General features: G+C 25.1%; 8 protein-coding genes and 1 long non-coding RNA gene across 10 annotated transcripts; 4 read left to right on the top strand and 5 right to left on the bottom strand.

Annotated features, from left to right (window-relative positions):
• Positions 1–12,752: 12,752 nt before the first annotated feature.
• LOC128961261 (DENN domain-containing protein 10-like) lies at positions 12,753–14,052 on the top strand. The gene is made up of 2 exons (XM_054307478.1): positions 12,753–13,020; positions 13,094–14,052. Exons 1-2 carry the CDS (start codon positions 12,855–12,857, stop codon positions 14,050–14,052), a joined length of 1,125 nt encoding a protein of 374 aa, XP_054163453.1. The 5' UTR covers positions 12,753–12,854.
• A 172-nt stretch (positions 14,053–14,224) lies between these two features.
• On the top strand, positions 14,225–14,976 carry LOC128961273 (dCTP pyrophosphatase 1-like). The gene has a single exon (XM_054307490.1). It carries the CDS (start codon positions 14,365–14,367, stop codon positions 14,860–14,862), a length of 498 nt encoding a protein of 165 aa, XP_054163465.1. The 5' UTR covers positions 14,225–14,364; the 3' UTR covers positions 14,863–14,976.
• Positions 14,977–16,119: 1,143 nt separating this feature from the next.
• Positions 16,120–44,890, bottom strand: LOC128961260 (trichohyalin-like). Its single transcript, XM_054307477.1, has 13 exons — positions 43,740–44,890; positions 31,545–31,697; positions 31,149–31,370; positions 28,813–28,980; positions 27,131–27,298; positions 25,678–25,956; positions 21,861–25,145; positions 20,865–21,298; positions 20,625–20,802; positions 16,751–16,900; positions 16,531–16,691; positions 16,298–16,445; positions 16,120–16,233 (listed from the first exon to the last, which is right to left on the bottom strand). Exons 1-13 carry the CDS (start codon positions 44,676–44,678, stop codon positions 16,120–16,122), a joined length of 6,399 nt encoding a protein of 2,132 aa, XP_054163452.1. The 5' UTR covers positions 44,679–44,890.
• A 1,775-nt stretch (positions 44,891–46,665) lies between these two features.
• LOC128961463 (uncharacterized) lies at positions 46,666–47,352 on the top strand. Its single transcript, XR_008484612.1, has 3 exons — positions 46,666–46,773; positions 46,864–46,983; positions 47,296–47,352. It is a non-coding gene; the product is annotated as an uncharacterized LOC128961463 (long non-coding RNA).
• Positions 47,353–47,596: 244 nt separating this feature from the next.
• On the bottom strand, positions 47,597–48,307 carry LOC128961259 (uncharacterized). Its single transcript, XM_054307476.1, has 4 exons — positions 48,204–48,307; positions 48,024–48,131; positions 47,833–47,951; positions 47,597–47,771 (listed from the first exon to the last, which is right to left on the bottom strand). The coding sequence occupies exons 1-4, from the start codon at positions 48,305–48,307 to the stop codon at positions 47,659–47,661; spliced, it is 444 nt and encodes a 147-aa protein (XP_054163451.1). The 3' UTR covers positions 47,597–47,658.
• A 1,383-nt stretch (positions 48,308–49,690) lies between these two features.
• LOC128961013 (synaptophysin-like) lies at positions 49,691–52,115 on the bottom strand. Of its 2 annotated transcripts, none has more exons than XM_054307211.1 (4): positions 51,881–52,115; positions 50,804–50,913; positions 50,148–50,720; positions 49,691–50,083 (listed from the first exon to the last, which is right to left on the bottom strand). In XM_054307211.1, exons 2-4 carry the CDS (start codon positions 50,870–50,872, stop codon positions 49,871–49,873), a joined length of 855 nt encoding a protein of 284 aa, XP_054163186.1. In that variant the 5' UTR covers positions 50,873–50,913; positions 51,881–52,115; the 3' UTR covers positions 49,691–49,870. The 2 variants fall into 2 exon arrangements, with proteins under 2 accessions (XP_054163186.1, XP_054163187.1); XM_054307212.1 differs by having other exon boundaries at positions 50,804–50,898.
• Positions 52,116–52,977: 862 nt separating this feature from the next.
• LOC128961928 (proteasome subunit alpha type-5-like) lies at positions 52,978–54,156 on the top strand. The gene is made up of 4 exons (XM_054308254.1): positions 52,978–53,244; positions 53,328–53,522; positions 53,578–53,847; positions 53,908–54,156. Exons 1-4 carry the CDS (start codon positions 53,149–53,151, stop codon positions 54,082–54,084), a joined length of 738 nt encoding a protein of 245 aa, XP_054164229.1. The 5' UTR covers positions 52,978–53,148; the 3' UTR covers positions 54,085–54,156.
• Positions 54,157–54,367: 211 nt separating this feature from the next.
• Positions 54,368–56,284, bottom strand: LOC128961042 (nicotinamide phosphoribosyltransferase-like). Its single transcript, XM_054307246.1, has 5 exons — positions 56,108–56,284; positions 55,695–56,050; positions 55,471–55,636; positions 55,286–55,397; positions 54,368–55,192 (listed from the first exon to the last, which is right to left on the bottom strand). Exons 1-5 carry the CDS (start codon positions 56,156–56,158, stop codon positions 54,405–54,407), a joined length of 1,473 nt encoding a protein of 490 aa, XP_054163221.1. The 5' UTR covers positions 56,159–56,284; the 3' UTR covers positions 54,368–54,404.
• Positions 56,285–58,305: 2,021 nt separating this feature from the next.
• On the bottom strand, positions 58,306–60,899 carry LOC128961258 (peptidyl-prolyl cis-trans isomerase FKBP8-like). Its single transcript, XM_054307475.1, has 4 exons — positions 60,056–60,899; positions 59,401–59,952; positions 58,599–58,953; positions 58,306–58,504 (listed from the first exon to the last, which is right to left on the bottom strand). The coding sequence occupies exons 1-4, from the start codon at positions 60,642–60,644 to the stop codon at positions 58,306–58,308; spliced, it is 1,695 nt and encodes a 564-aa protein (XP_054163450.1). The 5' UTR covers positions 60,645–60,899.
• Between the last annotated feature and the right edge of the window lie 49 nt (positions 60,900–60,948).

The raw sequence follows: 60,948 nt of genomic DNA, 5'->3' as shown, positions 1-60,948 counted from the left end.
ACTCATACAGTAATATATACTATACTATATAATATAAAAATTGAGAGTCCAATGGCTACACATATCAATATCATGTGCAATATATTGGTAGTGGAGGACAGTCTATATTAAAGAATATGAGAGTACCACTCCCTAAGCTTTGAGTTTTGAAAAGTGTTCAAATGTAGTAAATGTGCTAGGGGCAAAATGCAAATATAATACAAAACTAGTACCGACACTATGCATGAGCACTGGCAGAGTGAACGGCTCAACCATTATTACTTTGCCAATGCCTATGACGACAGTGACGGCATTAGGCTCTCAAAGCTGATGGCAAACCATACCAACCATTTCTCTAATAAGTAATGCTTTTTACAGATTATTTCAGAGACCAGTAAATATATATAACTTATATATATATAGCTATATTTTATAATAGTTTAGGATTTACTTATAAACAGAGTATAGCGTTATAACTCATAAGAGTATGGTTTATATGTGAGCTAAGAGAGAAATTTTAGACTCAAATTTTTGAATCACTGTTAGCTAACAATATATATATATATATATATAACTCTTCTATACTATTATTGCTAATAGTTTTTTACTGAAATACAATCTTTTCATTAAAAATAAAGTCAAATTTTTCATTTAGTTTAGAGTAGAAAAATAAAAAAGATTTTCTTTTATAATGAAAAAGTACTGAAATTAATAAGAGTGAGTGAGTGAGTGTGTGTGTGAGAGAGAGAGAGAGAGAGAGAGAGAGAGAGAGAGAGAGAGAGAGAGAGAGAGAGAGAGAGAGAGAGAGAGAGAGAGAGAGAGAGAGAGACGTGAATTGTATGAACAGGGAATCGTGAAATGAAATACTCTTTTCATTGGTTTTAAAATTATTGAAACTTTAATAATACACAGAATATAATATCAAATAAAACAAACGAAAATATATAAATAGAGAAAATAATTCACAATTTTTATTGATTTTTGGATTTGTTTTTGACTTAGACTTTGATAATGAAGCTCTCTTTTTKCTCTCTCTCTAAACATATAGTTATTGCAAGAAAGAGTATTAGAATGTAAAGGCATTTATAATATGATGTGATGTTTGGTCAGATGTGGAACCGTTGAATGTCTGAACATTATATTTCTCATTCAGTGTAAACTCAATGGCATTTTGGGTCCCTTTTGATAGCGAAATCAGCTTTTGTTTTGCCTTCAGTTGGTTCTGTGATTCACTCAATCACTGACTGGTCTCTCTCTCTCTCTCTCTCTCTCTCTCTCTCTCTCTCTCCAAGAGTGGCTCAACCATTGGGGGCTTACGAAGCAATGGTTTAACATTCCGTCTTAAAAGTGCAGTCAAGCAAACAACAAATGCACAAAACTCTCCTTACAATAGACTGCTCTACACTACTKTACACATCATAGTTATGCACTGTTGTGTGCCATACACTGCACAACAGGCAGTGTTGACTACATACTAGCGCTATGTTAGAGTTAGTGCAAAACTTTAAACATTTTGATCTCAAAACAGCTCCACTATGTGTACAATATTCACTTGACTATCGTGTCTATAGCTTAGAGAACCATTGGATGCCATAGACAGGCACCGGGAGTCAAACATATACTGTTTAAACATTATAAGACACTACAGTCAAACTCTAGTTGAAAACAATGACTGTAGAAAACAGTTTATATGTTTTTCATTTAATTTATATATACATCTAAACTATTATAGACCCCCATATAAGTTGACTTAAGTCCATAAAAATACAATTTTTAATGCGACAAAACCCAACCCGATTGCCCAACCCGTCCGTCTGTTTACTTGTTATTTACACCATATATATACATATACTATATATAATGTATATATAAATTTATATACGGGTCAAATCTAATTACTTTTATAATATTTGTGCGTATATTTTATGTGCTATGAATATAAAACTAATAAAAAACTGATAACTGATATTCAATTTAAATAATTACATTTTTTCGTTTATGAAATAAATTTTGTAAAATATTTTTTATTCAATTTTTTTTTAATTTATCGTAATAGCCGTATAAAATAGACAAGGTCAATTTGATATATTTAAGTGCATTGAGTTTATATTGTTTAAGTAAAAACTTAATATCATCTTTAAAACAATAAAACGATAGAAAAAAATCAATAATATGATAAAAATTGTCATGATCAAATATCCAATATCCAAGTGTCACACTATTATTATTTGCCATTACTTTGAAACATCATAAACAGTATAATCAATATCTTAATGAATTTTAGCTAAAAAATAACTAAACTCTCAAATTGTTTTAATAGTTAAAACAAAAATAATTTAAAATATTTAATTATGTTAATTATATCAATTTTCATTATTCAATATTAGTAATAATAATTTATTATATTTCAACTAATACAGTATGAACTCAGTAAATATATTGATAAAATTAAATTAAATAAACAAAAAGTTGAGATAAACTAACAACTAAGCTATAGATCAATAGACATATAAGTTATATATTTTATTTTCAAAATAGACAATCAATGTCTATCTCACTGGCAATAAGTGAAATTATATTACAAACAATACTACTAGTAATGTACAGTCAAAAGCAAAGTACTTAATAATAGTTTAGTTCTTAAATATGGGTTTTAGTAGTGAAATGATGGCATAAATAACTGAGTGAAGTAAGAAAAATGGTTTTTATTTTGTTGATTATATATATTTTAAAACATTTTTTGGCACTATTTTTATTTACAAGAAATATATAGCATTTAAAAATAAGATCCACTTATTTGTGTGCTTTTCTCTGTTGCTCTTCCAATGACTTATAGATTTTGGTGCAGAAAAATGACTCGCAGTGGTCATCATCAGTGAAGACCAATGAATCAAACGACTGTTCAATAGATTTATAGCATTGAGAACTAAAAAAAGGAAAGTTTAAAATTGTGATAACTTTACGATAACTTATACAGTAATTGGGTTTTTTTGCTCATCTCATAATATCCAATACAGGCTTTCCTTAACAAAAATGTTATTCACTTTCCTATAAAACTAAGACAGAGAAATCACTGGCACTGAATAATGACCCGTTCCCTGACTACAGTTTTATCTCATTATAGTTTCAAAAATAATAATTGCTTCAAAAAATGTTTTGTCGACTGTTTTTAAGTTTTATCCTCTTTATAATGGCTATCACTGGTAAACTGGGAAAGAGTCTCTCTCTCTCTCTCTCTCTCTCTCTCTCTCTCTCTCACACACACACACACACACACACACTCACAGACTCAGGTAAAAATATATGCTGTCACATATTATTATAATAGCCATATGAAAAACCTGGTGGACCTGCAGGTGCTTTTGGAGTGTCTACTCTTAGGACAGGCACTGATGCAACTAACTATGCAAAACACACCGGTGCTGTTTTAATGGATATATCTAAATATAAATTTTTATTTTATTTTTATGTTTTATAGTTTAAATATATAAACTAAAAAACTACATAGTATATATATATATATATATGTGTGTGTGTGTGTGTGTGTGTGTGTGTGTGTGTGTGTGTGTGTGTGTGTGTGTGTGTGTGTGAGATTTATATAAAAATAATAAATTAAAAACATATAATATTATATAAACTAAAACCAGTTGACTCATTGCCCGTTATTACAGTTGTCACTCGATATAATGGACAGGATTGTATAATATATACTCAATTATTAACTGTAATATAATATATACATCTATGGACATACAATTTCAATAATGATAAAACAACTATCAATGTTGAATGATGTCGACAACATTTACCATACATAGTCTACTGTATTGCCATTACAGAACAAAATTTAATTATTAATATTTTTGGTGACTTAATAACTGGAATATCATTGTAAATATACGAGTATTGATAATTAAATATCCATTTGGAGTAATACGGAAAACTATATAACTTTTTCAATAAAACTATAAATACACACAAAACTAAAGCAACTGTTATATACAGTATTGTATTTTCTATTCATTGAAAGCCTTCTTATATGAGTYTAAATACTGTAAATATAACGGCGCTCTACAGTACAGTACTATATATTTATTAAATAAAAACATTAAATAATAATTTAAAACAATTAGATCAAAATCATATATGTATTTTTTATACATGATATACAATAAACTAATGTTAAATACATATCATATAAGCAAGATATTTACTATAATTTGTTACTATAATTATAGTAAATACAATACATTCTTTAAAATTTAATAATTATATACTAATGCAAATACAGTATATTTACTCTAAAGCTTATATTTGTATATATATATACTGTAGAAATACAATATATGAATTTATTGGAAATGATTAATAAAATAATATATATTAAAAATGAATGATTTGATAGATGAATAAAATAATCAAAAGAGTGGATGAAAATGAAAAAAATAAATAAAATAGAAAACAAAGTAATTGTCATTAAATGATGTGATATATTGTCAATAGATTATATTATTAAAAATATTTTTAAGCATCTTTTTGTGTTATTAAAGAGTGATTTAATTAATATCAAGGATATAGTTAGTTAAATAATATTCTTTAAAAAAATTAGTTAACTTCAGTTATCAGTTGGCAATATTATAAAATTAGAAATTTATTTTTTTTGCAAATTATAATATGAATTTTGAAGACTAATTAATTTATATGATAATATTAAAAATTTAAGTGACAAATTTAATTTTCTGATATTTTAGAAATTAGCAAATTTAATATATTATAAATAGTAATACAAATTTTGAAGAAAAAATAACAATATWAATGTTTGTATCAATTACTAATTGATTTAAATATTTATTGTGTTATAGTAATTAATAATATWGCAAAATTATATCATAGTTTTATTTTTTTTTATAATACTTGATTCAATAACATACTAATGAAGTCTAAGAGTCAATACAGAAAAATTRTAAATCTTATTCATTCATCTGACTCTCTCTCTCTCTCTCTCTCTCTCTCTCTCTCTCTCTCTCTCTCTCTCAGTGTATAGTTGAGTGATTCATAGCACAGTTAGTCGGTTTGAGTATATATCATATATTTGGATGCATTGAGTTTGAGGTGAATTTCTTGCATCAAAGAAATGGTTGTGACAATAGGGAAGGGAAGGCAATGGCGCCTCTCCTTCTTGTGTCCCAATAATATAAAAGAAGAGCGACAGTGGGGACAGTGGGGTCGCACTCGGCGTACAATTGTTGTGTCGATCCGCTGAAACACTAAAGGATAGGCTCTGAGAGACTGAGAGAATAAAAATCCATTTCCTAGAAGTTTGGCATAAATCTTAAGAAAGATATAACTTATTTAATGCATTTCAATGTACTCTACAAACAAACAAATGCTAAACCATTGAGAGAAATGTCATAAAAATTGTGAACCAAAAAGACATTAAAGAATAAAAATATAAAAAGTTAAAGAATTTTCACTCAATTCATAGATTTAATAATAGTTGTATTGAAAAATTCATTATATTTTATACAATTTATATGTCATATGAATGGCATTTAACTAACAATGTTTGTCAACTTTTACTATTGACCATTGGTTATAATTTTTTGCAAATTAATTCTATAAACTATATTACTTTTAAATATATATATATAACTTTAAATAAGTTATTTAATTCATACTGTAATAATATATTTTTAAAAATAGTAAAGTATAAATGTTTGTCATAAAAATATATTTTGGAAAACATTTGCATTTGATTTAATTAAAAATTAACATAATTTTGGTGGGAATGTAAGCAAAATTAAAGATAATCTGAATAAGCATTTAATATAACTTCACTGTAAGCTATATCTATGTTTGGCAGTCATATCATATCTGTGTAGAGATTATGGAATAAATAGACACAAAGTCGGAGCTATTCTTTGTTTTGAGCGCTGTATGAGTTATACGTGTGTGTGTGTGTGTGTGTGTGTGTGTGTGTGTGTGTGTGTGTGTGTGTGTGTGTGTATTGTGTTAGTGAGTGAGTGTGTGTGTGTGTGTGTATTTGAGTTAGTGAGTGAGTGAGTGTGTGTGTGTGTGTGTGTGTGTGTGTGTGTGTGAGAGAGAGAGAGAGAGAGAGAGAGAGAGAGAGAGAGAGAGAGAGAGAGAGAGGAATTTGAACCTCTAATGCAAAGGCATATCTTGGTTTCAATGGTGAGTCTGTAATACATGTCGACTGGATATGAATTTGATCCCTTCTCTAGTATTGAGAGAATATATACCGGATCTTAGCTTAAAGCTGAAGAAGCAGCTCATGAGGAGAGAGAAAGCTAAGAGAGGTAGAGGTCAGGAGTCAATAGCAAACGCTGGGCTAACACTGCGGGCACTTTACCCCTGGGGTCTCCAAATCGGAAGTTCAAAGGAGAACCAAAATTCTCTAACTTTAAAATGAATTAAAATATAGTCTATTTATTGAATATATAAAAATACACTCTTCTTTAATAATAATCCCTTACTTAAGGGTTACCAATAATCTCTCTCTCTTCTCTCTCTCTCTYTTTCTCTCTCTCTCTCTCTCTCTCATTCATTCATTCATTCATTCACTCAAAATCAATAGCAGTGTTTTTGAACAAATTTTTAAAAAACGTCAAAATATTAAAAATTGAATCAATTTAGTTGTGATTCGTGAGAAAATTTACTTAATTTCTTTACTAATGACTAGAGACTGATAAAAATTAATGACTCTTTGAAAAAAGCAAAATAAAAATCCTATATAATTTTATGCATATAATTAATTCACATTTTTACAGAACATATACTGTATTCATATATCAACTACAGGTTTAAATCCTAAATATTGGATAAAAAGAGAGAAAGAGAGACACATTTGTCTCAAACCGATAAATATTATGCTTATACACGATATCTATTAAACAGTACATACATTACAGTAGATTGTATTTCCTGTGTTTCCTGTTTGTCATATTATTAAATATTATATTGTTTTACTCACTAAACCAAAATTATAACTATAATATAACATTGCATTTTGAATTTGAGACATTAAAAATAATATAATATGACTGTCATAAAACCACTATATATATTCTCAACGGGCTATCTCTATGTTTTTATATATGATATGCTTTTTGACTTTGACTTTTAATTTTGCTGTACTATTATATGTCTCATATGAATAGTTGATTGCAATAAATGGTATTATATTAATATAGAAAATGCATTTAAGTTATAGAATATTTAACTATTATGTATGAAATTTTTCTCATCGAAATTTATATATTGCAGACATTTTAGGTAATTTTTCTAACAATTTCTATACGAGACATGTTTTGTCCAAATTTATTGTTTATAATAGTCACACACTTTATAATAAGTTTCAAACAAAAATTTACAAAAAATTCTTAACTCATATTTAATATAATTATTATTTTAGAGGTAACCCATTGCTAGCATAATATACWTGAAATGTTAATATTTGTTATTATTGTCATATAGCCCGTCATAACAATAGTTAAAGTTTTATTTATAAATTATATAAATTCTAGTCTTTATATAAATAAATAATTAATTAATTATATAAATATAAAAGTTTATTATTTTCAATATTAAATATTGAATATATTTGATTTAATAACTTCAAATTTAAATTATATATTTAAGAAATATTTCATGTAAACCCTGATATATTAAATTTTATAAATCAATTGGACAATAAAAACAAACAATAATCGCTAAAAATAATCAAATATTTTTATGCAATAAACGTCTCATAACCAGAGTTTTAAAAATTACAGACAAACAATATATGCCAAACTTAGTAAATGCCTGCTCTGCCTCTGCCATGCTCTGGACATCTATTTTCAGGTGATGACACCTATTATTTTAATTTTATATTATTATATTAAAAACACTGTTTTATCATTATATTTGTTTGTTTGGTATCCATTTAATTATACGGTAATCTAATTGGAAATGTCTATTAATTATATATTTAATTAACACGGTAAAAACACTAAATTGCGTTATTTATATAAATACAGTTACTTTTTAACAATTAAAAATAGCAGGCAAATAAAATAGATGCCCAAAATGCCAGGCGTTTATGGCATCTATTTGGGCATTGCCAGGGCAGACATTTATTATTTTAATACCCTGCTCATAACTAATATCTTATAGTATATTATAGTATATATAATAGTCATACAGTGCACTGTAATATACCTCCCGTGATATATATATCGTAATATTCAATGACATTTGAAGCACAAGAAAAGTAGTGCCAAAAATGCAATATATATTTATTGTTTACTACAGTAGTGCCAAATAATGTATAACTTTATATTATTTTTTATTATTATTAGTATTAGTATATGCTGTATATACTGGACGTGGATACACATAATAATAGTTAAATATTATTATGATGTTTATACTGAGTTTATATTAATAATATATTACAGTTAGCTTTAAAATGGACTTATATATTARATTCMTATACATTTATGCTATATTAATAACGTTAATAATGCAAAATTTAATTGTTAATTTATAATTATTATAAAATTTATCGGTATATGATATGTCTAAAATCGTACCGCAAATATCTTTTGATATAAAAATAAATGAATTAAATATTTGATAAAACTGTAGTATAATAAATATAATTTATATATTTTAGCCATTTATCGTCAAAATGTTGCTCACAAACTAATCTAACATATCTATAGATTTTAATTATTTAGTATATTTTGATAAAAAGCTTTGTGTTTTTTTTGTTTCAAACATAACGCACAATATATATGTGAAGTTTTGTGAAAATTAATGGACAGTCAGTGCAAAGTCGAGCACTGAATTTAATTGCAAAACTTATGGTATATTCTGTAAGCATACAAATGATCATAATTTATGAGAAGGCATAACATAGGAATTGCTAATATAATGGCCAGTAATCCAGTCAACCCTTACAATACAYTTTACATGAGTCGGCAAATATTATAATAATGGCTAAACTTAAACAAATTCAGTTTATTTCTAACTAAAAAAGTGGACAATTACTTAATAATCAAAACAAATATTTAAATAAAATACAAAAAATTTATGACATATTGACAAATTTTAAAACAATAAATCACTTTAACCAMATCTAAATTAACAATTTTTGTATAAAGCAAATAATTTTTTACTATTAGTTTCATTGAACAAAATTTATAAATCATAGTTTACATAAATATTATATATATATATATATATATATATATATACCATGAAATGTAAAACAAGGGATATACTTAAGAAATTTATATTTAGCTCATAAATAATTATTTACTTTTCTTTTTAATTAATATTATTTTGCAAAATAGTGAAAAAATGAATTATTATTTTTTTAAGTAGTAAATTAATTATCAAAATAGTAAATTATTCATATAAATCATGCTTTAAATCATGTTATTTTGTTAATTAAATTTTTTTAATAAGACCTAACTATTTATGATTAAATTTTTCAATATTCCAGAAGTCATTTTACGTTTAAACAAAATATGTTTTACTAAAAAATTGAAAAAATAAACAATAAGTATATTGTATTAAATTTCATATATACTATGAATAATCTTAAATATAATATAATCAATGTGTTTGAGTATATGAGTTAAATTAGTTTTTAAAATTTATATAACGAAAGAAAGCAATAGATGATAATCGAGATAAGATACCAAAAGTTGAGACCAAAAGATATATAATTAAAATAAAATTTAAAATTCATAAAGTATTACAAAAAATACAGACTTATGTTTTTGAGGACACACTATATATATAGTATATATTATTTATACTGAYGTTTGGCTCACAAATAATGAAACGGTAGAAATATAACGACTGTATTGAGACATTTTCAACATATGCTGTATATATTCAGATAAAAAACTTGAATTCAATTCATTTTAATGGATACTAACAAAAAATTTTATAAATATTTTTGTCTGTAGTTTGAAATTATTTTTGACTATATCTTTAAATCATCAATTTTTGAAATAGAAAAAACATGAGAGAGAGAGAGAGAGAGAGAGAGAGAGAGAGAGAGAGAGAGAGAAAGAAAGAGAGAGATTTTCAGTAAAAATAGGAAGAATTTTTTGAGAACTTATTTATTAGTAAATATTTTGCGATCTCTAAACAATCTTTTGTAGAGTAAGTCTGAAATTCACATAAATATATATATATTTAAAAATTYCAAATATTTATTAACACAATATTGTTGACAAAAAAACTAAAAACAGAAAATAATCTTTTATTTTTTTGAAATAAAATATTATAATTAAAAGATATTAAATAAAAAATATTAGTTTTAAATTTTTATAACAAATATGATTTATACAGAAAATATCATAAAAATAAATTTTATTACTTGTATTATCAACTATTGAATATATTTAATTAAAAATAATTTTTAAAAATATATATTTCTTTATTATTTTTAATTAATTTTGTACATAAATTATAATATATTCAAAGTTGTATTTCATTTTATTAATATTCTATACCAATTTTACTGATGATTTCAATAATATTATTATAACATTTAAAATCATTTAAACAAATTTAAAACAGATTTTACAATTTTTTTTAAATTATTGTATTGTCTTTTAAATATATTATTAGTTTATAAATTGATGATTTAAAAATAATTTTTTAAATTGATAATAGCATTATCTATACGTGTGTTCCCATTAACGATCTCCTTTTGTATCAAACATGTGAATCTTTATATAATAAGTGTAAAAATGATATATATTTATAATATTCAAATTTTTTATAATTATTTATTAGCTATTGTCACAGATAACCTTATCTGTAATAATAAAATATAATGTATTATTTGTATAGGTTTTAGTATTATCTATTAATCTGAATTTATTTAAATAATAATAAATTGAAARAAATTTTATAGTTATATTAATTATTAATAAAAATACAGATAATCTGTTCCCTCTCTCTCTCTCTCTCTTTCTCTCTCCTGTCAATCGGATAATTATTAATGTTTTAAGTTTAATAATAAGTAAAAAAATTACTAAAATAAATAACTATTTAGATACATTTATTATTACAATAAATATTATTTAATTTACATTTTTAAAATTTAAATAATTATAAATTATTTATAGTAAAAATGACATTTGGTTTTTAAAAATTAATATCGTTTGAATAATTATTGAACTGAAAAATTGTATATAATGTAATATACAATATTATACGGTATACATTATTTTTAAAAGTAACTTATTATATAACAATAATTACTAAAAAATATTTTTAAATATATGCACTCAAAAATTCAATTAATAAATTGCGCTAAATATGTAAATTAAATAGATTTTTATATAAAACTTTAGATAAATTAAATTTAAAATTATATTATATAATTAATAAATAATAATTTTCAATCTATTTTTTTGCTACAATTATTTTTATGTTATAAAAGTAATAGATATTAATATCATAAGTACTGTATATTGGTATCAGGAAGTAATTCTCACATTTAGCAAAAATTTTTATTTTACAATTATCATTTTCTCAGTGCAATTAAAACTAAATAATAACAACAATAACAACAGTAAAACAAAATTGTAGACTCAAGTGAAACCTCATCTCYCTCTCTCTCTCTCTCTCTCTCTCTCTCTCTCTCTCTCTCTCTCTCTCTCTTTAAGTTAAAAATTACCTAAAATTAAAGGTTAGGACCAAAATTACTGTTTTAATAGTAAGAGAAACAGAAATTTTACTCATTTGAATAAAGTTTTTCTCTATTGAAATAATATAATATAATACGTGTTCAATGAGTTACTACAGGCTATGACATTATTATTGTTATTATATCAATATTTAAAATATACATTGCTTTTTAATGAGTAGTTAAAATATGTTTTATTTATAATATCTTTGAAAATGAAAATAATTTTATGCTATTCGTTAATATAATAACTAAACTTTTATATTAGTTTGCTTATATATTATATAAAATACTAGTAAAWTGTTGTCAATTTAGATKATAAATATTAATTTGTAGTTTTAATATTTATCTGAGATAATGGTATATATAGTTATAGAAAATCATTATTTACAATATATAAATATATATATTAGGTTTACTTTTATTACAAGTTTTTATAAGACATTTTATATCATTATTTAATAAATCTTTAATATATATATAAATTAATTAAATATTTGTAATTTTGATTATATTACAAATCATTTAAACAATATTGTTTTTATATCAATGGTATATAACTTACAATAATAAACATCAATAACTAAATTATTATACATAACAAATATTWAATAATAATTTAAAATTATTAATGAATTATCTTTAATAAATATAAAAATACTATATATTAATAAATATTAATAAAATTTATGAGCTTTCAAAAAAATATAAAAATTATAAAATGAAATGTAAACATAAAACAAGTTTTTATGTTTATTTTTATAACATTTAATACAAGAATACATAGTTATGTACCGGTAGTACTGTAATACAGTATACGGTATAATACCTGTAGTATAGAAGGTATAGAAGCGCTACCACTTTCCTCTGGTGGTCTCAACGTATATCATCAACCATTATATAGTCACTGATGTATTGCAAACAACAATAGGAATTATATTCATATTTTTATTATTCAATTCAATGCCAGAATAAACAGCAAACAAGGCATACAATTACTATAAAAAATATTAATATTATAAAAGCAATGAATGACTTATGAATTACCGGTTGACGCACTCATAGATTCATTTTATTTGACCACAAGAACCGTCATCACCGGTGTGTTTCTCCACTTCCGTGTGTATTATCAGTACAACTGATGAATCCATAAGGCATGACAACCCAAATGCAGGCAATAAAACAATTGTCATCTATTCATGTGTTTGTTAGTCAACTTAATAACATACTGTCCATGAAGTGGACGTATCCTTCATTGGGTCACACATTGCGTGCATATATTGAGAAGCGATTAAATGATCAATACTTTGACACAAATTTACGTAAATATTAATTACAATAATTGATTGATTGASTATTTTAATTAATTTCTATAATTTTTAAAATTATCAAAAGTTGTGACCAACCGATACTATTATCATCACTATAATAATCTATGGATTTATAGTCAAACCAGTGAATTATTACCATTGTCTTCAAAKGTATTACCAGATGTCAAACAGTTTTCAATTGTAATTATTGCAAAAGATTTTAATCCCGAGAAATATGAAGTATTGACCAAAATATTTATGAAAATCTATGAGAAAACGGGAGACATTCAGAAACTATTGTCCTATTATTTAACACTTTTGATAAACGACTCGTTTAGCATCAATGAAGAACATCTGAATMACTGTCAAAAATTCAATGTCCAAGACTATGATTGTCCGCAAGTGATCCACTCTAAGTCACCAATTAAGTCAATAATCAAAATGTTTGGTTTGGATGTCATACTCATCTATACGGCTTTAATACTCAAGCGTCGGGTAGCTGTATATCACCATAAATTGGATACATTATTACAATTTATTCGGGCGTTACCAGCGTTTATTTGGCACCGACCGGACATCTATCAGATATTGTATCCGTTTGTCGAACTGAGCTCTACGGATGAGATACAAGACCTACAATTRCATAATCACTATATCGCAGGTTTTATCGAGTCTGAGGCCCAGAACCGCATCGATTTGTACGATCTGTACGTCAAYTTAGCGGCCGTTGAGATCACTGTCAACCACTCGTGCAAAGAAGTGTTTGCAATGACAAAGTCACACAAAGAAATCGCCGTATTCTTGACCAGACAGGCGGACATCAATAATAATAATGATTTTCATGTCATCAAAGATATCTGTGATAAGAATCTGGAAATCATTAATAACTTGAAAATTATGGGCACTATTGACGAGACGTGTAACCAACACAATGGATCCAATAGTAGTTCTGTGGTTACATTGGAAGCGCTTCGTCAACGGAATCTCAATCCAAATCTGGAAAACTTTTTATGGAATTTAGCCGTCGCTGAGGATCTCAATTAAAAATTATTTATTAACACATTTTAGTTGTTATATTCATATTTGATAACCAAATGATTACTTAATTTATAATACTTTATAATATATTAGTAAATCTATTGTATATATCAATAGATATTAATATTAATAATAATTTTAATTAAATTGTTTGAATTGATTGTTGATTTGTGTCGTCATTGATGTTCGGCCCACAAGAGTGCACACACTTTACGCGCAAAACAATTGATTTCTTCATTTGATTKMTTCATTTGATTGATTCATATATTTAATTAAAAGACGACTTGAATTAAGTTAATCCAAGACATCACACACACAATGGACAAGACGTTGATTACTGCAATCGATGACAATACTATACGTGTAAATGGACAACACGTGGTGGTTGTGTCGGACGAYAAACATTCAGATGCAGTCAAAGACCGATCACCTGTTGAAGACTCGTTTACTTTCAGCAATAGTCCGACTCTTGAAGATGTCCGCCAATCACACGCCTCATTCATTGCTGAACGCAATTGGGAACAGTTTCACACACCGAGGAATGTCTTGTTGGCACTCGTGGCCGAAATGGGCGAACTATCGGAATGTTTTCAATGGAAGAATGAATGTCAGATTGGTCTCAAAGATTGGACACCGAAAGAGAAGATAGCGCTCGAAGAAGAGCTTAGCGATTGTCTCGTATATTTGGTCCGTTTGGCCGATAGGTGTCGCGTTGATTTGCCCGCAGCCGTCACCCGAAAGTTGGCTAAAAATGCGGCCAAATATCCGACGGAAAAAGTGTACGGAAGCTCAAAGAAATACACAGAATATCAGTGATTGTCGTCAAAGACTTTTTTGTATTKTTTTTAATTATTGTGTTCACAGAAGTCATTGATTTTTTGTGTAATAATATAATTATTATTAACCAAACATTTGGTTTGCAATTGACAAGTGATTTATCGATARTATTATATTATATTATTATTTTATAATTAAAAATATTCTTTAAAATAGTTTAAACATTTATTGACAATAAATATAATTTTGTGTTTTGTTTRATTGATTAAGATTTAACTTTATTGTAAAATATGTCGATTTGATATTGATTTTTGTATATCATATTATTCTTACCGACATATGCTTTATGTTTAATAAAATAAGTTATATTATAATTACCAGTAATATGTAATAATATATTATAATGATTTAATTRAAGTTAATTTCAATTTTAATAAGTATTTCACAATAACTAATAAATTGATGGCTAAATATTGATAAATATTACTTTTACCGGTAATATACGATTATTATATTWTTAGTTAGTGTTACTACAATATACTGTACTACACTAGTAATACACTATTACCGTTAAATCTTGTATTTTTCCCCATATTAAAATATGTATAATGCGAGTTTTGTACAARTATGAAAAATWGTTTTTACTTTGAATAATAATTTSCCACCCCTTGTATTTGGACCCCTTGTCTCTAATTGTTCCAAACCMTTTGAATATGTTATATATTTACCGATTTATAATATGTAAAAATACTGTTAATGTATAYAAATTTCATTTATTGTTAAACASTGTTATAATTAATTAATWACCGGTAATAGTTAACTAAATATACCTGTTTTAATATATACTGTTAATTATCGGTTTTACAGTTYMCTATTTCCCCAATTTTGCTTTTCCCTACAGACTCGTTTAATTAACCAGGGTGGTTAAAAAATGCGAGTTTTTTACAGTATGAAAACGTTTTTTCATATTTTTTTTATTTCCATATGKGGAAAACATRAATTTAYGGTAATAGTAAATATAATATAATAAATAAAAACAAAATTTATACATTACAGTATAACATTCTAATAWATTRTATATTATTTTTAACATTATAATATAAAATTATTATTATTATTATTAAGATTTAAAATTATTCTGAATGTSTWATTTTTATTTACAAATTAATAAYATTAAATTTAAGTAAAATAATTTTATTATATAAATTAATAYAAGTTTATTATACTAATACATTAATTAAAGTGATATGTTTAATAAAAAWTATGAGATTTATATGAAAATGATATTATTGGCACTTAAAGTGATATTTTATGTTTATTAAAAAATTTATGACTATTATTGTGTGATATCTTCTGAATGTCCGCTAAGATCTCTTTGGTATCRAATAAATGTTTGATACGATTTTCATTCTGTAATAGAAATATCAATTAAATCAAMTGAAATAAATACATATCATATCAATGGTTASAAAACCTCTTGTTTGAGTTGATCCATAAGAAATTTCTTTTGCGCTTTTATTCTGTCCACTTCTTTGGCATTTTCAGCATTTCTAAGGCCACACATTTCCAGTTGTCCTAAATGAGCGTCTTTTTCACTAATAGCTGACGAAAGACCTTCCAGTCTTGAAGTAAAACAATAATAATTAGTATAAYTAATATATATATATATATATATTGAGACAAATTGTATAAAATTAAAATCTTCACTTCATATCAAATATTTCGTTGAGRTGTTTGTTACGTTCAATCAATAATTTTTTAAACTTTGTTTCCAACCAATCCATATTGACTTTAAGTTGTGGACAGTTAGTACACGTGGCATTGGACACCTTATTCATGGCACGTATATCGGACATCAACTTTTCAATCTTGAATATTGAAAAACAATTAAAAAATATAAACCAATTGTTGTAAAACTTTGTCAAACCTGTTCCTCAGCCTTTCGGAGACAGTTTTCCTTATCTTTCATTTCAAACTCAGTTTCGGCGGTCATTCGGACACTCTCTCTAAGGGCTTCTTCGAGTTCTTCGATTCTTTCATTTAGGTATTCAATTTGTCTCAATTTTTTATTATCATTATTACTATTATAGTTATTAAACTTCTCAAACAAAATTATATAATTTATACAATTATAGTAAAATAAAACAACATAATAAACAAAATATACACATATAGTACAGTGATAATGARGTAACATAAAAATAGTCGTCAAATTTCCAAATAATCGATAATAGATAATTGTGTGCCAAATCATAGAAACAACAAAAAATAATAATAAATTATTAATTTAAATACCAAATAAAAATTTAATAATTGGAAAAATATATTARATTATATATATATATATAATWAAAAAATACCTTAATTATTTTGCTTGAAAGATCTTAATTATAATAAGTATAATAGTATTTTAAKATACACAAAATATTGTTAATTAAATAATAAATTAAACAAGAAATTTAAAATTTATCATTTATTTTAATTAATTAATTTGTTGTTATTCTTATTTTAGTTATTATTTTTAGTTGTTAAATAAGCTTTATTAGTCATATAGATTTTAATTTATTTATTTCAATTAATATATTTTTATAATTTAAAAATTATTAACTAATAAATATATATATAACTTATAAATCCCTGGTTTTCCAAGTGTGTATATATATACCGAAAGTGTGTATTCAACACAAACATTAATTATAACAAACTATTTTTCAATTTTAATATAAACAATAATCATAATAAATATGCGATCACATAATTGTAAAGATAGTTCAGAGCAAATATTATGCCAACAAATAATATTTTTTAATAAATTTAATAAATAAAACAAATAAACGTTTACTTGATATTAACTTTTCCTCAAAACTATTGCCAATTAGTACAGTATATTTATATAACGTGTATATTTATGTATATAACTTATAATTTTTATAATCATATGTTTAATATTCACAAATTTGTGTGTATATTGTATTCAAAAAACGACAATTTCATATACAAATTACAATTTCTCGATACATAAATTTTAATTTTTTTAAGCAATTATCAACAAAAAATTCTGTAATATATATATATTAAATATAAATAATCCATAATTTGTATATAAATAATAACAAACTTAGCAAATACTAAATAACAAATATTTCTGTATTTCAATATTCTTATATTGTGTTCATTGTATTACATATAATGTAATTTATTTTTTAAATACAAAACAAATAAAATTTTGTTTTATTTATTTAATTTTTTTGTATAATATGTATAATATTACAAACATGACATCATCGCACGTAAAACATTATTTGATTAGTAATTTATTTTTTAATAAAAAATGAGGAAAGTTTTGGTGTTTTATTGACAATATTATTATTGTTGTCGATGAATATGTTTAGTTTTTTTTWAATATGTAAGAGTTATTTAATGCAATTAATGATAAAAATGGCAGTTAGAAGAAGCTAGAGAAGAAACTCGAGGGACCGGAAGGCTATAGTTGTTTATATACATAATGTATGTGTATGTGTCGGGTCAGTCCGTTTGGTGACAGTAGATAACATGCAGACAGTTAGTTGACATTAGACATTGAATACAAGAAAAAGTTGTTTTATGTTTGTTGTAGTTGTTGTTATGTTATTTGATAATGAATTGAAGTTAAGATCGATGTTAAAGTTATGTAAATGTTAGTCAATGTTCRTATATTTCCAGTCAATTATTAGAGTAGTTATTATTATTAGTGATGTTTTAAAATGAAATAKAGATTAAGTAATGCGTTAACCAATAGAAAGGTAGGYAAAGGAAGAAAAATAAGAAATAGTTTATTAGTTTAAAAGAAACAAATTTATTATTACTATTARAGATATAGTAAAATAATATATATATATATAATATTATACAATAWATACAACACAACATACAGTATAAGTATATTAGAAAAAATATTATGCAAYTCAATTATCTGATTAAGTTAATAATATAATTATCAMAATAAAAACTAATTTAATTAATGAATAATTTAAATAAAATKTTATACAAATAAGTCTAATACAATWTAACACATTTAKAGWTAGAAAAAGTAACATATATTTTCTCATCCAAACCAAACATATTAATTAAAATAATTAATAATTCTAATGGAATTTATACTAATTTTTTAAACAGAATTATAACCTCTTAGTAAAACCAAAATTACAAAACCGTTTTCGGATCAGATTTTTAGGGTTAAACCGAACCRATAGGATCTGTAGTCCACTCCAMATAACACATCATTTTATGTGATTGTTGACTATTTTATGTGTATTATCCAGTATTACATAAACAGTTAAGCTTTAATACAGTATACTAAACACGTAAAATTCATTATATAATATATAGTATATATTATATACTGAAACGTTAGGATTGTCTTATTTAATGAATTGATCCGAAAAATCAAATTCATATCTATTCATATAAAGTATACAATAATTGGCTTCAGAGATATGATTTTGCTGACCCCTGATTACCCTATATATCGATTAATACTATTATATATTATTTATYCTTTGGTCTATTGATTTTAAGTAATGATATTTATCTGTTTATAAATTATTAATGTGTCGTACTTCAGGAATTGGATTAATGGTCAAAATWGCCAAAATTGCCAATTGTGACAAAATTACATTTTATTATTGATATATAAATTTATATTATATATAATTTACTTAARCATAGCACTGTCTAACATWCTGTTTTTAGCAATATAATATTATTATTAGATAATATTAAAAKATTAGATAATAGCTATTATTTTAGATAAAATTAAATATTTATAATTTTGTCTATTTTTACATTTACAATTTAGCGAATTAAATTATAATTTTATTTATTTGCTGAAAATTCTTAGTGTATWATTAATTAGTTTTAAATAATATATATAAAATAAATAATTCACTAATTAAACCAACCAATTATTTTTTATACAAAAATAAACAGTAGCAATTCATATATTTAAAGTTAGTAATTAAATAATTATTCAAATAAATATTCTAACAATAAATATGACACATAAATAAAGATTTAATATTAAATAATTATAAATTTTATATTAAGGAAATACGGATTATTTAATAAAATCATTTATAATAACTATTAGACTAACCATTGAATATAATCAGCAAAAAATACAGTGTATATAAATATGTATTCAAATTTATTATTATTACTAAATAAGGCTATTATTGCAAAGACAAACACTGTTTGAGTAGAAAATGCTTATATAATATATTTTGAAAAATGMATAATAAAAGTCATATAAATAATTTCTTTGTTGTTTTTAACACTGTTAGCTTACATAACGACATAACTAAGCTTTTATAGTATAGTCTTTATATAATATTTATCTGTTTTGTGTTTTCTTTTATGAGTATAAATATATAGTGTATTTGTCTTAAACGAGATAAATATTTAATGCTAAGTAAGACATGTATTTTGAGTTAAAATGCATTTAAGATAATGATATCTATATTTTGTAAGTAAACTTAAAAGCTATTAATGAAATGAAAAATTATTTTCAATTATCTAGAGATTCAAATAATTTTTTAAAATATAYGACAATTGCTTTAAATRAAAATTATAGCTTTATATCATATAATAGTTAAATAAAATAATATTAATATTAAATGCTTATATTTAGARTGCAAATCTCATATTAATTTTTAAAATAGCATTTGAATGTAAATGAAATTTATAAATATAACGGTACATTAAACTACCATAAAATATCTAAATTGATATTTAAATAAAATGATTAAATGATTAARATATACCTGTTGTTGTTGTTGCTGCTGCTGCTGYTGTTGTTGTCTCTGTTGTGGCCCCTGTTGTGTTGGACCGGGTGGTGCACCAGTCGCTGACGGGGGTCTGGCCTGAGGTCTGGCCTCCTCTAGCTGTTGGGCACTTTGAGTATTCCTTCGGGAACCACTACTTTGTGCAGCTCTAAGAGCGCTATTCATATAATAAAATATATAAAATAAGTTGTTTTATATTATAAAAAAAATGATAATCACTTTTGCATTTCTTGAATTTGCTTATTTAAGGCGAACTTCTCTTCCTCAGAGGTCGACATAATCTTCAACAGTCTCTCTAATTCTGATTGAATGCTATTAGACTCGTCTTTGGTTTTTTTCATGTCTTGCATTATCTTTTGCTTATCCTTTTCCAATGCCTCACACTTTTTGCGTAAGTCATTGACGAGCGCCTCATTACCGGCCGCCGCGGGCGCCGCACTCGACGCCTGTTTGAGTGCATTCATGAGCTGAACCTCCATTTGGTCGATGTCCTGCTGGCGCTTCTTCAGCAACTTCTCGGTCTCATCCAATGCTTTGGCTCTTTCATCCAATTGTTTGCGCAAAGTCTGCAATTCAGCGTTTTGTTGAGTCGTTTGCTGTGTTTGCTGTTGAATGCCTTTTGATAATTGCTGTTTGGCTGACTGTAAGTCATGCTATCATTTAAAACAACAATCAATATATTTGTCAAAAACATAGAAACATAGGTCAAAATATTCTGTGCAAAAATGTGTGATATAAAAGATATCAAATAATGTGTAAATAAAGTATCATATATTATAAAACACATTCAAAGGTCTTGTGGAAAATGTTGTAATAATAAAACAAATAAAATAAAACAAACAAAACATTGATTCGTTTAGTGACCAAAAYTACAATCAAACAATAATTATAAAAACAATATACTTACTTATTAATATAAATATTAAATTAATGTTTTTAAAACCATAACATAAATTTTAACATAAATCAACATAATATACARTTCAATTAATAAACATAATTAAAATAATCAAGGTATTTTGCTATAGTTTATAATAGGGAYCAATTATGACAAATAAATAATTAAATACCCAACGAAACGTAAATTCAAATAAGAAAAATTGTAATAATTATTTCAAATTATATCAAACAATTGAAAATTTCAAATAAAAAATGAATGAATCAAATACTAAATGATAAAAAAACTTTCAAATAWTGAATATAATGTGAGATAACCTCCTTTTGAGTCAATTCATTGACCAACTTTTCGAGCTGACTCTGGAAGCGATCTCTTTCGGCAGTAAGTCCTTTGATATCTTGTTGTGCTCTTTCTAATTGTTTTCTCAATTGTTCCGACTCTTGCATCCATTTCTGTGTCTCAGATCTCTGTCTCTCCAATTCACCTCTTATTTTGTTTACTTCTTCAACTATCTTTGAATTATCAATTCCAGCCTTTTGTGTCAACTGTTGTGTCAACTGTTGTTGTTGTTGAAGTTGTTGTTGAACTTGTGTCTTAAGTTGTCTATTTTCATCACCCATTTTCTGAAATTCTTTGCTTCCACTTTCCAATTGTTTCTGAAACTGTGCGATCGCTTGCAAAGACTTCTCCAGTTTTTGTTTCAACTCTTTGTTTTCAGTCTCAGTTTTTCTTAATTGTTGATCCATTTTCTGAAGATCTGATTGAAGTGCGAGTATCTGTTGCTGTGACTCAGCACTCGACCGGCGCTGCATTTCTCCGGATTTACGATGCGATTCATAAGCAGTAGCCAATTCTTGGACCTGTATTTGTAACTGATCTCTCTCTTTCATCACTTTCTTCAATTCAATCTGTGTTTGGTCTATGAGTTGCTCTAATTTTTTAATTTCGGCGACCATCCTATCAGTCTCTACTTTACTACCCGTTTCTCCCGATTGTATTTTAGAGATATATGCGTTGGAATTGACCACATCTTGTTTAAGACTTTCCACTTCCATCTGCAATCTCTGGTTTTCTGAAAGCTTCTTCTGGAGATCCGTTTCAGACTTTGTCAACAATTGTTTAATTCTATTGATTTCTGTCGTATACTTCTGTATTTGGTCTCCATTTGGTTGTTGYTGTTGTTGTTGTTGTGCTGATGGTTGTTGTGATTGGTTTTTAAATGCAACCTCGAGTTGAGCTTTAGTTTGATTGAGCGCTGTCTGCAACTGTTTGACCTCTACGGCCAATGMATCCCTTTCCTTCTGGGCTTTACTTAATTCATTTTGGTTTCTCTCCATCTTATCTCTGATTTTTTCGAACTCAATCATTGCTTTTTCGATCTCATATTTCTGTTTTTCTTCTGAAGCCTTATTTTTTTCAATCTTAGCCTTTGAAGAATCCAATTCTCTTTGAAGAACTTCGATATCGAGTTCTTGTTGTTGTTTAAGTTGTTGAAGTCGACTCATTTCACTTCTGGCCGTTTCATATTTTTCGCGTATCTTTTCGACCTCATTGTAGAGCTTCTCTATCTCGATGGCTGCCGACTCTCTTTGTTGTGTCGAACTCTTATCAGATTTGAATCTTTCTAATTCAGACTGAGTTTTCTGGACCTCAACAAAGAGTCTTTCTTTGTCTGCATTACTTCTTTCCAAATCGATTCTTGCCTTTTCGTATTTATCTTTAATTTTTTCTAAATCAATGCGAAGTCTTTCAAATTCCAATTGTGTCTTCTCTTGATTTGATTCAAACTTATTCATCTGAATCTTATACCTATCGAGTTCTGCCTGAAGTGACTCCTTATCGACTGCAAGTCTTTCCTTTTCGGTCTGACATTTGCGATACTCTGCCTGAGCCCTCTCAATCTTGGCGTACATCTGTTCCAACTCAATATGTAGTCTTTGGATCTCTTCCTGTGTCTTTTCATCCCTACTGTGTGTAGATTGACGTTGACTTTGGACGCGATCCAACTCAACTGTTACCCGATCGGCGTCGGTCTGCAGTTTATCCTTTTCCTGTTGAACTCTTCGCATATCTTGTTGTGTTTTYTCGTATTTTTCTTTCAAGACTTCCAAATCCATTAATGATTTTTCGAGTTCAGTCCTGAGTTTCTCTTCCGAGTCTTTACTTTTGATGAGTTGTGAGTTAGTTCGCGCATATATATCCTGAAGACCTTCAAATTCGTCCTGAGCTCTCTTTTTGTCCTCTTTTGCTTTGGAAGCAATAGACTGAGCCTTTTCCAGATCAATATGCAATCTTTCAGCTTCAGTCTGGCTTTGATCCAGTTTTGCTTGAAGTTTAACCACTTCTGCCTGAGCTCTGTCTAATTTTTCCATAAGCAAGTCGTGTTCAGCTCTATTAATCTCTTTATCTTCTTGTGTCTTCTGGAAGTGAATCTGTATTTTTTCCATCTGTTCTCTAACACATCTGATTTCTTGGTCTTTTTGTTCGATAGCATTCTGACATTTGTCAGCCATTTTCTGTGCCTTATCTGCTCGTTCTCGCATCACCTGTAGGTCATCCTGAAGAGCCTCTTTATCTTTGTTAGCTTTCGATAGTTGCGTCTGCAAGAGATCAACTCTTTCTTTGATGACTTCGGTCTCATGTATGGCTGAGTCCCTATCCTTCTGGTATCGACTCATTTGGTTTTGACTTCTTTCCATCTTTTCTTTCATTTTTTCGACGTCTAAAAGTGTTAATTCTCTTTCGTTTTGAATCTTCTGATATTGATTTTGTATTTCTTTGAGTTGTGTCTGATAGTGCTCCACATCACTGATGGCCCGTTCCTTCTCTGCCTGTAATCGACGCATTTCTGAACACATTTTGTCATACTTTTCCTGCAAATGCTCGCATTCTATCTGAGTCTTGTCGAGAACTGATTGTGTCTTTTCGTATTGAGTTTGAGTCTTAGATAGTGTGACCTGWAGTCGATCCAAGTCTTGTCTGGACTTTTCTGCATCGGCTAAAGCGTTGTCTTTTTCAATCTGAGATCTAGTAATTTGAGACTGAATTCTGTCGTATTCTTCAGACAGACTCTCTCTTTCAGACAATGCATTTTCGAGTTTGGCTTTGAGTCTGTATATCTCTCCCTGAGATCTTTCGACCTTTTCTTGGAGTTGTTCCATCTCAGTCCTGGCCCTGTCGTGTTCAGACTGATTCATCCTAAGCTCTGCCTGAGCTCTTCTCAAGTCTTGTTGAGTCTTCTCGAGTTTTTCTTGCAGTCGTTCTGTTTCTTCTGATTTGGATAACAATCGCTCTGATTTACTCAACGATGATATGGGATCTCGAAAGTCATAGTCTCGGTCACGATCTCTATCTCTATCCCGATAACCTCCGGCCGAATCTCTGCCACTTTTTGTTGGTCTGTCAATTTGTTCCCTAAGTCTATCATTTTCCAGTATATATCTGGCATTTTCAGACTTAAGTCGATCCCATTCGCTCTGTTGTCTCCACGTTTCTGACTGTAGTTTCTCTAACTCAGCCCTAGCTTTGCCTAACTCTGACTGTGAGTTCTCGAGTTTGGCCTCAACTCTGTCCTTCTCAGACATCAACTTCTCAAGTCTTACCTATAATTTTTAGTACAGTATAATCGGTTCAATCGATTATTATTATTATTTTCAAAGTTTCTATCGTCTACTTCAAGTCCAATATGTTTATTGACAATCAAATCATAACAAATAGATAACTCATCATAAATTGTAACACAAGAAATGGACAATCAATTTGATATATGAAACAAACAAATAAAAACAAAATCTAAGACATAAAACACCAAATGTTTTAACCAAAACTAGTGAAACCACTTATTATTATCAYTTCCTATCCGGTAATCAATATAAAAGTTGATAAAAGTATTCAATAATGTTTGTATTACTCAATGAAAAAGTCATTAATATATAATTTGTGAAATCAATGAAAATGTTAGAATAAATCGATAATTTAAATTAATTAAAATCATCGCTCAAATGTAGAAAAAACAAATAAAATTGGTTAATATATTAGTTAAATACAAATTTTATAAAAGACTCCAAAATTTTAAACATAAGGTTAGCGATGTTTTAATAAATATATTAAAATAAAAGTTATATGATTTCTGACCTGAAGTTTTTCCATATCATTTTCGATTGAATGTAATTTCATTTTATATTCAGCTATCTGTCTATCGTGAATCTCCCGTTCCTCGTGTAACTCATGTTCMGCTCGATCTCTCTGTTCCTTCAATTGTGCAATTTGTTTGTCTTTATCACTAATAGCATCCTCTAGACTCGTAAGGGCGCCCTCGGAGGTTGAGTGGTGGGCCTGCATTGCAGTGAGTCTGGTCCGAGCCATGTCTACCTGATTGTCCTTTTCTTTAAGAAGGTCCTCAAGGTTTTCAATCTAATAATGTTTAAAAATTAATAACAAAATTAATTACAAAAAATTAAATAATAATAATATTATTATTACAAAGAATATTCTGTGCAAATATTCCGATTGTTTTTTAAGTTCTAAATTCATTTTAAGTGATTTATAAAATGTTACTAAATTTAACACCATTTTTTAGCAAATCAATAATTTAAAATGTTTTAATTTTACAAAAAYTATACAATTGTTTTTTGAAGTTAGACCACAATAATAAAGACCACTTCATTATTAATAGATATCTTAATAGTGTATTGCATTAAAATTAATCTTAAAATATTTGCAAATTTGCCTCAAAAGTTGTTACACTATTATTGATTAATTTCCGATACACTTAATGTAAAATTCAAATGTACACTAAATATCTTATAGTAGTTTTGATATAATGGTTTTATCAGTTGTCCTGTAGTACTGTATATTTATATATTAATAACAAGTTTATAATATGTGAACCATTATTTATCTAAAAATGAGTTCTCCTATAGTATTATATGAATGTTATGTTTACTTGATATTCATTAATCATTTAGATTTGTGTTAAAAAACATAAAATATATATTAAAGAAGGAAACCATTTATAAAAATAACTTATTTGTTTCTATATTTAATAATTCAATATATGTTTGGATATATTGGAGTACAGTTTAACACTCACTATATAACTGTGTGTTTAATCTATGCCAGAAAGGGCTAAAGAAAATCCAAAATAATAATTAAATTAAAAAAGATAATAGATTTGCAAAAATGGGCGTATAGTGTGAGTGTGTGTTAGTGTTAGAAAGAGAGATATTTTGTCGACTAATATATGCTGTAATAATAAAATACATGAAATTGTTTGACTGCAAGAATTGTGTTGTGAGTTGAATGGAAACTATAAACTAAAATTGATTTGATTTTTATTGAATGCACTAAACATGTGATGAGAATAATAGACAATATATTAATATATTTTACTGTATATAATATATTGAGTGCTAAATAAGTCTAGTTTAGTGAATGCCTTATATTATCATTAAAATATTATTTAGTATACAAGTAATAGTGCTAATGGTATACACTGTATATAAGTTTTATTGACCTATTGATAATAAAATGCAATGTTTTGAGGCAAAGTAATTGGTATTTATAAAGTATATGTTATTTTCCATACTTTTCGTTGTAAAACATTTATTTTTCTGTCTTTGATGTCTACGTGATCCCTAAGTTCTTGTAATTCTTGAGTCAATTTATTCCTGTCTTGAGTGGTGGCCATTGTCTGTTGTGTCTTCTTTTCAATCATTTTATTCTTCTCCTCCAACCGTGACCTCAACTCCTCCACCTGTGCCCACACAGTGTCCATATAAGTCATTAAAAATGACAAATAAAAACAAATAATTAATTTATWKTCCAATTTATTTTTGTTTACTAAATTGCTTTGAAATACTATTTGAAAAATAAAGTGAAAATAGTTATTAAAGTCATTCATTCTTTATATTATATATCTTATATTTATTTWTTTAATGGCAAACTATAAGCATTTTCAATATTTTATAAATTTTGTATCACAAATTATTTTTGATAAATATTGTATTAAGCCATTACTATAAATGGTTTATATAATTTTGGCTCAAAACATACAATAATATTACAGTAATATTATAATATATGGAAGCAATTTGTCACTAAATATCTAGTGATAGTAAATAATATCTTAAGTTATATCTATATATAAATAGATATACAGTAATATTATAGATATACAGTAATATCAATTTCTGAAAATCAATCATTTAAAAAACACATTGACGCAAATTTTTGTYWAAATTRAATGTTTGGTTTTATGATTTTTTTTTATAAGTTTTTTAAATATAAGATTTTATATACTAAAAATAACATTTAAAATATRAATTATGTCTACTATATTTATGTCAGTATTTAATATTGATTTAGTTTCTATATAATAATTTTTWTAAAATCTTTTTATTTAGTTATATTACAAAAAATTTTTAAAACAATTTATTGATGAAAACAAGACACTAAAATGTATTATATATACTGTATATATATTAATTATATTTGTTTATTTATCATAAAATTCAATTTTGTACTTTTTCTAGATTAGACTAATTGTCCCAGTTTATTACAGTTAATATTCAGACAATCTCTTTTCAAAATTTATAATACAGTATTAATATTAAATTAAAGACAACAATAAAAAGCAACAAAAAAAGATTTATTGTTTACTGTATTCATAGTTAGACATAATAATAGATGCTTTTATTTATGCCAATAAATGATATTAAAAAAGATATTTAAAAACAATAATATATGTGTATATATTGTAATGCTATTTATATACTACAGAATATTCTGTATGTAATTATTAGATTGCAATACATAGTGTGCATCATATATTAATATCACATTTATATAAATTAATTTATATACTGTATAATATATAACATGATTGTAAAAATTTATGGCAATGTAATGTGAATCCATTGAACTCAAATAGTGGGTCAACACAACAACTAAATACTCTTATATATGATTTATAAATCAATAAAATGAATGCGAAAGTGAGTTAAAGAGTGTGAGCGAGATATGTAATGGTATGCTATAGTATGGTATAATATGGGTATGTATGGGTATGGGTATGGGTATGGGTATGGGTATATGGGTATATGGGTATGGGTATGGGTATGGGTATGGGTATGGGTATGGGTATGGGTATGGGTATGGGTATGGGTATGGGTATGGGTATGGGTATGGGTATGGGTATGGGTATGGGTATGGGTAAGTGAGTTAAGTATTATGAGTGGTACTTAGCGGAGACAAACAAACCAGACATACATCTGCCTGAAGCATATTATAATGTTCTTCTTTGGCACACAAAGATTCTTTGAGTACAGCTATATGTCTTTGATAGTCCTGATGCTGTTCCTCCAGAGTCTTCATTTTGGCGCCCACTGCCAGTATTTCCTGATCACGTTTGTTGAGCTCAATCTTCAGCTCTTCCATCTGATTGATTATAACATAACACACARAAATTGATACAAAATAAAAGATATGAATTATTAGATTATTTTTTATAATTAATATTTTTAACCTTTAAAATTATGTTTTTACTAAAAAAAGTTGATTAGTCTAACTAATCTATTTATTATATTAAATATCAAATATACTGTAATATTAAAATTTGAATTTAGTATAAAATTGTGTTATTCAAAAAAGTCTTAAATCAAATAGACTAATAATATAGAATAGTAATAGTGCTAAATGTCATTATTATTAATATATAATAATACTAATAAGTAATATAAGAATATTTTTTATATAAAATAATAATTATATCATTTGTATATCAAATAATATAAATGAAATATAAAAGATTGTGTTATAAATAAATGCAAAGTTTAGTTGAAGCGAATCGAAAGACAGTTTACAAGATATGTCAGATAAAAATGATTAGTATTTTAATTGTAATTTTATTATTATTATTAAGATTTGTTGTACAGAAATGATAATTTGTCAATAATTAGTCAAAGAATTTGTTGAATATACAGATATATCTTGAGATCGTAGAAATAGTTTAAATTTTACAGTCAATTGATGTGACATTTTTAAAGACAATAATAACAAACCTCTTTCTCAGTGTCTGTTACAACACATCTGCCAGAAGTTACTGACAAATGGGTGACTGATTGTGAATCGCAAAGTCTGTCGTTAATATCAGAAACACTTTTACATTTATATATATATATATATAAACTATTTTAGGCTCTATTATTTTAGACCTATTATTATTGTCTTTATTATTTATTATTATTATTATTATTATTATTTTATTATTATTATTATTATTATTTGCTCCGTTATTAGTACAGTTGTAGCTGTCACTGATGTCGACGCCAATCACACTATCATTACATTTAATTTTACTACTATTATTACTATCAATAATTTTATATGATTTAATGGTATTGTCTCTCAATCGTTGAAATTCCCACTCAAAGAGYTCCAGTTCCTGTTCAAGACTTTTGATACGCGAATCCTTTTAATTAGTGTTTAGACATTAATCATAATAAATAAAAAATATTTTTTTAAAACTTTTTATAATTATTCAAACAAATCATATTAATTATAAATAATAAAATCTTATGATGTAACTAAAGAAAACAATAAATTTATTRGTTCACTAAATACTTTTAAAAAAGAAATAAAATATGAAAATAATGAGTAATTATAGTACTATTATATTGAATTAAAGTAAATGAAATAAACAAATTTATAATATGGATAAAAATAATATAAACTTAATTATACCAGTATTACAGTGGATAGCAATAAAACAATTAAAAAGCAACAAACAGTGCTGTAATAACATTCAAATATTATATAATAGTTGTTTTTTAATTTAGTAAATAAATAAAGTGAATATTGTACGAGACATTGATTACAAACACCGTATAATTTATTGTATAATATATAGTTTAAATTATATATATAGTTTAAATATGCACTTAAAGTTCAATTAGAGGAAATAAAAGAAATGGGTTTAAAATTAATGGATAATTGAAAGATAATTCGTGTGAATTAAATGCTTTATTCTATATATCTATTGTTAAACACTTTTTTCAATAAAAAAAGTCATTCATGAGATTGCATTAAATTCTTGATATTATCTCTTATCACATAATGTTATATTGTATTAAAGAAATTCATGAATACTGTTTACATATAAGAGTAAACAAATTTATGTGATGGAAATTATTGTTTTTATAATGAATTATTAAATTTATTCAGTTTAATGGTGTCATCCATTAGAAAATTTAAATATGTTTTTGCATACCTTTATCTCAACCATAGCTCTTAACATTTGTGGTTCGTTTTCATCGTCATTATTGACAACATTTGTTATTAATTTATAATTATCATAATTTTTATGATTATGATTATCAACATTACTTAATTCATTGATTCCCATTAAATGATAATAAATTTGTTCGTCTTTCGATTCGTTAATCTTTTTTTTGTTATCAAACAAAATAATTTTAAAACAAATAAAAATATATATTTCAATATAATGTAAAATTATTTTTGTTTGCAAGCAATTTAATATTAAATATGTTAAGTAWATATTTATTATAATTAGTTTATAATTGTATGATTCTGTGGGGAACGCCTACCCTTAAGACTTCCTTTTCTTTGGCTTCGAGGATATGTTCGATATGTCTAAGTCTGGTCTCGAGTTCAATATTTCTGGATCTAATCCTTTCGTATTCCATTCTCTCTTCTTCCATAATTTTRCCACCGATTCCCTTGTTTTGCATCATTTCCATCAACTTTTTGATGCTCTCATCCCTKGCCGCTAACGTTTGCTTTTGAGTCTCTAATCTGAGCTCCAATTCCTTTGATGAATAAAAAACCAAAACATTAAAAAATCATTAAAGAAGTTATTGTTTAAAAAATCAAACACCAAAATCGATAATAAGACTATTACTTAAATCATATACTGTATAAAGTGATTAAGAAAACAATAGATTCAAAATGTTTAGTATATAGTAGTCAAGTAAATGACTTACTTTAATGGTTTCCCTCAATAGATATACTTCTTTAGACATGTGCTCCTTCTCTGAGTAAAGAGCATCGATATGTTGCTGGACGTCGGCGTCCGGATTACGCATATGTGTTATCCTTAACTCTTCTTCCAGTTGTCTGATGAGTGCCGACTGTTTCTGTAACAAATCAGACAACTATTCGTGAATAAGGCATGTCTTGCAATCATCACATCCTTAGATCATAATCTTATTATCACTAATAAATATTGTCACCAAAATTTTAATTAAATTTTAATTTTAATACAAATTACCAATATAAAAAATGTTTGTTATATATGTAAATACAGTATTATGCAATATAATTGACTATTAAAAYGACAATAATGTTTATTATTAAACATATTACTCTAATGAATTTATTAATGATTTCCTATATAGTTAATGTAAAGATAATCATCTATGCATTAAAAATGGCAAATAAATTATTGAAATATTAATACAATCATATTGTAGTGTAGACAGTGTTGCTATATATCAATATACATGTAGTATCATATTATGATATTATGATTAACTGTTAACCCAAAATCCAAACATATTTCTATGTTTATGTCAATATTTATTTAGTTGATATTTTCATATATTATAGTAYTTTTTWAAAATACGGTWAGTTATAGAATATAAAAAATGTATATTTTTCAAGGCATTAGTTTAATAACAAAATTCAARAATAAACATAGAATTGATATTCTTTTATATGAATATAGACTATATATATCAGCTATTAACTTTAAGTAAATAACTTTTTTGATAAATGTATATTTTGATGTTCAAAATTATAATAAATAAAATAATTATTCATAGATAACATAATTATTTTTTATTTAGTTTAAAAGTTTTTAAAAATACATTACAAATAAATAATAACTAAACTATGACTTAGATAAAATATTTATTTAATTTGTACTAGTCTATGTGTGTGATTACTTTTATCATGATACTTTTCATAAATTATAATAATAGCTAAAAAATTCCTATTTATAAAGTTAATTACTGATATATATACTCAATAATCTATTATTGGTAAATGATTTTGTGAAAAATAAAAAATATAGAAATTAATCATTGGATATACTAAATATTAATGGATAATTAGTGTTTTTTTGTATGTATGTACTCAAAATAGTAACTTATATTTTATATAATATAAATTTGCATATAAATGAGTTCATGGAAACCAAAACATTAATACARTTTTTCTAAATGATTCGTATATATATMYATATATMCAAATATGAAAATAAAATTTACTTGAATTATATATATATGGGTCACATAATTAAAAGTTATATTTTGCATCAAATATTTATTTTTATTTGTATGTTTTGCGTAAATATTTATTATTMAAAAAAATTCTCAAAATTTATTAAAATATTATTTATTTATAATGACAAACATAAAAGTGTTATTTATTATGTTTTTATGCAAGTATGGCAATGTTATTTTTTAAATAACAAATATTGGATAAAGATAATAATGGTTAAAAAATAACTAAAATGAAATAAATTTTCTATTTAAAAAAATTAATGTTAATGATTTTATTTGTTAATTAKTAAACGGAATATAACTTAATRTWATATTAATCTTTAAACTGTATATAATTATTAATTATATATTTTAAATATTAAAAAARTGTCAGAAGTTTAGCTGTTTTATAACCAAAAAATTTTATTTAAATATTTCTAATTGTATTAATTTTTTGACTACTGGTRTTATTATTATCTAACATAAAATTTTATAAATTAAATGRTTATTGTAATAATTTGTTAGAGTAAACATCAGTMCAAAAAAYATTCAAATAATTTATTTAAATTWTATGTAAGATTAAACACTATAYAACACAACGTAAACAATACAACTCAATAGTAAAATCATATAAAACAAGTGTAATAATCATTAAATTGCAATAACACTGAACACATTTAAAGATTTTCTCATTAAGCTTGAGATTTGTATTTCAAATGTTCACTACATTAATGAAAATATTTTATAGCCTTAAGAACATAAAATTTAAAAGCAAACTAATTTGATTATAATTTTACATTTTTAAAAATATTTTGGTATAAAACTAAATTTATCAAACKATATAATCAAATAATATAAATACATGTGTTAAATGAAGACAGCTATTTTTGAAATACATTATGCAAAGTTGTCTGCTATATGTATATATATATATATATATATATATTAATACTGTATAATAGTATAATTTTGAAAAGCATAATGAGTAACAAACAAACAAAAAATGATTTATTATTTTCTGAGTTTACATTAGYGACGAAAATTCTGTGATATAATCGTATTAATAGTAATGCCTATGAATACATACAACAAACACTTTTTCTTTATTATTATTATTATTATTATTATCTTTAATTCGTAATACAACATACAGTATACWCTAGTATTACATAATAGATATAACGAAATTTATATACAATTCAGACACAACTCTCTCTCTCTCTCATTGAATTCAACTAAAAGAGAAATAATTGTATGAWWTGAAGCCATGACTGACTCAAGAGATTATTTAAAGCATTTTTTCATCAAATAAATTCTGTGTATGACTTATATATATTTATATATATTACTATATATATCATATAATGTATCATATATTATATCAGACATATACTGTAGTAATACTTATAAGTTGTGCATTACTTCTATATATTCACTACTGATTTATCACATACTTTGCGTTTGTAATRACTGTGAAACGTCTCTCTATTTTTATAGTATATCTCTATTTTCAAAGAAAACATTTCCTCTAATAGTATTATAAAACATTATGTATAAGAGTTATCAAAACCAATGTCCACTATTTTTTGTGGCKCTAAAACTAAAACCAATTGTAYATTTCATAACAATTTTGTAAATTACGTTCAATCTAAATAAAAARTGYTATAATTTTTTTATAACTKCAATAATAAAACGTGATTTAAAAAACACAATTTTTTATGATATTTTATTTTACAATTTTATTATAAATTGTTTTATTGTACTATCATTAATATTCTTGGAAATTATATTATARACTAAATTTCAATTTATTTGCATACTTATTATATCRCATAATAAATGAATTGAATATACTGTATTTTACTAGTAGTAAAAATATATCCAGTATTTAATAAGCATTTTAAATGATTTTTCTAATAATAATGGGTTTATCATTATAGCCTAAATTGTGTATCATTAGCCATTGTAATGTCGATCGACAATATTATATCACATAATTTATATCATACACTGTATGTTATTAGTTATACAATACTGCATATGTCTATCACTAGTGCACACACTCTCTGAGCAGCAATTTTACAATAAAAAGACTTAAAAMCCGAAATAAAAACAAAAAATTTGCAATAAATTAATGAATGAGTCGTGAAATTTCGTATAATTTTCRACTTAAATATACTATATATTATAGTAACTGAAAGTAATTCAATCCAAAATTAAATTSAATCGATAATAAGTTTTTTAATATAGAATTTATAACATATCTAGAGATGGGCAAATAGAAAGTTTCTAGAAAATTTCTCAGTAATAAATTTCTATAGAAATTTAACTTTATTATTATATTATGGGATCCCCATTTCTATAGTTATTGTAATATTATACTGTAGATATAATATTATACTATACAGTATAGTATAGTACTATACAAATGTAATACCTATATATAAAATAATTATAATTATTTAATAATAATTAATTTTGTAAAATTGTATTCATTATTTTATTATATATATCATACTGTAGTTTAATTAATTAATTTTTTACTTTAATTAATAATTAAAATACTAATAATTATATTTACGGTAATGTATTGTTATATGATAGCAATATCGAGATCCCATAGATAGAAATTTCTTTTAGAAACTTTCTAGAAATTTCTCTATTATTTTATAAATTTCTCTTTTTTGCAACACTAAACATATCTCAATATTTAAAAAATAATTTTAGCGTAATTTAAATAAATTTATAATTATATATAATATRTATTTAAACAAAAATTATGKAATAYATTTTTAAAATTATAATTACATAAAATTGCATTATTTTAAAATTAMACATAAAAATTAATTGTAAAAAATGACAATTCATTTTATACAATAATAAATTGCATTTAAATTWAAAMATTTGAATATTCGTTCGGTTCATAAAATAAGATAAAATCAATTCATTTAATTTATCTTATAATCAAATTAACTTTTATTGTATAACAAGTGAATGTTTTGCAATAAAAGTTTTTTTTTGGTAAATACATTACACATTATAACAAAATCAATTAAAATACAGACTATGTATAAAATGTCTGCATTTATTCAGACAACTATTTAGTCAACGAAAATAATATTAACTAAAAGGTTCTAAATATTAAATCATTTGGTTTGCGATATAATTCGCCAAAATATTTATTATTAGTGCCAAACTGGGAGACAGTTATTTACGACAATAAATATAAATAATCTATAAATATAATATTAAGTGACTAAAAATACTTTACTTWTATTTATAAAGCGGCTAATCATTAATATTAGACATAAGACACTTGTTCTTATATACGATTAAAATCCTAAATTTGCTAAAACATAARTCATTGTATTAAAAATAAATTCAATAAATAAAATTTYATTTAAATATATTTAAATATTAAAATTATTAATAAAAAATTTACTAAAATAAACAATTATTTTATTGCTAACTATAAAGTAATAGAAACTTAAATAGAAAATATTATATATTYTATTATATTAACATTATTAAAGAAAATATGAGTTAAGATATTTAGTAATTKTAGTTTGAATTAAAAAAGAAAACAAAATAATKTAAGAAATATCATAAATTATTGAACAAACTTACAATAAAATATGTCAAGAATTTTATAATTAATTAAAAAAAGTTTTAACACTTGAATTAATTTTATGACAAATATTTGTAAAAATAATATTCATAYAACAATTGTTATAATTATTGTATTAATATTAAGTTGCATTATATAATTTTAATACTATATATATATATATATATTGTTATATCATTTACACTTAAATAATACAATYTTTTGAAAATATGAAAATATAGTACATTGAGGCAAATATTTGCTTTAATACCAATTTAATGTTCTTTCCAGAAAATTTTTATAAAAATAACAATTTTATTATTTATCAAATAAAAAATACACTATTACTTATTTTTGGATACACTTAAAGTCACGCATATAATATTAACCAAAATAATACATTAATCTTATAATATATTTATATTAAAATTTCTCTCTCTCTCTCTCTCTCTCTCTCTCTCTCTCTCTCTCTTGACTGACTTCCTTTTTTAATGTCACATATCATACACCCACTATAAATATGTATATGAATATTGGTAAAATTTCTATTTATGTAAAATTTATTTATAATTTTATATTTAAATTTTATCTAAAACTAATAACTAATTTCCTAATTTCAGTAAAATGTTTGTATCARTGATAAATGCCTAACATATATATATATATATATATAATAAATTTAACAAATATTTTATAATAACTTTGAAAATTTATATAAAACAMTGAGTAAGATAAAATTATCYTTACTCATTTAATTTGTGCAATTTAATTTTATAAAGCTTAATGCTAAATWGCTAAATGTTCAATGAGTTAACAAACATATTATTAATKATTTTTGCATTCCATGTTTACAATAAAAATAAAATTAATCAAGTACATTTGGGCATTTCTATTTTWAAATATTTTGTCATTTGATTCAATATAATTTGTATCGTATAWTCAAATTTGATAATATATGAAATGCCGATTGAAACAATTATTTTAAAAATATTAAATAATTAATACGATATACARTTTAGTAAAAAATATTTTATCTAAATATTAAGCTAAACCTAAATGTTAACCTAATAATAACAAAAGGAATTTCCAAAACATTATTTTATACTTTATTTTGATATAAAAATCTTAAAATCAATATTTTTATAATCTATTGTGAGTTTGTTTAATGTGGTTTCAGCTCTCATATTAAATATTTTGTGAGTCACTTAATGTAACTCATTTGCAAATATAATAAATGCTTAGTCATTAAACAGCAAAACTGATAAAATGTATTAAATATATTTTTAGCTGAAAATTCAGCTGAAAAATCAATTAAACAATTTTTATTATTTATATACAATTATTAKTTGTATTTTATCAAGAAATCTAYGGTAATTTTCAAGTTATATGCACTTTATTTCAATTAATAATATAAATAATAAATTATAATTTATAATTTATAATTTATAATTTATAATTTATAATTTATAATTTATAATTTATAATTTATAATTTATAATTTATAATTTATAATTTATAATTTATAATTTATAATTTATAATTTATAATTTATAATTTATAATTTATAATTTATAATTTATAAAATTCTTAAATATATTTAGCATATAATAACAAATACATAAACTTATTATATGTTAAATACTTATATGCATTGCATTTATTATCCAAAATATTCAAAATAATCAAACGAAAAATATTGTTAAATAAATATTATCAAAAAATTTCATTTTAAGAAACTATTATATCAGCAAAAATCCGCTTATTATGTTTTTTTAATATACAGTGATTTTTTAACATTTAATACATTATAAGTAGTGTGTGTGTGTGTGTGTGTGTGTGTGTGTGTGTGTGTGTGTGTGTGTGTGTGTGTGTGTGTGTGTGTGTGTGTGTGTGACTGATTTTTATGTATAATATAATAAATTTAATATACAGTATTACGCTTAATAAAACTAATATATTGTTGATATTCATGTAAAAATCAATAACACAATTCAATCAATCAGCTTTTTTATTGCTTAAATATATTCTCTATAAAGTATACCTACAATATWTATACTGTATATATATATATATTATAGTTATATATACGTAGTTAACTATTCGTCGAAATTGTCGYCTAATGAATAAATTATTGACAAACGTTGTGCACAAATAGGATACTAATGCTAATAWTATAATAATATTCATAAATGTAAAGAATATTTTATACATATTGTATAAAATTATATTTATTTAAAATATTAAAAAATAATATTAAATATCGTATAGAGTTTCAGTCAATAATCGATCGCAAGGTCTGAACTAAAGAATAAATGAGAAAACAAGAGACAAAATATATAACAAAACTGARAGAATATTCTCTTATTTGAGCACAAAATAGAGGAATTGGCCTTTAAATCGATACTATTTTATCGATCACTATTTCAATAGTAAATATATGTAATATATTGKRGTATAAAACTAGAGTATATAAAAAATCAAACAACAAAAGATAATATGCATCGAAAAACGACATTTGTTAATATACTACATATTATATATATATATATAATAATATCGACTAGTTTTAAAAAMTATTAATACTAAATTGTATCAGTGATTCAAATAAAACTGTTTTATAAATTATAATATCTATACGACCATATCATAAAAGATATATAATTATAGTACAACTGTTAACCAAAAAAGTCAAAAAATAAAATATYAATTTTGCTAAAAACCATACACTCTTACTCTAACTCACATTAAATCTATAAATGTATTACATTTTATACAAATTACAACAAATCTAATTCAATATGACAGCCAAAGTATAGTAACATATACTGTAAAACAAAAGTGTAATGAACTTAAACTTACATTCATTGTACAGTATAAACACATTACAYARTATACCAAATATTACATTAATCTWATAWWTTTTTGGTTTAATGATATAAGTAATATATTTGATAATGTTTTATTTATTTATTCATAATTAGCTAAATTCTTATTAAAATTAAATGTTTTTATTTCAAAATTATATTTGTTATATAACATTATGAAATAAGWTACTATATTAGCCCATAATATAAATAGTTAATAGTTAGTTAAATAATAAAAATATAATAATTAGTCAAACAAATTTTTAATTAAATTTCTTAATTAATATATTTGTATTAATTCATAAATTATCTTGGTAGTAAGTCAATTGTATTTATTTATATAGACTTTAATTTTAGTCTATTAAATTAATTTTTACCAATAACTTATAATTTTACTATTTTTATTTACTCTAATAGTTTTTTCTAATAAAATATTTATTACTTTAATAATTTATATTTTTCCTATAGGTAAATATACAAAATGAATATTTCAATATTAATTATACAGAATAAAAATTATTTTATAAAACATTAAAATTTATTTAATATTTTAATAAGCAATAAAATGCTAAAATAAGTTGTTATATAAAGAGATCGGTTAAAAATATCTTTTATATTTTATATAGAAATACTGTATGTAAAAACATATTGTAATCACGCTATATTTTAAAATATTTTTCATTAATAATATAAGTTTTTTGTATTATATACTATCAATTTTGATAATAATCATTGTATACCTAAATAACAAATACAATACTTTATAATGTATAGTATACACGCCTTTATATAAATGAAATTATGTTATACTGTTAGTACTGTATATCTTATTTATATCAAGTATAAATTTTAAATTAAGTTAATRTTATTATTATWATATCGTGATATTTGCAATAAAAGTCACAATAATGTATAAAAATAAAACATAGATAATAAATACAGTTAATAAAAATTATATTATATAATATATATTTATAATACTGTACTATTGGATATGTAAGCAGTGAATGTATTATATATCAATATACTGTATATCATATAATTAGAGTTSGAGCAACTTTTCAGGAAGGAAATTTCCCTAATAAAATCCCACCAATTTTCCCTCCCTTTATCGTTAGAAAGAATATACCTGTATATATATATACTATTATTACAATAAATAGTACCAAAACTTAAATATTTAACAATAAAAATTAATGAAATATTTAAAAATAATTTTCAATTTAATAAACTTAGTGTATTATKTSTAATATAAAATATAGTTTAATATAATATYTGTTTTTAAACATCATAATAAAATGTTTTGTTAGGATTCAATAAGTGRTAGCACAATAAAAAATTCCMTAAGAATTCCCAGGGAGCAGAAAATATAAGCAACTTTTGGAAAAATAAAATTAGGGGGAATTTAATACRTATAATATATATTTTTACAACATATCTATTTATGCCATTTTTCAATTTTGACAAAATTTCATTTAATATTAAATTTAGACTAAACTTTAATCAGAATTAAAATTGMKATATAAAGAGTTATCAAAATATGAAATTAATTTAATTAAACTAAAAGTAATGATAAAAAAATGCATTATAAAAGTTATAAAATCTATGTAATAAATATAAATATTTTATCAAAATATTTTATATATAATGATAAAAATTATATAAAAGTTATAAAAGTTATAAAATCTATGTAATAAATAATATTTTACATAATTTTTATATATGTATTATAACAATTTATGTAAAACCATATAAATACAAACCAATAAATTTTATGAAAGCATTTCTTTCCAAATCACTTAACATTTATTGATTAGTCTATATTTTCTTTGTGTGTGTTTTACTTTGATTTACTTTATGTCTTTTTCGCTAAACTTTTTCATTGGTATCTCAATCAATATACAGTACAGCAAAAAATAAATGTATAAATTGGATGCGATTTTTACTCATCTATTTTTTTGTTATGCTTTAGTACATCAAACTGTATGCTCAATGAATCAATTATTAAAGTGCTGATGATTAGCCTAATAGAAAAAACGATCCCAATTTTATTGTTGCTTTTCTAACTTAATATTTCAATAACTAATTTCCAATCAATAATATAATATAAGCTTAAGAAAATAATTTATAATACAGTMGTAAAATAAATGTTTTATTATAAACTAATAGATTATATAAAAATAAATTACAATTAATTGATTAATATAGAAAACTGATAAATTAATTTATTGAAATAATAATAAAAATCATCAAAAATAATGGCAAATACTACAAAAACATGTCAAATATAATTGTTGACTTATAGGCGGTGAACACCGGAATTAAATATATATTGCATTTGTCGAGAGCTAATGTATTTATATAACTTTATATATAACTTATATAACATCAATACTACAGGTAATACTACAACAAAGTTATAATTAGTCAAACAAATCAATATTAACTATACACCACTTATTTATAGATATATATATAAATATACATATTATATCACATCTCTAATAATAAATTAATGTCAAATCGTAGATTGTTAGTTATAYTTATGTGTAAATAAAAATTTTCTTTTAATATTATAAAGATATTTACATATATAAAATTTATACCTATATATCAATAATTTAGCATATATAACAGTATATATGCATTTTTAATAAGCATTTTTAATATTCATTTTTAATAYACWTTTTGCTACTTATATGTTTTCAAATATTCTTAATATATTCATTTACTAATTCAATTAAACAAACAAAAATAATATAATTTTATCAAATAGTTGTTTTCATATACCACAAGCCATTGATACAGGATATATGACAGCAAAATAACAACAATATTGTATTTGATATTAAACCAAATARGAGTTAGAATAAGGGAATGGCAGCTATACTATATATCTGTCTACTAAACCAAAAAACACCAACAAATGAGAATAATAAAGAAAAAAAAAAGAAAGAAAGATATATATAAACAGTAACTATAGATATCCAGATGTGTGAGCAAAGTCATTGATAACAAACTTAGAGAGAGAGAGAGAGAGAGAGAGAGAGAGAGAGAGAGAGAGAGAGAGAGAGAGAGAGAGAGAGAGAGAGAGAGAGAGAGAGAGAGAGAGAGAGAGAGAGAGAGAGAGAGAGAGAGAGAGAGAGAGAGAAAGAAAGAAAGAGAGAGAGTATATCCTATAACTTATGTACAATAATGTATACAAAACAAGTACAGTATAGCAGCTGCCCTTTAAACGTATTGTAAAATTGGACTCAAAATGCTAACTAAATGCTTAAACAAAAAAATACATACAAAATAAAATAGATTGAAACAGATGTGTGACCGTATATACWGTATGTACAGTATATACTGTACAATACACTATATTTAAACTCTAATACATATACGTATATAAATATCAAATATGCTATATTTATATTAAATGATTGCTTATTACTCATTTAATTTCTATCAATTTCTATGTTCATATATTATYCAATCATTAATATAACTRAAATTATTGCTTTTTAGGAAAATTCAATRCAAACTAAAAATACTCAATTTTATTACATAAGATTATAAACATCATTAAAACATACAATGATTCAGACACAACATAAACATAACATGTATTTTCATTTACATTGAATTGACTTTAGTTAATGTGAAATATTATATTTTGGATTAGTTTTCGTGTTTAAAGAGAATTAAAAATAAATCTTAAGCTCAACTCATTCTCTGTCTTAACTATATTTGTTTTATGATATCGATCTCAACAAATGGCAGCAATTTTAAGTATATATTGTAAGAAAATATTAATACTGCGCTTATAATACTAATAATAATAATAGATATAATCATTTCTTTAAAATATATTTACTAAATATAAAATTTATAGTCAATAATTATACTGTATATATATATATATATTATTATTTCAAATTATAATATATTATTATGCGGTTGAAATATTCTTATAATTATATTACTATTATTAATTAAGTTATTAATTTTGATTATATGAAAATTTTAATTATTCATAAAATTTCAAATGAAAAATWGTTTTCCTTATCAAACCTCTAAATCTTTTTATCGCATTTATTGTCAAAAACAAAATTTAATAATAATGTTGAAATATTTAAATTAAATATTTGTTGTCAATTTGTTTAGAGATGGGTTGAACATTGATTTTTATCATATATAGTACAGAGACAGGCAATTAAATATACAACATTTATGTGAACTGATTTCCTGATTATGTGATGACTTATTTATATTTGCAAATTAAAAWWTTTTCAAATTTGATACATAATGTTATTGAAATAATATTATTTAACCGCGAAATTTTGGTCACAATATTTTTGTAGTCAGAATATGWATAAATTGTATTTAAAATTTGTATACAACTTGTAACTTAATAATAATAATAATAATAATAGATATATATAAATGTATATAAACCTGATTTTCTGATCTTAAGATCTTGAGTTGATCATTGATGAGCGCATATTTYGCTGCCTCCTCTTTTCGAAGAGCCCTCTCTTTCTTGAGCTCTGGACTCCAGAAAGTTTTGATACTATGCATACTTGAACCCAATTTTTGTGTGGTTGCATCCAATTCACGTTTCACATTACCGTATTGGGCCTGTAGTTCATTGAGTCGCGCCTGTAGTTCCATAACAAAGCTATCTCTGCTCTGAAAATGTCGGGGATCGGTACCCATGGAATGGCCGAGACTCGTATGAACACCTCTGTGACTGTCTCTGTACGGGTCGTCGATTATAGTTTCGCGATCTCTATAAGGTTGTGTTGGATCATCTCTTAAATATATGGACCGATCCAATGATCTCTCTCTTCTTTGATGTCTGACTCCCATTTCTATTCGATCAAAAGATCTGTCTCTGGGATCTCTCATCATGTAATCCCTGTCCAAAGGCTCCCTTTCCAGAGAGTGGTAGCTCCTAAGCGGCACTCGGCCGGATCGCGACCGACCAGCGGAGCCGTGCATAATGCCAGGCACTCTGGTATCCATGATAGGACTGCCCGGATCGTCGTAATATGGGAAGCCGTGGCCGTAAGCACTGGTAGTGCTYAACGATTGCGGGACGTGTTCAACGGGTAATGTAAGTGGACTATTATTGCTGGATCTACTGATGCCGTAACCGTGACGGCCTCTGCGCACACCGTGAGTCGGACTTATAATATGTCGCGAAGAAATAGGACTGCCTCGGGCTGAGGGCGGCTGTGATATTGAGTTAATATATGGCTTGGAGGGTGAGCCTCCCGGACCGAAAGTGGGTACATCACTGCGTCTCACATGTCGTGTATGTCGGGACATGTGTCCCATATCCTGTGCCTGTACTCCGTGTGGACCCATGCCATACATGGCTTCCTTTTGCATTGTCCGGTGCTATGCGTACCCAAAGGATCAGTAGGACACACCAATACACCACTCATCACAAACACACACATGAGTCCACCTTTTTATTACTATTTTCTAATAAATGTTTCAAAAACACCAACACATCCATAGAGATGGAGATGATTAAGACAATTGACTAAACACTCATCACTTCACTCCGCTTCGCTGTACAATATATGCGCTAAAACTACTGTTCCCTACCGTTCCCTACCGTTCTCTAAAGMTCCCTAAAGCTCCCTGTGTTCATGATGTYGCGCTCTCCAGTGACTATATGCACAGTTAGTTTACTTAAAGTGCAATTAGAGCACAGATAGACCAAGTTTTAAGCATTTATTAAAATTTATTATTCAAGTAAAAATACAATATAATTGTACTAAATTTTGTTTGAATTTATCATATTATGACTAAATTATATATTTTTACATTATTTTAAATAAATTAATGATATAATGATAATAATTATAATATATTACTAGTTTTTCTTAAAAATTATTTAATTAATTAAATGGTCAAAATAAACAAGAAATTTGCAAATATATATTTATTTATTTAAAATGATTTTTTAATATTTAATATTAACACAGTGATAATATTATTTACAATATACAGTATATATAATAAATTATAAAATTACTTTATTATACTACTGCTTATTTAAGTATTATATAATTTAATTTAATTAAAAATAAAATTGTCACAATGTGACATCATTTTTATTTTGGCTAATAATATTTTTAAATAATTCAGATTATATTAAACTAATCAAATTTTACTTTATTWAATTAAGTATAATTTATTTCTAATGTTATTCAATTATAACTAATGTATTATTTTTAATGGACATTTTAGCAAACAAATAACATCTAMAAACTGTATAATTTTTAAAATTTAATAAAATATACTTTCTATATCTAAGATTGTATACTCAAAAATATTTTKACAATTTTTGTTCAAAACAGTGTCCATTAATATCTAAATAGTTATATTTCAACCTMTATTTTAGTGTCTGAAACTCATTTGTAAATACTGTCATAGAGTTAATATATTTCAAAATTTKCAAATTTTTTAAAGTGAAGATTATATTGCTTTAAAATTATAAACTAATTTTTACTTATTTACTTTTCTTTTGGAAATAATATAATATTTAATTTTTAAAAATACAATATAATGATAATACAACTATTTAGATATTAATGGACACTAACTGTTTTGACCAAATTGTCAATATATTTTTGAGTAACACTTATAATATTTTWAAAATATTATCAATGTACTTGAGATACAAGGGCAATATATAAAAATATTATAATAAATAATATTTCTATACAAACATAAATTTTGAAAATTATATAATGGTTTTTGAAATACAGGTATTTGTTATATAGAAATACAATATAAATATACTATCATTTATACAATTTTTATAATAAAAGCATTTTATTTTATTAAATAAAATAAAAATTTAAATAAATATAAAATTTATTCAAATCTTATTTAACAAATCAAATATTATACTAAAATAGTACAAATGTTATTATATTTTATCTATTGTTAAAATGCATTAACCATTGAATAGATATTCATATCCAATAATAGAGTGAAAAATGCTTTCACACAAAAATATTGTAAAATAATAAAAAAAYGAATATATTATAACAATAAATATTTTAATTTAAAAATAGTAAAGTAAACAAAAAAAAAGATATAAATATTAACCTTAAAATTGAATTTTCTATTTTATTCTTATATTTTTCAAAAACTAAATCACGATTTTYATAATCTWTTTTTAAGAATATACTGTATATTATCAAAAAATATGTTACAAAATCTGTATTTGACAACAATTTTGTGTGTCATTCTGTGTCTGTKYTCATCATTTAATTGTCAAAACACATACAATGATAATAATAATAATAATAATAACAGTAATTTAAACACTGGTATATCAAAAGTAATTGACAGACATTCAGATAGTGTGCGTCTATGGCTTTGTAAAGGAGAAGGTATTACATCTGAACAGTGGACACGAATTAAAAGCGAATGTATTAATCCAAGAATCAATCAATTAATGCCTGTAATGATCGTTAAACTGTATCATTAATTTTTAGTATTSAACTCATAATATAACAAACAATTTTATCTGTTTTATGATCATTACATATAGGAAATTGGTGTCAATATTTGGCAAGAATGCAGTCAAAAGGTATCTGATCTCTGCGATGATATTCAATGGAAAGAYGGAAAAGATTGTGTCCGAGATATGATTTCAGATCAAGATATCGGGGTATTATTACTTTATATATCAACATTTTATACAAATTTTATTTTTAAGCACTTTTATCTTAATTTCCCAATACTTTTATATATAAGGTAGTAATAACAAATATGTAATGTAAAAATATTTTWATATTTCAATCTTAAAATATGTTTCCGTAATTTATAACAAAATTTAGMTATTTTTAAATTTTATCAATTCAGAAAATATTTTTAGATAAATATATTTTATATCAAATAATAAATTGAATTTTCTCTATAATATAATATTAAATACTAAAGTAWATGTATAGTATATGCATATTATTACTTTATTTACCAGGAAATGCATRTCTGGTATAAAGGTCGAGCCATTCAAATGAGAAATAGCTTTCATATAATCAAGGTATTGTATTTTTGGAAATATATTATTGTATATAAATTGTTGATTAGTGATAATAAATGTAACAWTTATTATTATTATTATTTTGTTTATAGCGATGTTATGAAAAACAACGAAATAATTCAAAAAATGAATAAATATTTGATTATTGGAAAAAATGCTAAMATATAAATCTAATAATATCTGTAATTTTCTAAATAAAATAAAATCATTTTTATTATTATTATTATTATTATCATTATGTTTTTGATAAAACAATTTTTGATTATACTTATCTAWTCTTAAATTTTAAATTACTAAACATTAAACRTTGAYAGACTTAATGTTATGCTTTGTTTTAGCGCTTTTAAATTCATTATAATCGAGGAATCCGTCATTATTTATATCTTCAGTTCCTAAAATTTTGTCAATTATTGCTAAAATTTTATGCAAAAAAAACTTTTTTAATAACTAATAAAATATCTWTTAATATAAAACCTGTGTTTTCATCAAAAGTGTGTGTATTTGTATGCATGTGATGACTGTCATCGTGTCTGGTCATCATTGATAGTATCTCCAGACCATCTAAGAGCTTGTTTTTATCAAAATCATGTAAACTTCAAAAATAAATGTTTATCAGATGAGTCTGTATTAAAAATATATATATAATAAATATATGAAAAACTAACTTAAATATATGAAAATCTATTTCTTGTTGAGCGTTGACATCAAAATCATAGTTAAATCCGTAATGATATTGAAGTTCATCTTTGACATGTTGTTTGGGTGAATTTGAGCTTGATCATTTTAGATTWAAAAATTGTATTAAATTTGAATAAAATTGATAAACTATTCAATAAATTAAATACTCATTTTCAGGTCCACCAAACATCCAGTCCCACAAATCATCGGCATTTCCTTCGGTTACAGTTGTCTTTAAGTCACTTAATAAATCACATTTTAATAAATTCATAGATAATATTATAGTTGATATAAAAACAATCAAAYAACTTGAGAAAATTTTCATATTTTTATTTATTATTCTTATTAAATACAATTTATTTATTAATTATATATTATTAWTATATTGATATTATTATTAACAAAAATTAACATAATTTACACTTTTATACAATTAAAGCTATTTAGATATTACTGAAGTTTTTTAGAGTAGATATCATTCAATATGGATCACCTGCTCTTTAAGTCAATAATAATTATTTTTTTTTCAATTAGTTTCATTTAAATAATTATATATTTATATATTAATCTAGTCTATAGTATATGTCGTTTTGAGTCAATAATGTATTTATATTTAGTGATTTTCACAGCACATATCGTAATACACAACATATTCACCAGAGATTGTAATTTATCACAATCTCTATCAAACTTTTTTTGATAATATAAGTTATTTACAAATAAATGCGTTTCATTTGATAAGTGAATAAAACTGATGATATTTGCCAAAAATCATACAAATTATAYAACCTTTGAATAAATCAAATTTCTTACTAAATTATTWAGACTACTGTACAATAATTTTTTATTAATTATATTAAAAATTAAACATCTAATTTTAATCAGTTTAATAGAAAGAAATCTACATTAATACTAAATAATTATTTAAGTAAAATTCAACATTTATTATCTATGTTTGATTAGATAAATAAACTTTAAATATGTTCAAAAATGTAGATCTTGATAAAATTTWWAAAAAATTAAATCTACAAGATAATTATGGCCCTAATAAATACATATATAGTAAAAAAATTATTAAGGACAACAAAAATTTATTAAATTATTTGTATTAATTGCAAATTGTATTTTTGATATATAATTTATACAAATAACTACATAATACTAAAGTTACACTTATTAACTCATTTATTATTATTTTTTGAAATGAATTTTTATGCATAAACATTCAATATTTTAAAATTTATTGTCTATTTATTTATAAATCCTATATATCGTATACTTTGGGATTTAAAACATAACACCAATGATAGTTATACTCTATTTTAAAAACTATGTYATATATTGTTGGATACAAAGATCTTAGGGTAAGTGAGATTCAAAAACATTACTTACGGTAACTATATATTGGATTTAGTGGTTAACGAGTCATTTGACATATGATACTATTGAAAGGTTAACGGCAGTGATTTTCAGCAATATTTAAGTACAGATAACAATCAGTAAAGATATATATTTTATACCTATAATATATCATAATACTGTATTTCAATATAAGATACTGTACTATTAATATGTATAACAATTATATTGTAAATAACTTAAAAAATATTACTGTATAAATTAATTAACGGTAATTATAAAAATAAATATAAATAATAAATATTAGTGSGTATAAGTAACAAACAAAGTGATACTACAATTACCGATAATAAATATAAAAATAATACATTTTGTAAATAAAAAACAATKAAAATATAATTTCACCGAAACTCTAATGACATAAAAAAGGCTTTAAACATCAATTTATGCCAATAATGTATTACTATTTCAATGCCTAATACCCGTCGGCAAACTGTCTCTGTTGTGGAAATTGTGTTTGTGATGGCATTTGTTGGCCACTCATTTGGTCGCCGAATTGACCAAAACCTGGCTGTTGACCATCGGGTGGACCCATTTGGCCGGGGATTTGTTTTCGATGAAATTGAGTCTCTTTRTAGACAAACCACATACTGGCCGCCCATAAAAATATATTTGCAAAACCAAAAATCTATTGGAAAATCAATACATTAAAAGAAATTSGAGTTAATTAAACAAATAATATCAAGTTTTACGAGTGATATATTAAGTGAAGTCCATTTTCCCGGTTTGTTTTTAATRCAGGCGCCTCTGTAGGAGTTGTCGATCTCATCCGAGTTGGGAGACTTACAAAACTCTAAGTGAGWCATTAGATAATCGGGATCTGTATAGTAACGGATATCGCTAACACCGGCCGCATGAGCGCAGGCACCCGCCAACCAAAATAACGTTAAAATACCGGTTCCCGCTAAGTCTAACACTGCTAACAATGGATTACTCTCGTAATGCTGACCACCAAATATATAAAGAACAAGACATCCGGTTGAGTAAAGAAAGCCCAACACACCGGTCGCCACAAAGAACTGAGCGCTACTCGAAAAATCCATCGGATAGTCCTGTGTTTGTCGGCCTTCAGTTACATTGTTRGCACAACTCTTCCAGGCCTTGATCTGTCTGCCATCAAATTTAAATGGATATTCAACCGGAAAATTAATTTTATCCTTAAAATATGGTTTCACAGCTTCTCCAGTCATATTAGTGCACGTCATGGTAAATGAGGTGATGGTGTCGAAGCCCGATGTCGTGGCAAAAGCCAAGATCGCAAAGATCTGTAAGCAATCAAAAGTTATATAATTATATTAATATATTTATTAATACATTTAWTTAATTGTATATAATTTAAAATACAAACCAATGTAATGATTCGGATCATCCCTCGTGGCTCTTGAACCACACGTGTGTTATATTGAGTCAAATCCATTATATTTAACAATTATTGCCAAAACACTTAATATTGTAAATCTATTAATAATTTTTWWAATTTACGGTAATATTAAAAATATTTTAATATAGGATATGTTTTAGTATCAAATGTAGTATATTTAGTTGTCTYTACATATTTCTTTTGTATTGTATATTAAAAGCAAATTTAATTTTAGAAAACATGTCATAATTTAAAATTTACAAATGTATTCAATGTATTAATTRATACAACAATTTGATTGAAGGCTTCAAAATTGAAAACATGTACTCATAATATGACAATTATAGCAATTACTAATGCTATGTATATTTAATAATTAAAATGACTTATTATATAAATATTTGCGAAAGTATGTGCTATAATGTCATCAAATTTATATTTTTATTGTACAGTATATACAATATATTCAGTAAATTATCTAAATATTAATAACAAAATAGATTCAGTCAATTATACACGATATGCAACTATAAACTAATTATATATTATTTATATGAATACTAAATTATACCGGTATATGTTATTATATAATATTGTATATATAGTCTGTTTGCTAAATTAAAAACATATTAATATAATTTGTCGATATTTAATACAAACTATTAAAATACATGACAACATACTATATAATCTTYGAGTATTTGTTTTAATTATAAACATTTATTACAATATCATTGTTAAGATTATTTAAAAAAAATATCCTAGTTTATATAAATTATGACTATAAATTTTACATCAAATAAACAATTTGATTAATTGCAAATAATTTAATAAAATTCATATGGCAATGAAATATAATAATTATCAAGGTAATAATTATATCAAATTTTCATTGTTCATTATCAAGGTTCATTTATCATATCAATTAYATTTATAATATTGYATTAATTAGAGGTTGCAAAAATTGTCCATGTTATAACATTGATTTAAAAATTAAAAACTAAATACAATAAATAAWTTTATTTAAAAATTAAAAAAAATGATAAATATATGACAAGACCTCACCTCTCGTTTATTTATTTATTTAATTTTGTCGTCAATTTTAAGTATATAGTCTTTCGGAGACAAAATATATTTCAGGTAATTATAAGATCAATGAATTAAAAATTATAATTGAATTGATATTTAATGTGAAATGAATAATAGTTTTGATAAAATAAACTCCGAAACCATTATTTGATTATTAATTATTGAATGAAACCAATCACTATATTTGACTAATATATTGCCATTAATACAATACAATACAATACAATACAATACAATACAATACATACCAAWTGTATGGCTAAACATCAAATAACYAACACTTGGGTCGCTATAATCATCAATTATTTGGCACTTTTTAATATGCAAACATTAGTATAAAAATCTAGTGTAAACTGCATATTAGTCTATTGGATAAAATGGTCCAAAAATGTATAAATGATATTTTTAGTCATTAGCGAAGTACAGCACACAATACATACAGTATAGTACAAGTACTGTGACTTTAATATTGTATTAAATATTACATACTGTACTGTATTATACAACTTGTATTCTGTATGTATGTTATGTAACGATTCTGTAAAACTACTTGAGCTATGGTTACACACACTAACACATTAACCAATAGGAAAATTATTTTACATATTGTGTATATGTATTAAACACCAATAATTTCTAAATATTGAACCAAACATTTARTATATATTAAAATATTCAATATATTAATAATATAAGTTAATTATAATTTATAMTATATATTAATATATTGGTTTTTTAAAAGTAATATTATCTATAATAATAAATATTTAAACAAAAAATARCYAAATATTCAATTGAATTTTGAATAATTTTTAGAATTATTGTAACAATTTCTATGATATAAGATTGACACCTATGACCTAGGTACTATTTTGACAAGTTTATATAAATCTATTGATTTATTTTGGGTAATATTTATAATATTTATATTTATTAATAAATAAGTAAATGTTAAATATAGTAATAAAACAATTTATAAWAATTAATAAACTATTAATAAAATTGAAAATAAAAAACATATTGTAATGTATTATAGATTTAATTTATTGACACAAATGTAACGTAATGTGTGAACACTTTGGTTTGAAATTAGTATATCAAACGTGACTCAACACAAAACAACACAAAACAACACAAAACAACACAAAACACATACAATTAAAAAGTAGTTTTGATTTTGTATTTATTTGTGACTACACTTGAATTGTCCACATAATCGGTAACCACTTTGTTGTCTGACCACAATGTTTTTGACCCGATCGGAGTACGACAGAGGTGTCAATACCTTCTCACCCGAGGGACGACTCTTTCAGGTTGAATACGCCATCGAAGCCATCAAAGTATGTCAATTAACCGGCAATAGTGACCACAAATAGCCATCAATTTGTTAATTGTTTATATTTTGTATTGTTTTGATCGATAGTTGGGTTCGACGGCAATCGGTATTCAGTCGAGTGAAGGCCTTGTGTTGGCCGTCGAGAAGAGAGTTACTTCAAGTCTGATGGAAGTGGCGGCCACTGAGAAGATATCTGAAATCGATACACACATTGGATGTGCGGTCAGTGGTCTTATGGCTGATAGTAGGACATTGGTTGATAGGGCACGTGTTGAGGCACAGGTATGTTAGTCGACATTCATTAATAACATATAATTAACTTATATTTATTTGACAGAACCATTGGTTTCTGTACAACGAGAAGATGTCCGTCGAGTCGGTAACTCAGGCCGTGTCAAACTTGGCCATACAGTTCGGTGATTCGGACAATGAGGGAAATGCTATGAGTCGGCCGTTTGGTGTGGCCATACTGTTTGCCGGCATCGATGAGAAAGGCCCTCAATTGTATTATATGGATCCGTCGGGAACTTATGTCCAGTGCGACGCTAAGGCTATCGGTGCCGGTTGTGAGGGCGCACAACAAGCTCTTCAAGAAGGTTACCATAAAGTATGTGATTATAAATGAGTTAAATGTAGTGTCAGTTTAAATATTTTCATTAATTTATAGGCAATAAGTATGAAGGAAGCGCTTAAAGTATTGCTAAATATATTGAAACAAGTGATGGAAGAAAAACTGAATTCAACTAATGTTGAAGTGGCGACCATTACGAAGGAAAAGGGATACCTTTTGTTCTCTAAAGAAGAAGTGGAAACAGCACTCGCAGACATTGCATCCACTTCTTAACTGATGACAATGTTTTATGTTTATTATTAAAATAACAATAATTTTCATATTTTATTATTGCTGTATAACATTAAAAACTTGATTTTTCGTATCTCAGAGTTTTATATAATTTATGATAAGTTTACTCTAAAAATAATTTCAAAGAATTTTACTACTTTTATATAGAAAATAATATTTAAAATACTGATTCAATTTTCAATAATTACATTTGATCTCTCAATACGAGATTCAATTGTATTATTAACAAGAATTAAAATTAACAAAAAATACTTGATTTGGCCCACAAAACAATAATTATAATTTTAAACAAAAATGAATCATCAAATCCTGTGTCCATTGATTTCGACTTTAGCTCTCTCTCTGATCTCTTGAAATGTATATTCTTTGATAAGTTTTCCATTTTGAAAAACTGTTTCTAATAGATCATTGATTGCAATTTTCTTGTTTGGGTCTTGTTGTTCCTCATGAGTGATAAATTTCTGATTCTTCTCATTAAATTCCAAACTCAATATACCCTTTTTGGATGTTTTGTTTGGATCTGTTTTAGGATCTTTATATACATTGATTGGTCGGCCATCAATCTCTGCATACGAACACTTGAAGGCACATCTATTGGTGTCTCTGTGGACACGCATAAGGAGTGAACCGCCGCTTCCGAAAACTAAGTTTTCAATACTGAATCGGCAYTCTTTGATCTTATCGAGTATAGTCTTCAATGAATCAATATTAATTGCATCCCCTTGTATTATACGTAAATAATTTGGCAAAACTTTGAATTGTTTACTATTTATATGGCAGTCATTTTTAAATGCTTTATATAAAATATCCAATATTTTAGGCAATACTTCAACAGGATTTCCTGAATCGGGACGTATAACCAATACATTTCCACTTGTATTTCCTCTTTCAATGACCATATCTTTAAGTTTGTCACCCCATATCTTTTCACAGCACTCGTAGATATCATAACTGTCCGAAACAACTGATATGATTCCATCAGGAAATTCCTTCAGCATATGTTCACATGCTTTTAGTTCTCCATCTAATAACGCATCGGGATTTGCAAACGCGGCCCAAGTGGTCATTGTTGAGTGTTCAGTGGCCGGTACTTWAATATTTCATAATTATTTGATAATAACAATATATAGTACCGTATATATAAATATATTATTATTATGATATTTCATTAATCATAGTCTACCTGAAAATCCTGCCATTTCTTCACTATAATATTTGTCAATCATTTGAATGCCGGCTAATGTATCGGTTCCTTTAAAGTTGACCAAATGGGCGGCACCGCCAATGGCTGCTTGCTTTCATATGAATAATAATTTATAAATCATTTTATAAATAACTTATGAAAATATATTTAGACTTAAAAATTACTTCAACCGATGAAACACCTCGATATCCAAAATCATGTAATTGAAAGACCACTTTGTCTAATGAATCGGCCGTTTCGTACATATATTGCGAAATAATCACTTTTTGTTCGCGGGAAAGGGTGGCCACAGTCATTGGGTACCAACACTGGAGCAATAAAGTCTCAAACCTATCAATATTTCTTAAAAATTAATAATATCTTAGATAAATAAAAAGATATGATATACCAATTGGTAATCCACGGCACATCTGGATCAGTGTTTTCCACAGTAAACAACACATTATGTGTGGGAATAACAGATCCCTCCGGTACTGCTCTTATCCTGAGAGGTAGATAACCATTGTGTCGATCAACAATATGTTGCCATCCCTTCTCATTAAAAAGGCTTTCCTTCTGAAAATGTTTGCGACAGAAGTGCTTTGCTTCAGTTATTTTCTCGCCGGTCACCACTTGGCCGCACAGATATCTCTTTAATATGTATTGGAGACCAAAGAAGACCGTGTTATCAAATTTTCCGCCTCTGCTCTCAAAATATGAATAAAGTTTTGTTGTCTTCGGTGGGTATTGTTTCCAATGAGTGATCTAATTATAGTCAAATAGGTTGTCATCAGTTGGGATCAATTGGACAGTAAAGCAAACCTTATATGAATCGGTAATAAGTATGATATTATCGCACGGATTGTATGACATTATGGTTGTGTCAGTCAATCACTTGAATCACATTATAATGTATTAATGAAATCAATTTATAGTMATTTCCTATGCATTCAATTGTATTACATTTGTTTACATAACTATTACACTATTTCACTATTACTTAATACTAAATAAATAGCAAAACATTGACACTAATAAATCACGTGTGTGTGTGTGTGTGTGTGTGTGTGTGTGTTATGYGTGTGTGTGTTTATGTGTGTGTGTGTGTGTGTGTGTGTGTGTGTGTGTGTGTGTGTGTGTGTGTATGTATGTGTGTGTGTGTGTGTGTGTGTGTGTGTGTGTGTGTGTGTGTGTGTGTGTGTGTGTGTGTGTGTGTGTGTGTGTGTGTGTGTGTGTGTGTGTGTGTGTGTGTGTGTGTRTCTACTACTGTACATGTATTAATATAATATAATATAGGTTATATTGATAAATATTCGTAATAAAAAAAATTATCTTAAGTATTTAAAAGTCAATATTTTAATATTACTATATATTGTATCATACAATTTGTATGATAACATTGTATGAAAAAATTTTATTCAAAATATTAATTTAAAAAACTTAGGAGTCATTCAATTTATTTATTTKTATTTTTACTGTAGATCTATTGAATTGCATTATTTTATATTTTATTGTACAAATGGTATAAATGGTTAGTTGAAAAAATAAAACATTATTTAAATGGACATGTAATATTTTTATGTAACTAAAATACTATATATTGCAGTATTATTAAGTATGACAAATTTTAAATATAATAAATATTATGTTAATTATAATTAGTGTATTGATTAATAATTTTTTATACTCTATTAAATAGTTGTTATGATAGTTGCTAAAAAACGTCAAATAGTTGTTAAAATAGTTATTTAAACTGTATTAAATAGTTGTATATAATTTCCAAAAAAGCCAAATAGTTATTGACAGTTATTTATTTTCTTATAAATATTTCAACTAATATATAATTCACTTGTTTTCAGCATATTTACAAAAATGATTTATATAAATAAACTAATTATTTCTATTGTTAAAAAAATAATATGAGTTGATAACAGTTTACACATTTTATATAATTTATATAACTATTACTTTTTGTTTTTACATATATTTGAGCAATATTTTACAATTTAATGCTTATATTTTTCAAAATAACTGAAATAGTTATTTATAAGTTTTTATAGTTGCTAACATAACAAATAGTTATTTATAGTTATAATAAAATTTCGGGAATAGCGTCCACTGGTCAACTTCGGTGGACATACTAAGTCCCAGTTATAAGCGTTAAACCGACAAAATAATTTTTTTAGTTGAAAATCAAGACACTAATTATAATTAATAAGTATAAAGTTTTAACTCAAAAGTTTTACAAAAAAAATCTATTTACTACAGTATTAATAATACATTATAAATTATAAATTATTATTATTATAAATTATAGTCTATAATACAGGCTAACTACTACTACTACTACTACTACTACTACTACTACTACTACTACTACTACTACTACTACTACTACTACTACTACTACTACTACTACTACTACTACTACTACTACTACTACTACTACTACTACTACTACTACTACTACTACTACTACTACTACTACTACTACTACTACTACTACTACTACTACTACTACTAAATTAAGTTAATTTAAAATAATTATTCTTAATTACTATTATTTTAAATCTATACAGTAATTCAATTTTAAATTATTAGTTAGTAAAATAAATTAAACRKTAAAAAATAATTTCAACTGAGATTTCCCATACATTTATCATTTTAGACACATCAGTAATGTATGAGTTTATAATATTTATACTGTATTTCTTAAAATTTAATTTTGTATTAATTATTATATTAAAAGTTGTCTTTAATTGTATGCATTGTAATTGTAAACATAATAATTGAAATTACAATACTTTTACAGAAATATTTTCATTTTTATCACACAATAAATTGATGTTAAGTTTTAATAACAGATTTTATTGAGATTCTTTAATTTAACATATATTTTTATAAACTAAATAAAATATGAAAATATAAAATCGATAAAAAATACAAATTAAGTTTATCTATAATTWTAATACTTTTTCTATAAAATACTTTATATTACGGTAATTAAAATATTTATTGATTTATTGTAGAAAGTTTATGATAGGTTGCAATTGTTTCATAAGATGATTGATATCATCGCTATTATTGTTGATAATATGGTGCCAATCGGTGTACAAATCGAGTCCACATTCAGTCTCTTTGTCATCAATTCCTGTCGTATAAATCCATCCCCTCTTAGCTCTCGTTTCATTAGAGGCACAGACTCTTAGTGTAAGAATTCTGTATTTATATAATTAAATAATAGTTAATCACAATTAATATATATTGAGTAACGATTTGATAGTTAACTCTACTTTTAATAGACAACTCATACTTTGTATGTTTATATTGCAACGATTCCTTGAAATACTGAATATCGCATAGTCTTCGCGCATCTGAGAGTATCCATCGGGAGAAAGACATAGCATTTTTCAWGTCAATGGCTAACTTGAGGAAACAGTTTGGATCATTTTGACGYAAATCCTCTGACCATTTAACCATTTTTTCTCTATAAGACTCTTTATATTTAGAGGCACTCAGCAATTGATTTAAGTCAAGTCCATGACATTTAGCAAAATGTTGTTTAATTGGTTCAGCAATACGTAAGACCATTACATTTGGCACATATTTATTGATGAGATCCACACAAAAATCTTTTCCACATTTCCTCTTTCCGCTAATTATTAAAACTGCAATATATTTTCATTTACACAAAAATATTACATGTCATTTAAAAATGTTTTATTTATTTAAAAAATAACCATTTATACAGTAAATGCATGTATAAATAAAAAATATAACAATAATGCAAATGTTATAAAAATACAATAAAAAATATTATTAATCAAAAATTAATATGACTCATTAATTATTTTTTATAAATCTTTATATATTAGTATTTTACAAATTTATTTGATTTTACTAAATGTGGTATATTATCACATTAAAAATATTCAATATCATTGAATCAAAATTGCTTAAACTAAATAGTATTTTTTAAATATAGTTATCGGTGTAAACATACAATTACTGTATAAATTTATATGTGACAGCACTGACCACTGCTAACGAAGCAGTGGCAACACCACCGATAAGACTCCATTTAAGCCATTTCTTATCAGAATTATTGGTATTACCTTTTGATGGTTTGTTTGGTGACTTCTTATCCAATTCAAGCATACGTTTGTACAATTGTTTTTCAGTGACCAACTCTTTCTTTCGTTTGGATCCATATTTTGCTAGTTCTTGAGCTATTGCTTTGTTTTCAGGTTCTAATTTAAGAGCCTTTTGAAGTGTTTCAATGGCGAGATTCAGTTCTCCCTTTTCTGCCCATATCTTTCCCTTTCTGAACAAAGCCTTTACATTATTGGGTTGTAAGACAAGTACGGCGTCCACTGATTTAAGTGCACCATTGAARTCATCAATTTTCATCTGAGCCATAGCTAAGTTGTTATATGTTACCGACCGGAGATCAATCAACTCCTTAACCTTKGGATCTTCATTGTTATCATTAGACAACTGTCTCTTTACTTGTTCATCAAAATGTTCTTTCATTGGATTACTTTCAACTGATTCCAGTTCATCATCAGTTGCATCCAATAATTTAAGTGCACTTTTATAGCACTGAATAGAAGTGGAAAAGTCTTGTCGAGCGAACCAGAAGTTTCCTCTTTCCTTCTTTCGGTTCCCTTTATAATAAATATCATAAAATACCAATAAATATGTTATTAAAACACAAATAATCACTAATTAAAAGATAAAATTGTAMTAAACATGTCATATAAGACATACCAATTTTAATGCGGTCATCGATAGGCCAAACAAACTCTTCATCGATCCATTGAACGGACAATAAATGAAGTTCACAATCTAGAGTACAATCCGGTGGAACCACATCTGCAATACCTGTCTTTCCGTAAGCAAAMCGAGATTTAATGAGCACTCGGGMCACTTCTTTCTGATCCATTAAAGGTATGATTAGGTCTAAGCCTTGGAAAAAATCTGAATCACCGACAATGATACTAATGGATTCATGAGTCTCAGAATCAACCACTTGTTGAGTGTCAAACAATTTAGTGGTTATTTTWATTGTCACTAAACATCCCCTTTCAGGTCTGGGCTGTCCGACCTCTCCAGGAGTCAACACAAACTTCTTAAGCTCTCCATTGTCTAAGACATCGAGCCATCCGTCGTCTTGTTGTTTAACTTTAGGTTTGTCTTCAGGTATAACAATCTTCTTATCCTTTCCTTTATCGCCCTCTTTATAATCATAATTAATGTCTTCAAGCGGTGGCATATCATCGCCGCCGGTCGACTCGGTATCCGATTGGTTACGTTCACTGGTGGCCGCATTATCGTTGTCGGGCGACTCGTCACTCATTTTTATTAACAATTATCACTCAATGTCTTCACTGTCTTAGCTTTTCTATCAACTCTTGACTCTAAAAGCGACAATCGTTTCAATTGTTGTCCGCAATAATAATAATATCAATGAGTGAATCAAATGAGGAAAAAYTCAATAAACAAAACTAATGTCACATTAAATGCTAAAAATGTTTGTTTTGCACTCAAATTGCAATCAATATTATACTAATCAATGCATTCAATGTATACTCAATTCAATACAGTTTTTCCATAGAATTCCAGAAAAAAGTGATTACGAAATGTGTGTCACAAATGTGTCA

The sequence above is a fragment of the Oppia nitens genome, unplaced genomic scaffold, assembly GCF_028296485.1.
Source record: "Oppia nitens isolate AA-2021 unplaced genomic scaffold, nextdenovo-longstitch-racon4-pilon3 scaffold5_pilon_pilon_pilon, whole genome shotgun sequence".
Taxonomy (NCBI): Eukaryota; Metazoa; Arthropoda; class Arachnida; order Sarcoptiformes; family Oppiidae; genus Oppia; species Oppia nitens.
The sequence above is the reverse complement of the archived record's forward strand: the minus strand, read 5'-3'. Positions and strand labels throughout refer to the sequence as shown.

Bases quoted from the DNA above. Each gene is read 5' to 3' on its own strand.
- LOC128961928 (XM_054308254.1), top strand. From the start codon at position 53,149: ATGTTTTTGACCCGATCGGAGTACGACAGAGGTGTCAATACCTTCTCA. The intron at 53,245-53,327 runs GTATGTCAATTA...TTTGATCGATAG, and splicing joins ACGCCATCGAAGCCATCAAA to TTGGGTTCGACGGCAATCGG. The intron at 53,848-53,907 runs GTATGTGATTAT...ATTAATTTATAG, and splicing joins TTCAAGAAGGTTACCATAAA to GCAATAAGTATGAAGGAAGC.